This window comes from Cryptomeria japonica, unplaced genomic scaffold, assembly GCF_030272615.1.
Source record: "Cryptomeria japonica unplaced genomic scaffold, Sugi_1.0 HiC_scaffold_44, whole genome shotgun sequence".
NCBI classification, from domain to species: domain Eukaryota; kingdom Viridiplantae; phylum Streptophyta; class Pinopsida; order Cupressales; family Cupressaceae; genus Cryptomeria; species Cryptomeria japonica.
In genome coordinates, this window is record NW_026728866.1 from 152,726 (window position 1) to 224,814 (window position 72,089).

General features: G+C 34.1%; 3 protein-coding genes across 3 annotated transcripts in view; all 3 read right to left on the reverse strand.

Moving 5' to 3' along the window:
- Positions 1-16,564: 16,564 nt before the first annotated feature.
- LOC131862527 ((R)-mandelonitrile lyase-like) lies at positions 16,565-25,277 on the reverse strand. The gene is made up of 7 exons (XM_059215001.1): positions 25,138-25,277; positions 20,444-20,489; positions 18,947-19,004; positions 18,401-18,421; positions 17,680-18,312; positions 16,705-17,530; positions 16,565-16,607 (listed from the first exon to the last, which is right to left on the reverse strand). The coding sequence occupies exons 1-7, from the start codon at positions 25,275-25,277 to the stop codon at positions 16,565-16,567; spliced, it is 1,767 nt and encodes a 588-aa protein (XP_059070984.1).
- Positions 25,278-35,298: 10,021 nt separating this feature from the next.
- LOC131862528 (protein HOTHEAD-like) lies at positions 35,299-41,439 on the reverse strand. Its single transcript, XM_059215002.1, has 6 exons — positions 41,105-41,439; positions 39,199-39,218; positions 37,130-37,150; positions 36,414-37,046; positions 35,439-36,264; positions 35,299-35,341 (listed from the first exon to the last, which is right to left on the reverse strand). Exons 1-6 carry the CDS (start codon positions 41,437-41,439, stop codon positions 35,299-35,301), a joined length of 1,878 nt encoding a protein of 625 aa, XP_059070985.1.
- Positions 41,440-66,838: 25,399 nt separating this feature from the next.
- LOC131862529 ((R)-mandelonitrile lyase-like) overlaps positions 66,839-72,089 on the reverse strand; it is an 8,713-nt gene continuing 3,462 nt past the window's right edge. Inside the window, exons 2-7 of the mRNA XM_059215003.1 lie at positions 70,718-70,763; positions 69,221-69,278; positions 68,675-68,695; positions 67,954-68,586; positions 66,979-67,804; positions 66,839-66,881 (exon numbers count right to left, since the gene is read on the reverse strand). Of these exons, the coding sequence (XP_059070986.1) occupies positions 66,839-66,881; positions 66,979-67,804; positions 67,954-68,586; positions 68,675-68,695; positions 69,221-69,278; positions 70,718-70,763 (1,627 nt within the window). The remainder of the gene's footprint in view (positions 66,882-66,978; positions 67,805-67,953; positions 68,587-68,674; positions 68,696-69,220; positions 69,279-70,717; positions 70,764-72,089) is intronic.

Sequence of the window (72,089 nt, forward strand, 5' to 3'; positions counted from 1 at the left end):
ATCTGGGGTGTTTTTTTCTTCTGTTTCTTCCAGTGCCAGGTGTAATATTTCATTGGGGGCCTTCCTCCTGAGAGGGACGGTATATCGAATCATCCGAGACATTGAGTTCTCACCAGTCCATAGCCATACCAGAATCTTCTTCGTCCATCTTCGTATCCGACACATAATGAACAACATTGTTCGAGGGAGATTTGGGGGGTTTAACCGGTCGTGAGGGTTTAACCCCAAGATCCTTAGCATATTCCGTGATGAGCATGATTAGCCCCTCATTGGTGCAACAACACCTAGGCCTTGAAAGGCCTCATGAAATTTTTTATGTTCTTTTTTGTTTTCAATGTTGTGTTAAGGTTCTATAAGGTCCAAGGGACCATTTGAGGTCATTATAAATCATATTTTAAGGCATTAAGCCATTTTGTAAAAGGGAGATTAATGTGTTCCTAGGATTGAAGGATTTTTTAATCCCAATCTGAAAATGCAGAGTTGATTGATTTGGATTTTGCTACATATGCATTTACTACTTCTAAAATAGAAGTTTTAATTTTCTGCAAGACCGGAGATAAGCTTGAAGGTTCCTTTCTAAAGATCCTCTCGTTTCTTTCCCACTAAGTGATCATAGGAGGGATGAATTTCCAAATGCAAGAAAAAAATGATTGATGATAGAGTGAAGGCCAATTTGTGAATATATCCCAGAGACTCCCTGATAAGGGAGAAAACCAATTCAATTTATTAATGATGTGAGCCCAACAGGACTGTGCAAAGGAACATTGTAATAGAAGGTGATCCACACCCTCTTGAGCCTACCCACAAAGAACACACCAAAAAGGATCAACAATCCCAAGTTTGACTAATTTGTCATTTGTTAGAATCCTCCAAGAAAAGCATCCATCTTTAGGAAGGACAACTTCATTCCAGCAAAATGAAAATGACCTTTGAGGTTGTGCTTGCTGCTCTTGACTGATAAGGGAGTTGTAACATATTTTTCCAGCTTCAACTCAATCTCAATACTTGGAGAATATGAGTTACGATTTGCAATTCCAAAATGCTCCAAAAGATTGATGGCGTATATAATTTGAATTGTAAAGATGCTAAAATCAAATTATCAAAACTCAACTCTTAGGAAATAATGTAGGAGGCCTAATAGGCTGGCAAACTAGATGTTCACACCTAATAACTTACAAAAATTGAGGCTACACCATATATAATTTTTCATCCAAGTTCTCATTCAAGAAGACAGTTTTCACATCAATTTGATACATATTCTAACTAGATTGAATAGTTATAGATGAGAAAATTTGTTGGGACTTGTAATGTCCACACATAGGACAATTATGCGAGTTAATTTAAATTATTGACAATTTATAATTAAAATATACTAATATTGTTGCTATATAGATAGTTATAAGGTGAGGTTGTCCCTATAACTATGAGTGGCATCTTATCTTGTGAATGTTATAGATGTATTTTTTTTGATTGAGATAAATGGGTTTTACAAGGACCCGAAACCCAAAGTTAAAGAGCACAACAAAAACAAGAAGTCGCTAACCAGTCTGTAACAAATGACATAACAACCATGAAAACAGTGGCCAAGCCCACACAACAAAAAACAAAATAGAACAAGAAAAAACCTAAAACTCACTAGACTAGAGATTACTTCATCTCCGAATTCTTTCGAATCACCCTCTTATTGATGTCCTCGAGCTCATCCATGATAAACCTGGACGTATTATTCTCCTGGTTCCTACTTCTAGTCCTTGTATAGGGACCTGTGGTGGTTTGAAGTCTCGTACCCTGCAAGTTTGGTTCCTGGATTTTCTTCTTCTATTTGATGACAGAGGAGGGAATGCTTGTGATGGACTGAGCTCTTTGATCCGCTATCATCACATTTACCTTTTTAAGACCCCGAGCGCTAATATCCACTAGGTTCTTCAGATTACCCTTAATTTCTTTCAAGATAATCTCGAATTGACCAATCCTTGATTCCTGATCTATTTTCATGGTCTTTACATCTTCTGTGAGTTCCTGTGTCATTCAGAGAAGTTTATCCATCTTGCTTTCCATGGGCGTCTCGGTGAAAGTATTAATGATATCTTTAATTCCATCCTTTAACAAATTAATCTCCTTACTGACCCAAAGAAAGCAATTCTCCTGGCTTTTGACAGCACTGCTAAGGAGAGTAAAAAAATTAGAATCTTTTTGGGTACCCCCCATTCCCCTTGTTCAATGTCAATGGGGATTTCCAACTTTATTTCCTTCTACTTTTCCTTGGTTTCCCCAATTTTTCTAGTTTTAGACTTCTTCGTATTCAGCAGCCCCAAATCTTGCAATTTGGGGTTTGGGTTTTTATACTTATTGGCAGCCCATATGGGGTGTTTTTTTCTTCTGTTTCTTCCAGTGCCAGGTGTAATATTTCATTGGGGGCATTCCTCCTGAGAGGGACGGTATATCAAATCATCTGAGACATTGAGTTCTCACCCTTCCATAGCCATACCAGAATCTTCTTCGTCCATCTTCGTATCCGACACATAATGAACAACATTGTTGGAGGGAGATTTGGGGGGTTTAACCGGTCGTGAGGGTTTAACCCCAAGATCCTTAGCATATTCCATGGTGAGCATGATTAGCCCCTCATTGGTTCAGCAACACCTAGGCCTTGAAAAGCATCATGAAATTTTTTATTTTATTTTTTGTTTTCAATGTTGTGTTAAGGTTGTATAAGGTCCAAGGGACCATTTGAGGTCATGATAAATCATATTTGAAGGCATTAAGCCATTTTGTAAAAGGGAGATTAATGTGTTCCTAGGATTGAAGGATTTTTTAATCCCAATCTGAAAATGAAGAGTTGATTGATTTGGATTTTTCTACATATGCATGTACTACTTCTAAAATAGAAGTTTTGATTTTTAGCAAGACTCGAGATAAGCTTGACGGTTCCTTTCTAAAGATCCTCTTGTTTCTTTCCCACTAAGTGATCATAGGAGGGATGAATTTCCAAATGTAAGAAAAAAATGATTGATGATAGAGTGAAGGCCAATTTGTGAATATATCCTAGAGATTCCCTGATAAGAGAGAAAACCAATTCAATTTATTAACGATGTGAGCCCAACAGGACTGTGCAAAGGAACATTGTAATAGAAGGTGATCCACACCCTCTTGAGCCTACCCACAAAAAACACACCAAAAAGGATCAACAATCCCAAGTTTGACTAATTTGTCATTTGTTAGAATCCTCCAAGCAAAGCATCCATCTTTAGGAAGGACAACTTCATTCCAGCAAAATGAAAATGACCTTTGAGGTTGTGCTTGCTGCTCTTGACTGATAAGGGAGTTGTAACCTATTTTTACAGGTTCAAATCAATCTCAATACTTGGAGAATATGAGTTACAATTTGCAATTCCAAAACGCTCCAAAAGATTGATGGTGTATATAATTTGAATTGTAAAGATGCTCAAATAAAATTATCAAAACTCAACTCTTAGGAAATAACCTAGGAGGCCAAATTGATTGGCAAACTAGATGTTCACATCTAATAACTTTAAAAAATTGAGGCTACACCATATATAATTTTTCATCCACATTCGCATTCAAGAAGACACTTTTCACATCAATTTGATACATATTCTAACTAGATTGAATAGTTATAGATGAGAAATTTTTTTGGGACTTGTAATGTCCACACATAGGACAATTATGCGAGTTAATTTAACTTATTGACAATTTATAATTAAAATATAATCCTATTGTTGCTATATAAATAGTTATAAGGTGAGGTTGTCCCTATAACTACAAGTGGCATCTTATCTTGTGAATGTTATAGATGGATTTTTTTGATTGAGTAAATGGGTTTTATAGGAACCCAAAATCCAAATTTAAAGAGCACAAAAAAATAAGAAGTCGCTAACCAGTTTTTAACCAATGACATAAGAACCACAAAAATAGTGGCCAAGCCCACACAACAACACAAAAAGAATAGAACAAGAAAAAACCTAAAACTCACTCAACCAGAGATTACTTCATCTCTGATATCTTTTGATTCACCCTCTTATTGATGTCCTCAAGCTCATCCATGATGAACCTTGGAGGTATTATTCTCCTGGTTCTTGCTTCTAGTCCTTGTATAGGGACGTGTGGTGGTTTGAAGTCTCGTACCCTGCAAGTTTGGTTCCTGGATTCTCTTCTTCTGTTTGATGTAAAAGGATGGAATGCTTGTGTTGGACTAAGCTCTTTGATCCGCTATCATCTCATTTACCTTTTAAAGACCCCGAACACTGTTATTCATGGCTTCCCTGCTGATATCCACTAGGTTCTTCAGATTACCCTTAATTTCTTATAAGCTAATCTCCAACTGACGAGTCCTCGATTCTTGATCTGTTTTCATGGTCTTTACATCTTCTTTGTGTTCCTGTGTCATTCAGAGAAGTTTATCTGTCTTTCTTTCCATGGGCGTCTCAGTGAAATTCTTAATGATATCTTTAATTCCATCCTTTAACAAATTAATCTTCTTACTGACCCAAAGAAAGAAATTCTCCTGGCTTTTGACAGTGCTGCTAAGGAGAGTACCCAAATAAGAATATTTTGGGTATCCCCCTGTTCCCCCTGTTCAATGTTAATGGGGATTTCTAGCTTTATTTCCTTCTACTTTCCCTTGGTTTCCCAATTTTTCCAGTTTTAGACTTCTTCATATTTGGTGGCCCCGAATCTTGTAATTTGGGGTTTGGGTATTATTTATAGCTATCAAAAGAGGTTGTAAAAGGCTTATAAAACCAGGGATGGTAAGATCATGAGGGGTTGGTGTGTATTGAAAGAAGAAAATCAATAAAACTTTGAGGTTTCCTGCAATTTTCTGAGTATTCTCAATGTGACAGTCTAATATCAGTTGTTTTTTCTTCTTGGAAACTTATTAATTAGCATTTGAGATCACTTGAGAATGATATTGGGGTGAATCCACAATATTTTGGTTTTGGTTTCATTTCTTTTCATTAAGTTTTGGAAGAGATATACCAAATTTTGTAAAAACTGTTAAAAACCCTAGGTAGGGTAAACCATGACTTTGAAAATGTAATAAACCTCCATTTCACGTTGATCAAAGGATAATATTTGGTGGAATGGAGGAAAATAGCAATTATTTTCATTTTTTTTTGGTTTCAGGGTCTTAAGTTAAGGTTGGCATGTGCAAAATGATGTCAAAATGCTTATTTGACAATGGTACAGTTTGGTAAAAATCTGATTCCTGTGTGTTACAAAGCTTTGTAATATTTTTTATGGAAGGATTATTGTTAAAATGTCACATTTATGGAAATAAAATTGAGTCTACTTTTAGTTTTTTCAATTCTGATGGAATTTAATCTAAAAAAGAGCAAGTTATGATCATTTTTGTGAAAGCAGCTTGTTCAGAAAATGGTTTATCAGATTTGTAGTTAGAAAATGTGTTGGTACAACTATGTATGGTAGAATAAGGACTTGAAACTTGTTGTATGGATATATTATGATGTTGTGAACAAAATTCCTTCTTATCAGAAAAATTCATCTTATGATTTTAGGGGTCAAATGAGTCAATTTCTAAAAACTACCATGTCTATGTGAGTTCCGGTCACTACTGCTACGAGAATGTTGCAAAAAACTGTTATATGATTTTTTTATGTTCTTGGTGGCCATGTGTCATCTTTTAATGTGAAAATTATAATCCCAAAGTGTCTAAAGGTATTGACTTGTAGAGTTTGGCATTGTGACATGAGTTTATGGACAAGTTGCATCCTCATAGGGAAGTGGTTTGTGTGAGTAGGGTATAAGGGTTTGGCGAAGTCTGTGTGTTTTTGAGTCTCAATTTGTCCTTAGACATATGTAATTAGCCTAATGAAATGTATTCCGAGGATTGGATTGAGTTTGTGAAGTTGATGTTTACTTTTGGTGGTTTGTGTAGCCTAGTGGTTTGAGAAAACCTATGTGTTTGAGGTGTGTTTAGGTGAGTGTTGCTACAAAAGAAATTTATATGTGTTTTAACCTGATATGAAGGGATGATTTTAGTCATGGACATGAGCCTTTGCATCACTCATGCAGAACAGGGTTATCACCATTTTTGGCATGATTCACCAAGCTATTTTCAAGAGAAGATAATAGATAGAAAGACAAAGAAATTCTTTTGTTGTGCCCTAAATGGTTTAATATAATAAAGTGGTAAGAGAAAATGCTGGCATAACATCCATCAAGAGTAATGTACCTCATAATCACTGCGGCCATCTCCGCCCAAAGTAATTTCAGGTCCTTCTTGTTATAGTCGCCATCCTTCATATTTTTCACCCATTTCCTCTCGCTATCTTTGTCAAAGAAAGCCGCAATGGCTTCTTTCACCGCCTTCATTTCTCTATAGAAATTGTTGCCTTCCATCTGCAAAGAAGATATCTCTGCAACAAAGGTTTCATCATTTCTAAACTCCACTCCAAACATCGTGAGGATGCCTTTCTCCAAACCATTCACAAAATCCTCTGTCACTTTCAGATCATTGCCATGAAGCCTCTCAAGATATGAAACAAGGACCCCATCACTAATGTCCATCCATAGCCCTCTATTCTTTTCCCATTTCTCATAGGAGGTAGGTTCCATTATGTTCTTGTCACCTCCCATTAGAAAGTTATCTTTGCAACAATGGAATCATTATGAGATTTGCCTCTTTAAGATTACCAAGGTGTAGATGTGTGAATCATCATGTGCCAAGTGTCTTAACAAGTGCAATTTCTTTGAGTGTGTAATGTGTAATTGATTGTATAACTACCTTTTCCAAAGAATTAAGCCATCTCTTTAATCTCAATAAGCAAAGTGTGCCTTGGATAGTGGAGCTTAAGCCAACTCTTTGTAATGTGAACTCGTAGGTTATTTTTGGGGAGAATTTTGAAGGGGAAAATGGAATATGGGATGTATAGTTTTTCTACTTTTAATGGGTTGGGGACCTAACCAAGGATAGAAACTACCTTCTTAGACATGATAGCTCCTTTCAAAACCAACTTTTTGCATAGTGGCAAAAGTTGCATCTTTGTATGGGTAGCACCACATCTATTGCAAGAAGTTGTGGGGTAGAGTAACCGATCAAATATCTCCCTTCACTTTCATATGTAATAAACCCTAAGAACAACCTTATTTCTCCAAAAAACTCCCAGTTTAGGAAAGTTACAGCGCTTGGGGAAAGGAAATGTAAAAGAACGAGCAGGTGACATTTGTCACCTTCCACTACTAATGTGGAATTCAAAGAAACGGGAAAAGGGAGTTAAGAAGAGGCTGGAGGGAGAGAGGAGGCTTATGATTTTGGTTTTTAAGTTTGAAAGTATACTCGCTTGGGGGGTGCTAGAGAAAGAGGAGGAGATTGCAAAAAGTTAGAGGGCCTTATTTTTGCACATTGAATACTAATAGTTGGAGGTAGGTGGACATAACTCCTTGTTAATTTAATGTTGTAGATATATGACAATGTGTAAATCCTTGTTAATTTAATGTTGTAGATATACAACAATGCACAATTTTTTAGTGAGCATACATCAAATGTGTTCTTGTGTTATCTCATGCATTGTGAATGTGTTAATGTTTAGCGAGCATGTGTATGCGTGTTTTTACATTATCCCATGCATTGCAAATGTTGGTGTTGTGTTTCCGAGTGTGTGAAGGAAATGGTCACCCTTGGGAGGGAAGAGAAACCTTGAGGCTTAGAGAGGAGCGACCAATATAGCTGGTTGAGAACTCCTCTCATGAAGAGCAAGCAATAGAAAGTGTATGAGTACCCTTAGTGCATGTTTTGTAGGATTGGGTATTAAATTTCTAGGGGTATGAGTACCCCTTGTTCATATGAAAGGAAATGTGTTGGTAGTATATGTGCATAGACATTATGGAAGGAAGGGGCATGAGTACCCTTGGTATTATTAGAAGAATGGGCTAAATTGGATGGAAGCTATCGGTCTTGGAAGGGTGTATTCATGATGTTTCCCTTTATTTTGCATGTTGGATGAGTGTGCTTGAGTGTAACCTAGTTTATCTCTAGTCTTCCAACTTAGGGGTGGCCTATCTTTAGTCCTATGGCTTGGAGGTCATCTCCCATGGTTTGATGGAAAATATGGCATATTTTGTGTAGATAAAGAAATTTGGAATCTTCAAGATGGAGTGGGATTCGCGTAAGAAAATTAGTTGGTTTTTCGATTGGGATTCACCTTAGTAAATTTTTAGGGTATTAAACACATCAAAGTGTTACAACATTCCCAACAAGAGATGAGATGCATCCATAGGTGTACCATCACATATGATCTCATTTTTATATAAACCCATTTGCAAACCCATTAAGAAATATTTATTTACTAGTAATTGATGTTTCTTTTGTAACCACTATCAACATTTACTTTACAAAACATTCCTTCTAATTTGCATATAATTTAAAAAAGGCTCCTTTATAGCGGCTTGTTCTCATGGATGGCTAGTTTCATTAATATTATTTTAAAAATAATAGCTTATACCCCCTTTAGCTCCTTTGCATGTTTGGTTGATGTGCCATTTTGTTCATTTGCTTGAGCTAGGTTGTTTCTAGCCATGACGACTTGTACCTTTTATCTCATTTCTTGTGATAACATGATTTCTATGTAGGTTTTTTTTTAAGGTTTTATCCTAAGCTGTTCCTTTTTAATTTCTAGTTTTTCCTTGTTCAGTGGTTTTTGCTTCATTATTGTTTTATTGCCATTTGTTAGGTATTTTGTTAGTGTTTCTTGTTTTTATTTATTTATCATTTGGCTTCATCACTATTTTTCTAATGCTCTCCTTCTTGTGTGTTATATTAGGATATTATCTAATGCATGTTTTCTTCCATTGTAAGATTTAACATTTGGCTTACATAGTCAGGGGTTAGTTTGAAGGCAAAAACGCAACTATGACACATGTGAATTTCCTTGGAACTTGTGCATAATTTATAATGCATGTTTCCTAGTCTATGATATTTCTACAACTTCCATATTGTATGTGCTAATTTTGTGATACATGTGCCTATTTTACCATATATGCCCTATATGTTGGTAAATATGTCACTTCTTTATCTTTCTAGCCTTAGTTTTAGGTAATTGCACGACTAATTTTTTTGGTGTTATGAATTAGATTATATTGAAGATATCTCAAAATATAACTTGTAGGTTCATATGACATAGATATTTACTAAAAAATACTAACTTATGGTTTATACAACATTAGAAGAATATTACTTTTATCAAACCCCCCCCTTTTTTTAATGTGTATCATATATTTTCTTACTTTATTAGAGTTGAATTTGAGGAGTTAAATTAACCATACACTTTGATTTGGGTTTTATAATGACCAAGTGTCTAAGTTCAATTCCAAACTATTACTTGTGTGTGTTCTCCCCTCACATTCTAGGGTGATCTTGGGGGTAAAAAATAAGTGTTAATTTATTTTATTTTAATGAGGTATAATTAGGGATTTCAGCACACTAAGGGATAACCTAAACTATACACTCTTGTAGGGTATAAAAATAGGGAGAATAAAAGTTATACCCTGAAGGATCCATTGTCCTAACTAGAGCACATTTCCGTCTATCCAAATCTATTAGATCTTGATAGTGTTGGTCACAATTTTTTTTTAGTTTTGAATCCCAAAATATATACCTCTTACTAAGCACCATGGATATCAAATTCAAGGGAAGCTTTTAACCAATTTATAATCATATACGGAACATTTTAATGAATTATTGAGGTAGATAAAATGGCCTTCACTTCTATCTCTAATAAATCAATGGAGAATTCCCTAAATAGTTAGAAGAAATATAACCACAAATGTTAAACACATAATCTAACCCAAAACACACCCATTGCATAGTGGATCCCTATTTTGATTATATACATTTCTTTATTTGTATCATGTCTCATTGGGTTGCATGACAACCAACATTAGAAAGGCTCCAAGGAAATGCAATTTCATGTGTAACTTTAAAAGGGTTATAGGGATGTGCTACAATGATGATTACAGTACCAACTGTACACCGATCATATTCAAATTTCCTTCTTGTGCAACTACACCTTTGAGGAGATCAATTGTCTTGTACAGTATATAAATGATGTAAAAGTCCACCATATTTACATTCAAGTATCAAATGTGACATCTTGGAAATTATAAGGATTATAACTAGAGTTTGGTATTCAAAAAATGGAAATCTAGGGTTTTACATGAAAAATAATGCAGTATAAGTGTCACCAAACATAACCTACATTGAAATTTCATTTATAGAAGTGTCTAGCATAGATCTTTACTTTTACATAGATTAAGGAGGTTGTTTTGCCAAAAATGTGAAATTTGAAATTCAAATTAGAAAGGGACAAGCGTACAATTTTGTACTTGGTTTGATATAGAATACAAGTTAGATCAAGGTAGAAACAACTAAATGGAGGTATATGATTAGAGAAGTGTGATAGTTGGGTAGTTAAAATGAATTTAGTGTTGTGTCTATTGTGAATAGATTGTTCAATGATAAATGTATAGAGATATTTGTGCTTAGAAATAGATAATGAGGCTAGTACAATGAGCCCAAATTCACACAACATTGTGTCATTTGTGATTGTGTATTTGTGTTAATATATTAGCTCAAAATAGGGATAAAATTAAATGAGAAATGACATGGGTATGAAAATTTTTCCATTATGCTATTGTACAATTAACTTTACTTATGCTATGCACACACATTTTGGCCAAGAAGTGATATTTTAAGAATTTTATCTTTTTCACATGTTGATTTTGCAAATTTATTTAATATGATAAATAATTTATCTTTTAAAAAATATACATATCACCATAACATTTAAATAAACCAGCAAAACAATAAAAGTAAGTACTATATAGTGTAAAACATAATTACCAAATCAAACACTTGTACATTTACATCCTCATAATATGCATCTCTTTATTTATAAAACCTTACAACATGCATTTTTGTTATAATATGAATTTAATTTATAAAGAAAGTGCACTTTTGTATGAAAGCTAATTGAAACTCAAATTTAATTATTCTTGTAAATTTCATTACAATGTGCTATCTTGGAAAGTATTTATATTCATAAGATGTAAGAGGTAAAATTGAAATTACAATTTCACACTTTATCAAATACATTACCATGTTTGGTATTATTTAGTTCTAGATGATAAATGAATGAAAGTACAACTAGTGTTCCAATTATTTCAGCATGGTCTTCTCAAAATTTTGAGAGATTGTACGTTCTTGAAGGATATGAATTCCCATATACCTGCACATATTGCATGATCAACATGTACCGTTAATGTTATATAATGAGAGAATTAAAAAATAAATAATCCAATTAAATTATTAAGCTAAATAAATACCTTTCAAGCATCATGGTTTTGGCTTGTGGGTTGGTACCAAGGAAATCCTTATAGATCGAGCCATCCACAACCCTGAGATTATCAACACCTTTCACCATATATCTTTTATTAACCACTAAACCTGCTTGACAACTTCCATCATAATGGTAAAATGTCCCCAGTGCTTCTTTTCAGAGCTTGGCCAAGGCATCATCATTTGATTGATTCTTTGGTAATGCTATTCTGAGGAATTGAAGTGTTTCCAGAAATTTCCACTATCAATAAATGCAAACTCTTGAATAGAAGATGACATACTTAGATTAACCATTACTTTTATACCTTTCACACATTTTTGTAGATCAAGAGAGTGCGAATAGTAGCTGTAACGAACACAGGGATTATCTCGAGGATCTACACTTTTCAGCCAAAGGTCACCCCTTGATAAGGGAAATGCCAACCTAATATCAAGAACAACTAAATATTGTGTATTTGTGCCATTATTCCATTGGATAAGGCTACCACTTTCGATGTAATTTTATGAATTGTCTAAAATCCCCACTACTTGTGTATAAGAATATTCAAGTGGGTTTGAGGATACTATAGTGAAGCCATCACTAGGATTATCTTGAACTTTTTTGAGATTTAAAGAATTTAACGTCGGCCTCCGCTTAAAATGATTTCAAGCTCACGGGCAAATAAATATAAATAGTCTATTCCCTTGTATAATGAGCACTTAGCATAAAGGATAAACCTTACGTAAGCGGAATGTTTTATATTTGTGGCATTACTTTCTTAGATAAAGGTACAACTCTTGATGTAGAGTTGTGAATTGTCTACAATGCTCACTGCCGATGTATAAGCAAATTAAAGTGGTTTTCGAGATTCTATAGTGAATCTTGTACTTGTATTATCTTGAACATGTTTTCTTTTTGAAGGCAAATCTAAAAGAATTGTAATATTGAATTTTTTAAGTTGTTTTCTTGGACTGATTTTACTTAAGAATTGAATTTATGGGCTACCTATGCTTCTTGTTGGCAAAATCACCTCACTATTGGTCTACGATTGATTAAGTGACACTTGATAAGCTAGGGCATCATTAATTCTTGTGAACTCCATTCTAGTAGCCTTGTAGAGATTATTTGTTCTCTTTCCTTCACTCTTGTAGAGATTATTTACTTTCATGCCAACAACACTTTCTCTCCTTGTTTTTCATTTGACGCCTACTTACTTCACTTCTTTTTTGTTAATAAAGGCACACCCAGTTTTCCCTCCAAAAGAGAAATTAAAAAATAAAGAGTTTCAGCTACAATTTTTTTTCTTCTTGTCTTTTCATTTCAGATTTGCAGGCGTCCACATTAAATGACTCTTCTTTCTTTTCTCAACAATCTCTGCAATAAAATTTGACTTTTCATCCAACCTCTACTTTTGAAAATATATTTTCAGCTACAAATCTACCCAACATTTTCTCTTCTTCTTGTTTGATGTTCAGACTAAAAGATCTCATTTGATACACATGCCTTTTCACAGTCTCATAGCTACCTTCGTCAACGCCAAGAGTTGAACCATGAAATAGTGAAATTGCGTGTTATGCGCTTATCGCAGTTTCAGATCTTCCTTTGGTCAATGCAGAGAGTTGATCGAAAAATAGGGATAACATTCTCCACGTGTTATGCACTTCTACTTTCTCATGTTGCAGTTTCGCAGCTAGCTTGGTTAGCTGAAAACATTGACCTGTGAAATAGCGGTAATCCCAAACATAGTTTGTTATGCACTTTTCTTATCTCTTGTCACAGTTTCACAACTGGGTATGTGCAGGACCACGAGGGGCCAAAAAGTGGTGATATTCTTACTAAAGTTCTAATTGATAGGTCGATTGAAAAATATCTATAAATTTCTAACGGTATCACATTTTTTGAATCAGAAACATGCGTCACATTCTATTCTTTATATATTATAGGATTAGAAAAAAGAGAAATTGAATTTCATAAAGTTTTGACCAAGTTATGGTGCTCAAACATACGAGTGTTTTATGTTTTTAAAAAGTTATATTAAAAAAATCATAATTAATTATTTATATAAAAAAAAATACAAAAAATTATGTATCACATCCAGACATGAGTCTCCTACTTATACTAAAATATTATAAAATATTTTTATGATTTGATTGTGATTAGGATGGTCTGACAGACACTCGCTTCTTACCTTTTCCTTCAAATTTATGTATTGCTGCATTGAAATTTCAAATTTTAGTCAAATAGATTTTTAATTTTTTTAAAAAGAACTATTAGATTAGAAACCAGATTCAATTTGATACAAATTCTATTCTTACATATTTTTGAAATAATGTTGGTAGCTTATTCAAATTTTTATGTCAAGTTGCCTAACTCTGTTTTGTTTTTTTCATTGCCACTTAAGGGCATGTTTGGCCCACCATGAACCTGCACATACCCAACTACCTTTGGTCAATGTGGAGTTTTGACCACAAAACAATGATAGTGATAACATGATGTATTATACTATCCCTGTAACATTGTGTCACTAACACGATGTATTATGTATTACTGCAACTACACTTTTTCTGAGCTATTCCAGTTTGTCCAATGCCTTCACCACTTTATGACCCATGTCTTCTTTGTCTAATTCCATGACCAAGAAAACTCCCAATTGTCTTCTTTGTGGCCTTAGACTAAATGCCTTTACTAGCTACATTCTTGTACAACTTGCACATGTACAATCAAATCTACTCAACTAATTGCTAGTATGATACACCACCATCTCAATGAATCTAATCTTCCTCTGGGGCACTAATCCTCCTACATCTCCACCCACTACTATATCTATTCACATCAATGACAATCCAATGCCAACACTTCTGACTCATCATCGGAAATACTAACATCATCTTTAACATAATAGGATTTCTTATTGAATTTTCTTTATTTTCTTTAAACTTTTGTGTTGTTCCTCTGTTTGGACATCTAGATGCATAATGACCAATCTTTCCACACTTAAAAAATTTAATAGGTAACACACCTTTATACTTGTTGGTTCCTCTCTTTACCTTTCTTACAAATTTTTGCTTCCATTTCATCTAGGATCTCATCATCTGAATTTTCATCCATATCTTTTGGGGTTTCAAAGGCTATCTCAGTTATTGCTTTGTCTTTGCCAAACTTCCTCATCCCGAATGTAGTCAAGGTGCCATACAATCATTCCCTGGTGAACTTGGAGGGATCATAGGTTTCTTCAATGGAAGAAATCTTGTCATTGTAACACTCTAGTAAAGTCCTCATAATATTTTCCATCATATCCTTATCATCCAAGGTGTCGCTAAGATCTTTGATGTCATTCACTACACAGTAAACATTCTGAAAATAACTTGTTATGTCTTCACCTTCTTTCATCCTTAAGTTCTCATATTGCAGTCTGCATGTTAGCTAGTTTATCTCTGTAATTTCCTTCATACCTATGTTTTTCAATCATTTCCAAACTTCATAAGCACTATCGAATGGAACAACCTTCACCAATTTAGTTTAGATAGAGCATTAAAGATAGCACTATCGAATGGAACATATTTTATCCGTATCCGTGGCATTAAGAAATGAAGAAACTATTGTAAACGACCTACCTCTATCAAAGACAAGTTGGATGAAAGAGTCAATCTCCATCAAACTAAATCCATCTATAATATAGTTGCCAAAAAAATAATTTTTTTTGCATGGACTTGTAACCTTATAAACTATTCCCAAGAGGAAAATATTAAATTTACTATGTGGAACACCATTGCGATCCAATTATAAGTATTGGGATACTCTTCCTTGAAAACGTGTTTCTCCTTTTTTTGTGACGTTCCATTGTATATATATATATATATATATATATATATATATATATATATATATATATATATATATATATATATATATATATATATATATATATATATATATATATATATATATATATATATATATATATATATATATATATATATATATATATATATATATATATATATATATATATATATCTCTGTGTGTGTGTGTGTGTGTGTGTGTGTGTGTGTGTAATTAAGCATTCAAATTTTATTCTAAAATTTCTTAAAAAATATATCATGTTAATATTTATAAAAATAAAAATTATAAACATAACTTACGTTAAAATTTCTTCATTATTTTAAGTTAATTTGAAATTTAAAATATAAATATCACTTTTAGCTTGTGAAGTTGACAATTCCTTCATAAATGCTTCTAGCGTAGATCTTTACTTTTACATGGACAAAGGAGGTTGATGTACCAAAAATATGAAATTTTAAATTCAAATTGGAAAGAGACAAGTTTACAATTATGTAGTTGCCTTGATATAGAATATAAGTTAGATCTAGGTAGAAAGAACCGAAATGGAGGTATATGTTTAGAGAAGTGAGATAACAATGTAGGTAAAATGAATTTAGTGGCGTGTCTATTGTTAATATATTATTTAATGCTAGGTTTATATAGATATTTGTGTTTACAAATAGGTCATGAGGCTAGTAAAATGAGCCCAAATTCACACACTATTGTGTCATTTGCGATTGGGTATCTGAATTAATATATTTGTTCAAAATAGGCATAAAACTAAATGACAAATGGCATGGGTATGCAGAATTTGTGATCATACTATTGTACAATTCATTTTAGTTATGTTATGCACAAACATTTTGGCCAAGAAGTGATATTGTAATAATTTTATCCTTTTCACATGTTCATTTTGTAAATTTATTTAACATGATTTTCTTAAAAAACATACATCTCACCATAACTTATAATTAAACCAACAAAACAAAAAAAGAAGTACTATATAGTGTAAAAAATAAATACCAAATTAAACACTTCTACATTTACATCATCATATAACAATAAATTATAAGAAAAATTATGCATTCCTTTTTTCATAAAACCTTGGAACATGTATTTTTGTTATAATATCAATTCAATTAAAAAAGAAAGTGCACTTTTGTATGAAAGTTAATCAAAGCTCAAATTAAATTTATTCTTGTAAATTTCATAACAATGTGCTATCTTGGAAAATATTTATATTGATAGGAAATGAGAGGTAAATTGAATTATTTACAATTTCACACTTTATCAAAAACATTACCATGTTTGGTATTATTTAGTTCTATGATAAATGAATGTGAGCACAACAAGTGTGCCAATTATTTCAACATGGTCTTCTCATATTTTTAAGAGATTGTGCGTTCTTGAAGGATATGAATTCCCATATACCTGCACATATTGCATGATCAAAATGTATTGTTAATGTTATATTTTTTGAGAATCGAAAAAGAAATAATGCAATAAAATTTTTAATAAAAATAAATACCTTCCAAGCATCATGGTTGTGGCTTGTGGGTTGGTACCAGGGGAATCCTTATAAATTGAGCCATCCACAACTCTGAGATTATCAACACCTTTCACCAGATATCTTTCATTAACCACTAAACCAGCTTGACAACCTCCATGATAATGGTTAAATGTGCCTAGTGCCTCTTTGCAAAGCTTCGCCAAGGCATCATCATTTGATTGATTCTTTGGTAATGCTATTCCAAGGAATTGGAGTGTTTTGGAATTTCCACTATCAGTAAATGCAAACTCTTGGATAGAAGATGACATACTCAGATTAACCATTACTTTTATACCTTTCACACATCTTTGTAGATCAAGAGAGTGTGAATAGTAGTTGTAACGAACATAGGGGTTATCTCGAGGGTCTACGCTTTTAAGCCAAAGATCACCCCTTGATAAGGGAAATGCCAACTTAATATCAAGAACACCTAAATATTGTGTATTTGTACCATTATTCCGTTGGACAAGGCTACCACTTTCGATGTAATTTTGGGAATTGTCTAAAATGCCCGCTAATTGTGAATAAGAATCTTCAAGTGGTTTCGAGGATACTATAGTAAAGGCTGCACTAGGATTATCTTGAACTTGTTTACCTACAAAAGGTGAATCTAAAAGAGCAGGAATATTCATTTCTTTGAGTTGTCTTTTTGGACCAATTCCGCTTAAGAGGAGAAGTTGAGTGCTACCTATGCTTCCTGCTGACAAAATCACCTCACTATTGATTGACAATTGATTAAGTGAAATTTGATAAATGAGACCATCATTATTGCTTCTGAACTCCACTCCGCTAGCCTTTTGCTTTCCTGCAATATAGATTGTTGATAATATTACATGCATACACATAGATGGATATATGAAATATATTTCTGAATATTTTGTAAAAGAATAAAAGGAATACTCATCAAAGTAAAGTAGGGTAGGGGAATTCTGAAAGCAAAATATGAATTGGTACCTGATCCCAAACTGAAGAGTATTCTGCTGGCAGTAGCATTGAGAAGAACTACAATATTTTCTGGATTTGCATACTGGAGTAGATCTGCGGCTGTATGTCTCTTTCCATTCTCGTCAAAGATTGAGCCACTGATCTTGGTGCCAACCAAATGATCGAAAGTGTGGCCGTTGTAAGGAAGAACTCCAGCTTGAAGAAGCCCATCCTTGGTAGCAGAATTCCAAGTAGAAAGCTTGTATTGTTGGAAGGCATTCAACCGTTCTACCCATTCATATGACTCATATACAAGTTTCTCATCCCACTTTATTTTCCGAATATATTCAGTGCTCGCCCTGCTGTAGACTCCACCGTTGATGGCTGATCCGCCTCCTAAAACTCTCGCCCGTACCAACTGCACTCCATCTTCTGAGACAAACCCCTGCGCTACTTTGGGATTAGTTGTGGGAGACCCTCTGAAATCCTCCACATCGGGAATTCCGTAAGGAGAGTCTCCCCTCTCCAATACTAAAACAGAGTAGTGCTGTGAGAGAGTTGCTGCCAGGGGACATCCCGCTGTACCTCCTCCAACCACAATGTAATCATATGATCTTGAAGCTGCCTTTTGAGCATCTGCTGTCATAAACGAATATGGGTACTCTGCAGTTGCACACAGAATCGTCAATGTCAAAAACAATCCTATGCTAAGAAACAACTATATTGATTCCAAACAAAAGTTTTTACCCACCCGGATTAGATGTTGCTGCTTCTGAACAGAATTGATGTGTAAACATCAGCAGGCATGAAATCAGAAGAAATAATTTCTCCATACTGAATGTGATTAACCAGTCTAATTCTTCTTCGAATGAATGTTTTGTGATGTATTTGCAATCGTTGCACTTATTTATAGATATTGTCTTTGAAATAGAATAAGAACAGTTCACGCGTATCTATCCATATGGATAGTATCGAGAATTTACTATGCATATTTATCCAAATTTTATATTGTCCTTGGTGGTTTTGTCAAACAAATCCCGTGATTGAAAAGTTCAAATTAGAAAATGAAATAAATTTTGTCAACCAATTATTGTTGAATTATCATCCCTCCACTGTCTTCGGTTTAATTAAAACAATAAAATAATGGACCATCTTGCATAAGAGTCTTTTACCAAGTCCAGTCAAGGGCAAGTGGAAATGTAACATGTCTGTCTTGCAGCCCATACGGTTTCATTCGTAATTTTATACATATTAACATATGGTCAACGTCTATCTACGTTTATACATATTAACATACGGTCAGCCAGACTTGTTGCAACACATATTGAATGCTCCAATTGTGCAAGATTCTCTTTCTACAAGAATTGACAATGCAAAGAGTCACCCTCAATTAAGATGTTTGAAATTTGAAAGGATTTAGTCAACAAGAGACCTTGGAGAAGGGCATGTGCTTCTGTCATATTATTATAACCATCCAGGAATGGAAGTACTGAAGCTACAAGAATATTTCCTTTATGATCCCTAATTACACACCCACCACCTGCTTTGCGTGCATTGTGTTTGGTTGCCCCATTAAAGTTTAACTTTAACTTACCTTTCAGAGGACGAATCCAATTGATTTTTAATCTATCTATTGTTCTTTTGGGGGGTTGGAAAGAGCTTCCCGTAAAAGGGAGATTAATGTGTTCCCAGGATTGAAGGAGTTTTTAATCCCAATCTGAAAACGAAGAGTTGATTGATTTGGATTTTGCTACATATGCATTTACTACTTCTGAAATAGAAGTTTCAATTTTCTGCAAGACCCGAGATAAGCTTGAAGGTTCCTATCTAAAGATCCTCTTGTTTCTTTCCCACTAGGTGATCATAGGAGGGATGAATTTCCAGATGCGAGAAAAAAATGATTGATGATAGAGTGAAGGCCAATTTGTGAATATATCCCAGAGATTCTCTGATAAGGGATAAATCCAATTCATTTTATTAATGATGTGAGCCCAATAGGACTGTGCAAAGGAACATTGTAATAGAAGGTGATCCACATCCTCTTGAGCCTATCCACAAAGAACACACCAAAAAGGATCAACAATCCCAAGTTTGATTAATTTGTCTTTTGTTAGAATCCTCCAAGCAAAGCATCCATCTTTAGAAAGGTCAACTTCATTCCAGCAGAATGAAAATGACCTTTGAGGTTGTGCTTGCTGCTCTTGACTGATAAGGGAGTTGTAACCTATTTTTATAGCTTCAACTCAATCTCAATACTTGGAGAATATGAGTTACGATTTGCAATTCCAAAATGCTCCAAAAGATTTATGGCGTATATAATTTGAATTGTAAAGATGCTAAAATCATATTATCAAAACTCAACTCTTAGGAAATAATGTAGGAGCCGTAATTTGTTGGCAAACTACATGTTCACACCTAATAACTTACAAAAATTGAGGCTACACCATATATAATTTTTCATCCAAGTTCTCATTCAAGAAGACAGTTTTCACATCAATTTGATACATATTCTAACTAGATTGAATAGTTATAAATGAGAATTTTTTTTGGGACTTGTAATGTCCACACATAGGACAATTATGCGAGTTAATTTAACTTATTGATAATTTATAATTAAAATATAATCCTATTGTTGCTATATAAATAGTTATAAGGTGAGGTTGTTCGTATAACTACGAGTGGTATCTTATCTTGTGAATGTTATAGATGGATTTTTTTTGATTGAGATAAACGGGTTTTACAGGGACCCGAAACCCAAAGTTAAAGAGCACAACAAACATAAGAAGTCACTAACTAGTCTGTAACCAATGACATAACAACCACGGAAACAGTGGCCAAACCTACACAACAAAAAAAAAAATAGAACAAGAAAAAACTTAAAGTTACTCACTCGACCAGAGATTACTTCATCTTCGAATTCTTTTGAGTCACCCTCTTATTGATGTCCTCGAGCTCATCCATGATGAACCTGGAGGTATTATTTTCCTGGTTTGTGCTTCTAGTCCTTGTATAGGGACCTGTGGTGGTTTGAAGTCTCGTACCCTGCAAGTTTGGTTCCTGGATTCTCTTCTTCCGTTTGATGTCAGAGGATGGAATGCTTCTGTTGGTCTAAGCTCTTTGATCCGCTATCATCGCATTTACCTTTTTAAGACCCCGAGCACTGTTATTCATGGCTTCCCTACTGATACCACTAGGTTCTTCAGATTACCCTTAATTTCTTTCAAGATAATCTCCAATTGACCAATCCTTGATTCCTGATCTATTTTCATGGTCTTTACATCTTCTGTGAGTTCCTGTGTCATTCAGAGAAGTTTATCCATCTTGCTTTCCATGGGCGTCTCGGTAAAAGTATTAATGATATCTTTAATTCCATCCTTTAACAAATTAATCTCCTTACTGACCCAAAGAAAGCAATTCTCCTGGCTTTTGACAGCACTGCTAAGGAGAGTAAAAAAATTAGAATCTTTTTGGGTAGCCCCCATTCCCCTTGTTCAATGTCAATGGGGATTTCCAACTTTATTTCCTTCTGCTTTTCCTTGGTTTCCCCAATTTTTCTAGTTTTAGACTTCTTCGTATTCAGCAGCCCCAAATCTTGCAATTTGGGGTTTGGGTTTTTATACTTATTGGCAGCCCATATGGGGTGTTTTTTTCTTCTGTTTCTTCCAGTGCCAGGTGTAATATTTCATTGGGGGCATTCCTCCTGAGAGGGACGGTATATCAAATCATCCGAGACATTGAGTTCTCACCCTTCCATAGCCATACCAGAATCTTCTTCGTCCATCTTCGTATCCGACACATAATGAACAACATTGTTGGAGGGAGATTTGGGGGGTTTAACCGGTCGTGAGGGTTTAACCCCAAGATCCTTAGCATATTCCATGGTGAGCATGATTAGCCCCTCATTGGTTCAGCAACACCTAGGCCTTGAAAAGCATCATGAAATTTTTTATTTTATTTTTTGTTTTCAATGTTGTGTTAAGGTTGTATAAGGTCCAAGGGACCATTTGAGGTCATTATAAATCATATTTGAAGGCATTAAGCCATTTCGTAAAAGGGAGATTAATGTGTTCCTAGGATTGAAGGATTTTTTAATCCCAATCTGAAAATGAAGAGTTGATTGATTTGGATTTTTCTACATATGCATGTACTACTTCTAAAATAGAAGTTTTAATTTTTTGCAAGACCCGAGATAAGCTTGACAGTTCCTTTCTAAAGATCCTCTTGTTTCTTTCCCACTAAGTGATCACAGGAGGGATGAATTTCCAAATGTAAGAAAAAAATGATTGATGATAGAGTGAAGGCCAATTTGTGAATATATCCTAGAGATTCCTTGATAAGAGAGAAAACCAATTCAATTTATTAACGATGTGAGCCCAACAGGACTGTGCAGAGGAACATTGTAATAGAAGGTGATCCACACCCTCTTGAGCCTACCCACAAAAAACACACCAAAAAGGATCAACAATCCCAAGTTTGACTAATTTGTCATTTGTTAGAATCCTCCAAGCAAAGTATCCATCTTTAGGAAGGACAACTTCATTCCAGCAAAATGAAAATGACCTTTGAGGTTGTGCTTGCTGCTCTTGACTGATAAGGGAGTTGTAACCTATTTTTACAGGTTCAACTCAATCTCAATACTTGGAGAATATGAGTTACAATTTGCAATTCCAAAATGCTCCAAAAGATTGATGGTGTATATAATTTGAATTGTAAAGATGCTCAAATCAAATTATCAAAACTCAACTCTTAGGAAATAACGTAGGAGGCCAAATTGATTGGCAAACTAGATGTTCACATCTAATAACTTTAAAAAATTGAGGCTACACCATATATAATTTTTCATCCACATTCGCATTCAAGAAGACACTTTTCACATCAATTTGATACATATTCTAACTAGATTGAATAGTTATAGATGAGAATTTTTTTTGGGACTTGTAATGTCCACACATAGGACAATTATGCGAGTTAATTTAACTTATTGACAATTTATAATTAAAATATAATCCTATTGTTGCTATATAAATAGTTATAAGGTGAGGTTGTCCCTATAAATACAAGTGGCATCTTATCTTGTGAATGTTATAGATGGATTTTTTTGATTGAGTAAATGGGTTTTATAGGAACCCAAAATCCAAATTTAAAGAGCACAAAGAAATAAGAAGTCGCTAACCAGTTTTTAACCAATGACATAAGAACCACAAAAATAGTGGCCAAGCCCACACAACAACACAAAAAGAATAGAACAAGAAAAAACCTAAAACTCACTCAACCAGAGATTACTTCATCTCTGATATCTTTTGATTCACCCTCTTATTGATGTCCTCAAGCTCATCCATGATGAACCTTGGAGGTATTATTCTCCTGGTTCTTGCTTCTAGTCCTTGTATAGGGACCTGTGGTGGTTTGAAGTTTCATACCCTGCAAGTTTGGTTCCTAGATTCTCTTCTTCTGTTTGATGTAAAAGGATGGAATGCTTGTGTTGGACTAAGCTCTTTGATCCACTATCATCTCATTTACCTTTTAAAGACCCCGAACACTGTTATTCATGGCTTCCCTGCTGATATCCACTAGGTTCTTCAGATTACCCTTAATTTCTTATAAGCTAATCTCCAACTGACGAGTCCTCGATTCCTGATCTGTTTTCATGGTCTTTACATCTTCTTTGTGTTCCTGTGTCATTCAGAGAATTTTATCCGTCTTTCTTTCTATGGGCGTCTCAGTGAAATTCTTAATGATATCTTTAATTCCATCCTTTAACAAATTAATCTCCTTACTGACCCAAAGAAAGAAATTCTCCTGGCTTTTGACAGTGCTGCTAAGGAGAGTACCCAAATAAGAATATTTTGGGTATCCCCCTGTTCCCCCTGTTCAATGTTAATGGGGATTTCTAGCTTTATTTCCTTCTACTTTCCCTTGGTTTCCCAATTTTTCCAGTTTTAGACTTCTTCATATTTGGTGGCCCCGAATCTTGTAATTTGGGGTTTGGGTTTTATTTATAGCTATCAAAACAGGTTGTAAAAGGCTTATAAAACCAGGGATGGTAAGATCATGAGGGGTTGGTGTGTATTGAAAGAAGAAAATCAATAAAACTTTGAGGTTTCCTGCAATTTTCTGAGTATTCTCAATGTGACAGTCTAATATCAGTTGTTTTTTCTTCTTGGAAACTTATTAATTAGCATTTGAGATCACTTGAGAATGATATAGGGGTGAATCCACAATATTTTGGTTTTGGTTTCATTTCTTGTCATTAAGTTTTGGAAGAGATATACCAAATTTTGTAAAAACTATTAAAAACCCTAGGTAGGGTAAACCATGACTTTGGAAATGTAATAAACCTCCATTTCATGTTGATCAAAGGATAATATTTGGTGGAATGGAGGAAAATAGCAAATATTTTCATTTTTTTTTGGTTTCAGGGTCTTAAGTTAAGGTTGGCATGTGCAAAATGATGTCAAAATGCTTATTTGACAATGGTAGAGTTTGGTAAAAATCTGATTCCTGTGTGTTACAAAGCTTTGTAATATTTTTTATGCAAGGATTATTGTTAAAATGTCACATGTATGGAAATAAAATTGAGTCTACTTTCAGTTTTTTCAATTCTGATGGAATTTAATCTAAAAAAGACCAAGTTATGATCATTTTTGTGAAAGCAGCCTGTTCAGAAAATGGTTTATCAGATTTATAGTTAGAAAATGTGTTGGTACAACTACGTATGGTAGAATAAGGACTTGAAACTTCTTGTATGGATATATTATGATGTTGTGAACAAAATTCCTTCTTATCAGAAAAATTCATCTTATGATTTTAGGGGTCAAATGAGTCAATTTCTAAAAACTACCATGTCTATGTGAGTTCCGGTCACTACTGCTACGAGAATGTTGCAAAAAACTATTATATGATTTTTTTATGTTCTTGGTGGCCATGTGTCATCTTTTAATGTGAAAATTATAATTCCAAAGTGTCTAAAGGTATTGACTTGTAGAGTTTGGCATTGTGACATGAGTTTATGGACAAGTTGCATCCTCATAGGGAAGTGGTTTGTGTGAGTAGGATATAAGGGTTTGGCGAAGTCTGTGTGTTTTTGAGTCTCAATTTTTCCTTAGACATATGTAATTAGCCTAATGAAATGTATTCCGAGGATTGGATTGAGTTTGTGAAGTTGATGTTTACTTTTGGTGGTTTGTGTAGCCTAGTGGTTTGAGAAAACCTATGTGTTTGAGTTGTGTTTAGGTGAGTGTTGCTACAAAATAAATTTATATGTGTTTGAACCTGATATGAAGGGATGATTTTAGTCATGGACATGAGCCTTTGCATCACTCATGCAGAACAGGGTTATCACCATTTTTGGCATGATTCACCAAGCTATTTTCAAGAGAAGATAATAGATAGAAAGACAAAGAAATTCTTTTGTTGTGCCCTAAATGGTTTAATATAATAAAGTGGTAAGAGAAAATGCTGGCATAACATCCATCAAGAGTAATGTACCTCATAATCACTGCGGCCATCTCCGCCCAAAGTAATTTCAGGTCCTTCTTGTTATAGTCGCCGTCCTTCATATTTTTCACCCATTTCCTCTCGCTATCTTTGTCAAAGAAAGCCGCAATGGCTTCTTTCACCGCCTTCATTTCTCTATAGAAATTGTTGCCTTAAATCTGCAAAGAAGATATCTCTGCAACAAAGGTTTCATCATTTCTAAACTCCACTCCAAACATCGTGAGGATGCCTTTCTCCAAACCATTCACAAAATCCTCTGTCACTTTCAGATCATTGCCACGAAGCCTCTCAAGATATGAAACAAGGACCCCATCAGTAATCTCCATCCATAGCCCTCTATTCTTTTCCCATTTCTCATAGGAGGTAGGTTCCATTATGTTCTTGTCACCTCCCATTAGAAAGTTATCTTTGCAACAATGGAATCATTATGAGATTTGCCTCTTTAAGATTACCAAGGCGTAGATGTGTGAATCATCATGTGCCAAGTGTCTTAACAAGTGCAATTTCTTTGAGTCTGTAATGTGTAATTGATTGTATAACTACCTTTTCCAAAGAATTAAGAATTTTGAAGGGGAAAATGGAATATGGGATGTATAGTTTTTCTACTTTTAATGGGTTGGGGACCTAACCAAGGATAGAAACTACCTTCTTAGACATGATAGCTCCTTTCAAAACTAACTTTTTGCATAGTGGCAAAAGTTGCATCTTTGTATGGGTAGCACCACATCTATTGCAAGAAGTTGTGGGGTAGAGTAACCGATCAAATATCTCCCTTCACTTTCATATGTAATAGACCCTAAGAACAACCTTATTTCTCCAAAAAAATCCCAGTTTAGGAAAGTTACAGCTCCTGGGGAAAGGAAATGTAAAAGAACGAGCAGGTGACATTTGTCACGTTCCACTACTAATGTGGAATTCAAAGAAACGGGAAAAGGGAGTTAAGAAGAGGCTGGAGGGAGAGAGGAGGCTTATGATTTTGGTTTTTAAGTTTGAAAGTATACTTGCTTGGGGGGTGCTAGAGAAAGAGGAGGAGATTGCAAAAAGTTAGAGGGCCTTATTTTTGCACATTGAATACTAATAGTTGGAGGTAGGTGGACATAACTCCTTGTTAATTTAATGTCGTAGATATATGACAATGTGTAAATCCTTGTTAATTTAATGTTGTAGATATACAACAATGCACAATTTTTTAGTGAGCATACATCAAATGTGTTCTTGTGTTATCTCATGCATTGTGAATTTGTTAATGTTTAGCGAGCATGTGTATGTGTGTTTTTACATTATCCCATGCATTGCAAATGTTGGTGTTGTGTTTTCGAGGGTGTGAAGGAAATGGTCACCCTTGGGAGGGAAGAGAAACCTTGAGGCTTAGAGAGGAGCGACCAATATAGCTGGTTGAGAACTCCTCTCATGAAGAGCAAGCAATAGAAAGTGTATGAGTACCCTTAGTGCATGTTTTGTAGGATTGGGTATTAAATTTCTAGGGGTATGAGTACCCCTTGTTCATATGAAAGGAAATGTGTTGGTAGTATATGTGCATAGACATTATGGAAGGAAGGGGCATGAGTACCCTTGGTATTATTAGAAGAATGGGCTAAATTGGATGGAAGCTATCGGTCTTGGAAGGGTGTATTCATGATGTTTCCCTTTATTTTGCATGTTGGATGAGTGTGCTTGAGTGTAACCTAGTTTATCTCTAGTCTTCCAACTTAGGGGTGGCCTATCTTTAGTCCTATGGCTTGGAGGTCATCTCCCATGGTTTGATGGAAAATATGGCATATTTTGTGTAGATAAAGAAATTTGGAATCTTCAAGATGGAGTGGGATTCGCGTAAGAAAATTAGTTGGTTTTTCGATTGGGATTCACCTTAGTAAATTTTTAGGGTATTAAACACATCAAAGTGTTACAACATTCCCAACAAGAGATGAGATGCATCCATAGGTGTACCATCACATATGATCTCATTTTTATATAAACCCATTTGCAAACCCATTAAGAAATATTTATTTACTAGTAATTGATGTTTCTTTTGTAACCACTATCAACATTTACTTTACAAAACATTCCTTCTAATTTGCATATAATTTAAAAAAGGCTCCTTTATAGCGGCTTGTTCTCATGGATGGCTAGTTTCATTAATATTATTTTAAAAATAATAGCTTATACCCCCTTTAGCTCCTTTGCATGTTTGGTTGATGTGCCATTTTGTTCATTTGCTTGAGCTAGGTTGTTTCTAGCCATGACGACTTGTACCTTTTATCTCATTTCTTGTGATAACATGATTTATATGTAGGTTTTTTTTTAAGGTTTTATCCTAAGCTGTTCCTTTCTAATTTCTAGTTTTTCCTTGTTCGGTGGTTTTTGCTTCATTATTGTTTTATTGTCATTTGTTAGGTATTTTGTTAGTGTTTCTTGTTTTTATTTATTTATCATTTGGCTTCATCACTATTTTTCTAATGCTCTCCTTCTTGTGTGTTATATTAGGATATTATCTAATGCATGTTTTCTTCCATTGTAAGATTTAACATTTGGCTTACATAGTCAGGGGTTAGTTTGAAGGCAAAAACGCAACTATGACACATGTGAATTTCCTTGGAACTTGTGCATAATTTATAATGCATGTTTCCTAGTCTATGATATTTCTACAACTTCCATATTGTATGTGCTAATTTTGTGATACATGTGCCTATTTTACCATATATGCCCTATATGTTGGTAAATATGTCACTTCTTTATCTTTCTAGCCTTAGTTTTAGGTAATTGCACGACTAAATTTTTTGGTGTTATGAATTAGATTATATTGAAGATATCTCAAAATATAACTTGTAGGTTCATATGACATAGATATTTACTAAAAAATACTAACTTATGGTTTATACAACATTAGAAGAATATTACTTTTATCAAACCCCCCGTTTTTTTTAATGTGTATCATATATTTTCTTACTTTATTAGAGTTGAATTTGAGGAGTTAAATTAACCATACACTTTGATTTGGGTTTTATAATTACCAAGTGTCTAAGTTCAATTCCAAACTATTACATGTGTGTGTTCTCCCCTCACATTCTAGGGTGATCTTGGGGGTAAAAAATAAGTGTTAATTTATTTTATTTTTATGAGGTATAAATAGGGATTTCAGCACACTAAGGGATAACCTAAACTATACACTCTTGTAGGGTATAAAAATAGGGAGAATAAAAGTTATACCCTGAAGGATCCATTGTCCTAACTAGAGCACATTTCCGTCTATCCAAATCTATTAGATCTTGATAGTGTTGGTCACAATTTTTTTTTAGTTTTGAATCCCAAAATATATACCTCTTACTAAGCACCATGGATATCAAATTCAAGGGAAGCTTTTAACCAATTTATAATCATATACGGAACATTTTAATGAATTATTGAGGTAGATAAAATGGCCTTCACTTCTATCTCTAATAAATCAATGGAGAATTCCCTAAATAGTTAGAAGAAATATAACCACAAATGTTAAACACATAATCTAACCCAAAACACACCCATTGCATAGTGGATCCCTATTTTGATTATATACATTTCTTTATTTGTATCATGTCTCATTGGGTTGCATGACAACCAACATTAGAAAGGCTCCAAGGAAATGCAATTTCATGTGTAACTTTAAAAGGGTTATAGGGATGTGCTACAATGATGATTACAGTACCAACTGTACACCGATCATATTCAAATTTCCTTCTTGTGCAACTACACCTTTGAGGAGATCAATTGTCTTGTACAGTATATAAATGATGTAAAAGTCCACCATATTTACATTCAAGTATCAAATGTGACATCTTGGAAATTATAAGGATTATAACTCGAGTTTGGTATTCAAAAAATGGAAATCTAGGGTTTTACATGAAAAATAATGCAGTATAAGTGTCACCAAACATAACCTACATTGAAATTTCATTTATAGAAGTGTCTAAAATAGATCTTTACTTTTACATAGATTAAGGAGGTTGTTTTGCCAAAAATGTGAAATTTGAAATTCAAATTAGAAAGCGACAAGCGTACAATTTTGTACTTGGTTTGATATAGAATACAAGTTAGATCAAGGTAGAAACAACTAAATGGAGGTATATGATTAGAGAAGTGTGATAGTTGGGTAGTTAAAATGAATTTAGTGTTGTGTCTATTGTGAATAGATTGTTCAATGATAAATGTATAGAGATATTTGTGCTTAGAAATAGATAATGAGGCTAGTACAATGAGCCCAAATTCACACAACATTGTGTCATTTGTGATTGTGTATTTGTGTTAATATATTAGCTCAAAATAGGGATAAAATTAAATGAGAAATGACATGGGTATGAAAATTTTTCCATTATGCTATTGTACAATTAACTTTACTTATGCTATGCACACACATTTTGGCCAAGAAGTGATATTTTAAGAATTTTATCTTTTTCACATGTTGATTTTGCAAATTTATTTAATATGATAAATAATTTATCTTTTAAAAAATATACATATCACCATAACATTTAAATAAACCAGCAAAACAATAAAAGTAAGTACTATATAGTGTAAAAAATAATTACCAAATCAAACACTTGTACATTTACATCCTCATAATATGCATCTCTTTATTTATAAAACCTTACAACATGCATTTTTGTTATAATATGAATTTAATTTATAAAGAAAGTGCACTTTTGTATGAAAGCTAATTGAAACTCAAATTTAATTATTCTTGTAAATTTCATTACAATGTGCTATCTTGGAAAGTATTTATATTCATAAGATGTAAGAGGTAAAATTGAAATTACAATTTCACACTTTGTCAAATACATTACCGTGTTTGGTATTATTTAGTTCTAGATGATAAATGAATGAAAGTACAACTAGTGTTCCAATTATTTCAGCATGGTCTTCTCAAAATTTTGAGAGATTGTACGTTCTTGAAGGATATGAATTCCCATATACTTGCACATATTGCATGATCAACATGTACCGTTAATGTTATATAATGAGAGAATTAAAAAATAAATAATCGAATTAAATTATTAAGCTAAATAAATACCTTTCAAGCATCATGGTTTTGGCTTGTGGGTTGGTACCAAGGAAATCCTTATAGATCGAGCCATCCACAACCCTGAGATTATCAACACCTTTCACCATATATCTTTTATTAACCACTAAACCTGCTTGACAACTTCCATCGTAATGGTAAAATGTCCCCAGTGCTTCTTTTCAGAGCTTGGCCAAGGCATCATCATTTGATTGATTCTTTGGTAATGCTATTCTGAGGAATTGAAGTGTTTCCAGAAATTTCCACTATCAATAAATGCAAACTCTTGAATAGGAGATGACATACTTAGATTAACCATTACTTTTATACCTTTCACACATTTTTGTAGATCAAGAGAGTGTGAATAGTAGCTGTAACGAACACAGGGATTATCTCGAGGATCTACACTTTTCAGCCAAAGGTCACCCCTTGATAAGGGAAATGCCAACTTAATATCAAGAACAACTAAATATTGTGTATTTGTGCCATTATTCCATTGGATAAGGCTACCACTTTCGATGTAATTTTATGAATTGTCTAAAATCCCCACTACTTGTGTATAAGAATATTCAAGTGGGTTTGAGGATACTATAGTGAAGCCATCACTAGGATTATCTTGAACTTTTTTGAGATTTAAAGAATTTAACGTCGGCCTCCGCTTAAAATGATTTCAAGCTCACGGGCAAATAAATATAAATAGTCTATTCCCTTGTATAATGAGCACTTAGCATAAAGGATAAACCTTACGTAAGCGGAATGTTTTATATTTGTGGCATTACTTTCTTAGATAAAGGTAAAACTCTTGATGTAGAGTTGTGAATTGTCTACAATGCTCACTGCCGATGTATAAGCAAATTAAAGTGGTTTTCGAGATTCTATAGTGAATCTTGTACTTGTATTATCTTGAACATGTTTTCTTTTTGAAGGCAAATCTAAAAGAATTGTAATATTGAATTTTTTAAGTTGTTTTCTTGGACTGATTTTACTTAAGAATTGAATTTATGGGCTACCTATGCTTCTTGTTGGGAAAATCACCTCACTATTGGTCTACGATTGATTAAGTGACACTTGATAAGCTAGGGCATCATTAATTCTTGTGAACTCCATTCTAGTAGCCTTGTAGAGATTATTTGTTCTCTTTCCTTCATTCTTGTAGAGATTATTTACTTTCATGCCAACAACACTTTCTCTTCTTGTTTTTCGTTTGACGCCTACTTACTTCACTTCTTTTTTGTTAATAAAGGCACACCCAGTTTTCCCTCCAAAAGAGAAATTAAAAAATAAAGAGTTTCAGCTACAAATTTTTTTCTTCTTGTCTTTTCATTTCAGATTTGCAGGCGTCCACATTAAATACTCTTCTTTCTTTTCTCAACAATCTCTGCAATAAAATTTGACTTTTCATCCAACCTCTACTTTTGAAAATATATTTTCAGCTACAAATCTACCCAACATTTTCTCTTCTTCTTGTTTGATGTTCAGACTAAAAGATCTCATTTGATACACATGCCTTTTCACAGTCTCATAGCTACCTTCGTCAACGCCAAGAGTTGAACCATGAAATAGTGAAATTGCGTGTTATGTGCTTATCACAGTTTCATATCTTCCTTTGGTCAATGCAGAGAGTTGATCGAAAAATAGGGATAACATTCTCCACGTGTTATGCACTTCTACTTTCTCATGTTGCAGTTTCGCAGCTAGCTTGGTTAGCTGAAAACATTGACCTGTGAAATAGCGGTAATCCCAAACATAGTTTGTTATGCACTTTTCTTATCTCTTGTCACAGTTTCACAACTGGGTATGTGTAGGACCACGAGGGGCCAAAAAGTGGTGATATTCTTACTAAAGTTCTGATTGATAGGTCGATTGAAAAATATCTATAAATTTCTAACGGTATCACATTTTTTGAATCAGAAACATGCGTCACATTCTATTCTTTATATATTATAGGATTAGAAAAAAGAAAAATTGAATTTCATAAAGTTTTGACCAAGTTATGGTGCTCAAACATACGAGTGTTTTATGTTTTTAAAAAGTTATATTAAAAAAATCATAATTAATTATTTATATAAAAAAAAATACAAAAAATTATGTATCACATCCAGACATGAGTCTCCTACTTATACTAAAATATTATAAAATATTTTTATGATTTGATTGTGATTAGGATGGTCTGACAGACACTCGCTTCTTACCTTTTCCTTCAAATTTATGTACTGCTGCATTGAAATTTCAAATTTTATTCAAATAGATTTTTAATTTTTTTAAAAAGAACTATTAGATTAGAAACCAGATTCAATTTGATACAAATTCTATTCTTACATATTTTTGAAATAATGTTGGTAGCTTATTCAAATTTTTATGTCAAGTTGCCTAACTCTGTTTTGTTTTTTTCATTGCCACTTAAGGGCATGTTTGGCCCACCATGAACTTGCACATACCCAACTACCTTTGGTCAATGTGGAGTTTTGACCACAAAACAATGATAGTGATAATATGATGTATTATACTATCCCTGTAACATTGTGTCACTAACACGATGTATTATGTATTACTGCAACTACACTTTTTCTGAGCTAGGCCAGTTTGTCCAATGCCTTCACCACTTTATGACCCATGTCTTCTTTGTCTAATTCCACGACCAAGAAAACTCCCAATTGTCTTCTTTGTGGCCTTAGACTAAATGCCTTTACTAGCTACATGCTTGTACAACTAGCACATGTACAATCAAATCTACTCAACTAATTGCTAGTATGATACACCACCATCTCAATGAATCTAATCTTCCTCTGGGGCACTAATCCTCCTACATCTCCACCCACTACTATATCTATTCACATCAATGACAATCCAATGCCAACACTTCTGACTCATCATCGGAAATACCAACATCATCTTTAACATAATAGGATTTCTTATTGAATTTTCTTTATTTTCTTTAAACTTTTGTGTTGTTCCTCTGTTTGGACATCTAGATGCATAATGACCAATCTTTCCACACTTAAAAAATTTAATAGGTAACACACCTTTATACTTGTTGGTTCCTCTCTTTACCTTTCTTACAAATTTTTGCTTCCATTTCATCTAGGATCGCATCATCTGAATTTTCATCCATATCTTTTGGGGTTTCAAAGGCTATCTCAGTTATTGCTTTGTCTTTGCCAAACTTCCTCATCCCGAATGTAGTCATGGTGCCATACAATCATTCCCTGGTGAACTTGGAGGGATCATAAGTTTCTTCAATGGAAGAAATCTTGTCATTGTAACACTCTAGTAAAGTCCTCATAATATTTTCCATCATATCCTTATCATCCAAGGTGTCGCTAAGATCTTTGATGTCATTCACTACACCGTCAACATTCTGAAAATAACTTGTTATGTCTTCACCTTCTTTCATCCTTAAGTTCTCATATTGCAGTCTGCATGTTAGCTAGTTTATCTCTATAATTTCCTTCATACCTATGTTTTTCAATCATTTCCAAACTTCATAAGCACTATCGAATGGAACAACCTTCACCAATTTAGTTTAGATAGAGCATTAAAGATAGCACTATCGAATGGAACATATTTTATCCGTATCCGTGGCATTAAGAAATGAAGAAACTATTGTAAACGACCTACCTCTATCAAAGACAAGTTGGATGAAAGAGTCAATCTCCATCAAACTAAATCCATCTATAATATAGTTGCCAAAAAAATAATTTTTTTTGCATGGACTTGTAACCTTATAAACTATTCCCAAGAGGAAAATATTAAATTTACTATGTGGAACACCATTGCGATCCAATTATAAGTATTGGGATACTCTTCCTTGAAAATGTGTTTCTCCTTTTTTTGTGACGTTCCATTGACCCATATATATATATATATATATATATATATATATATATATATATATATATATATATATATATATATATATATATATATATATATATATATATATATCTGTGTGTGTGTGTGTGTAATTAAGCATTCAAATTTTATTCTAAAATTTCTTAAAAAATATATCATGTTAATATTTATAAAAATAAAAATTATAAACATAACTTACGTTAAAATTTCTTCATTATTTCAAGTTAATTTGAAATTTAAAATATAAATATCACTTTTAGCTTGTGAAGTTGACAATTCTTTCATAAATGCTTCTAGCGTAGATCTTTACTTTTACATGGACAAAGGAGGTTGATGTACCAAAAATATGAAATTTTAAATTCAAATTGGAAAGAGACAAGTTTACAATTATGTAGTTGCCTTGATATAGAATATAAGTTAGATCTAGGTAGAAAGAACCGAAATGGAGGTATATGTTTAGAGAAGTGAGATAACAATGTAGGTAAAATGAATTTAGTGGTGTGTCTATTGTCAATATATTATTTAATGCTAGGTTTATATAGATATTTGTGTTTACAAATAGGTCATGAGGCTAGTAAAATGAGCCCAAATTCACACACTATTGTGTCATTTGCGATTGGGTATTTGAATTAATATATTTGTTCAAAATAGGCATAAAACTAAATGACAAATGGCATGGGTATGCAGAATTTGTGATCATACTATTGTACAATTCATTTTAGTTATGTTATGCACAAACATTTTGGCCAAGAAGTGATATTGTAATAATTTTATCCTTTTCACATGTTCATTTCGTAAATTTATTTAACATGATTTTCTTAAAAAACATACATCTCACCATAACTTATAATTAAGCCAACAAAACAAAAAAAGAAGTACTATATAGTGTAAAAAGTAAATACCAAATTAAACACTTCTACATTTACATCATCATATAACAATAAATTATAAGAAAAATTATGCATTCCTTTATTCATAAAACCTTGGAACATGTATTTTTGTTATAATATCAATTCAATTAAAAAAGAAAGTGCACTTTTGTATGAAAGTTAATCAAAGCTCAAATTAAATTTATTCTTGTAAATTTCATAACAATGTGCTATCTTGGAAAATATTTATATTGATAGGAAATGAGAGGTAAAATTGAATTATTTACAATTTCACACTTTATCAAAAACATTACCATGTTTGGTATTATTTAGTTCTATGATAAATGAATGTGAGCACAACAAGCGTGCCAATTATTTCAACATGGTCTTCTCATATTTTTAAGAGATTGTGCGTTCTTGAAGGATATGAATTCCCATATACCTGCACATATTGCATGATCAAAATGTATTGTTAATGTTATATTTTGTGAGAATCGAAAAAGAAATAATGCAATAAAATTTTTAATAAAAATAAATACCTTCCAAGCATCATGGTTGTGGCTTGTGGGTTGGTACCAGGGGAATCCTTATAAATTGAGCCATCCACAACTCTGAGATTATCAACACCTTTCACCAGATACCTTTCATTAACCACTAAACCAGCTTGACAACCTCCATGATAATGGTTAAATGTCCCTAGTGCCTCTTTGCAAAGCTTCGCCAAGGCATCATCATTTGATTGATTCTTTGGTAATGCTATTCCAAGGAATTGGAGTGTTTTGGAATTTCCACTATCAGTAAATGCAAACTCTTGGATAGAAGATGACATACTCAGATTAACCATTACTTTTATACCTTTCACACATCTTTGTAGATCAAGAGAGTGTGAATAGTAGTTGTAACGAACATAGGGGTTATCTCGAGGGTCTACGCTTTTAAGCCAAAGATCACCCCTTGATAAGGGAAATGCCAACTTAATATCAAGAACACCTAAATATTGTGTATTTGTACCATTATTCCGTTGGACAAGGCTACCACTTTCGATGTAATTTTGGGAATTGCCTAAAATGCCCGCTAATTGTGAATAAGAATCTTCAAGTGGTTTCGAGGATACTATAGTAAAGGCTGCACTAGGATTATCTTGAACTTGTTTACCTACAAAAGGTGAATCTAAAAGAGCAGGAATATTCATTTCTTTGAGTTGTCTTTTTGGACCAATTCCGCTTAAGAGGAGAAGTTGAGTGCTACCTATGCTTCCTGCTGACAAAATCACCTCACTATTGATTGACAATTGGTTAAGTGAAATTTGATAAATGAGACCATCATTATTGCTTCTGAACTCCACTCCGCTAGCCTTTGGCTTTCCTGCAATATAGATTGTTGATAATATTACATGCATACACATAGATGGATATATGAAATATATTTCTGAATATTTTGTAAAAGAATAAAAGGAATACTCATCAAAGTAAAGTAGGGTAGGGGAATTCTGAAAGCAAAATATGAATTGGTACCTGATCCCAAACTGAAGAGTATTCTGCTGGCAGTAGCATTGAGAAGAACTACAATATTTTCTGGATTTGCATACTGGAGTAGATCTGCGGCTGTATGTCTCTTTCCATTCTCGTCAAAGATTGAGCCACTGATCTTGGTGCCAACCAAATGATCGAAAGTGTGGCCGTTGTAAGGAAGAACTCCAGCTTGAAGAAGCCCATCCTTGGTAGCAGAATTCCAAGTAGAAAGCTTGTATTGTTGGAAGGCATTCAACCGTTCTACCCATTCATATGACTCATATACAAGTTTCTCATCCCACTTTATTTTCCGAATATATTCAGTGCTCGCCCTGCTGTAGACTCCACCGTTGATGGCTGATCCGCCTCCTAAAACTCTCGCCCGTACCAACTGCACTCCATCTTCTGAGACAAACCCCTGCGCTACTTTGGGATTAGTTGTGGGAGACCCTCTGAAATCCTCCACATCGGGAATTCCGTAAGGAGAGTCTCCCCTCTCCAATACTAAAACAGAGTAGTGCTGTGAGAGAGTTGCTGCCAGGGGACATCCCGCTGTACCTCCTCCAACCACAATGTAATCATATGATCTTGAAGCTGCCTTTTGAGCATCTGCTGTCATAAACGAATATGGGTACTCTGCAGTTGCACACAGAATCGTCAATGTCAAAAACAATCCTATGCTAAGAAACAACTATATTGATTCCAAAGTTTTTACCCACCCGGATTAGATGTTGCTGCTTCTGAACAGAATTGATGTGTAAACATCAGCAGGCATGAAATCAGAAGAAATAATTTCTCCATACTGAATGTGATTAACCAGTCTAATTCTTCTTCGAATGAATGTTTTGTGATGTATTTGCAATCGTTGCACTTATTTATAGATATTGTCTTTGAAATAGAATAAGAACAGTTCACGCGTATCTATCCATATGGATAGTATCGAGAATTTACTATGCATATTTATCCAAATTTTATATTGTCCTTGGTGGTTTTGTCAAACAAATCCCGTGATTGAAAAGTTCAAATTAGAAAATGAAATAAATTTTGTCAACCAATTATTGTTGAATTATCATCCCTCCACTGTCTTCGGTTTAATTAAAACAATAAAATAATGGACCATCTTGCATAAGAGTCTTTTACCAAGTCCAGTCAAGGGCAAGTGGAAATGTAACATGTCTGTCTTGCAGCCCATACGGTTTCATTCGTAATTTTATACATATTAACATATGGTCAACGTCTATCTACGTTTATACATATTAACATACGGTCAGCCAGACTTGTTGCAACACATATTGAATGCTCCAATTGTGCAAGATTCTCTTTCTACGAGAATTGATAATGCAAAGAGTCACCCTCAATTAAGATGTTTGAAATTTGAAAGGATTTAGTCAACAAGAGACCTTGGAGAAGGGCATGTGCTTCTGCCATATTATTATAACCATCCAGGAATGGAAGTACTGAAGCTACAAGAATATTTCCTTTATGATCCCTAATTACACACCCACCACCTGCTTTGCGTGCATTGTGTTTGGTTGCCCCATTAAAGTTTAACTTTAACTTACCTTTCAGAGGACGAATCCAATTGATTTTTAATCTATCTATTGTTCTTTTGGGGGGTTGGAAAGAGCTTCCCGTAAAAGGGAGATTAATGTGTTCCCAGGATTGAAGGATTTTTTAATCCCAATCTGAAAACGAAGAGTTGATTGATTTGGATTTTGCTACATATGCATTTACTACTTCTGAAATAGAAGTTTCAATTTTCTGCAAGACCCGAGATAAGCTTGAAGGTTCCTATCTAAAGATCCTCTTGTTTCTTTCCCACTAGGTGATCCTAGGAGGGATGAATTTCCAGATGCAAGAAAAAAATGATTGATGATAGAGTGAAGGCCAATTTGTGAATATATCCCAGAGATTCTCTGATAAGGGATAAATCCAATTCATTTTATTAATGATGTGAGCCCAACAGGACTGTGCAAAGGAACATTGTAATAGAAGGTGATCCACATCCTCTTGAGCCTATCCACAAAGAACACACCAAAAAGGATCAACAATCCCAAGTTTGATTAATTTGTCTTTTGTTAGAATCCTCCAAGCAAAGCATCCATCTTTAGAAAGGTCAACTTCATTCCAGCAGAATGAAAATGACCTTTGAGGTTGTGCTTGCTGCTCTTGACTGATAAGGGAGTTGTAACCTATTTTTATAGCTTCAACTCAATCTCAATACTTGGAGAATATGAGTTACTATTTGCAATTCCAAAATGCTCCAAAAGATTTATGGCGTATATAATTTGAATTGTAAAGATGCTAAAATCATATTATCAAAACTCAACTCTTAGGAAATAATGTAGGAGCCGTAATTTGTTGGCAAACTACATGTTCACACCTAATAACTTACAAAAATTGAGGCTACACCATATATAATTTTTCATCCAACTTCTCATTCAAGAAGACAGTTTTCGCATCAATTTGATACATATTCTAACTAGATTGAATAGTTATAGATGAGAATTTTTTTTGGGACTTGTAATGTCCACACATAGGACAATTATTCGAGTTAATTTAACTTATTGATAATTTATAATTAAAATATAATCCTATTGTTGCTATATAAATAGTTATAAGGTGAGGTTGTTCGTATAACTACGAGTGGTATCTTATCTTGTGAATGTTATAGATGGATTTTTTTTGATTGAGATAAACGGGTTTTACAGGGACCCGAAACCCAAAGTTAAAGAGCACAACAAACATAAGAAGTCACTAACTAGTCTGTAATGAATGACATAACAACCATGGAAACAGTGGCCAAACCTACACAACAAAAAAAAAAATAGAACAAGAAAAAACTTAAAGTTACTCACTCGACCAGAGATTACTTCATCTTCGAATTCTTTTGAGTCACCCTCTTATTGATGTCCTCGAGCTCATCCATGATGAACCTGGAGGTATTATTCTCCTGGTTCCTGCTTCTAGTCCTTGTATAGGGACCTGTGGTGGTTTGAAGTCTCGTACCCTGCAAGTTTGGTTCCTGGATTCTCTTCTTCCATTTGATGTCAGAGGATGGAATGCTTCTGTTGGTCTAAGCTCTTTGATCCGCTATCATCGCATTTACCTCTTTAAGACCCCGAGCACTGTTATTCATGGCTTCCCTACTGATATCCACCAGGTTCTTCAGATTACCCTTAATTTGTTATAAGCTAATCTCCAACTGACCAATCCTTGATTCCTGATCTGTTTTCATGGTCTTTACATCTTCTATGAGTTCCTGTGTCATTCAGAGAAGTTTATTCGTCCTGCTTTCCATGGGCGTCTCAGTGAAATTGTTAATGATATCTTTAATTCCATTCTTTAACAAATTAATCTCCTTACTGACCCAAAGAAAGCAATTCTCCTAGCTTTTGACAGCGCTGTTAAGGAGAGTACCAAAATAAGAATCTTTTTGGGTATCCCCCTGTTCCCCCTGTTCCCCTTGTTCAGTGTTAATGGGGATTTCCAGCTTTATTTCCGTCTGCTTTCCCTTGGTTTCCCCAATTTTTCCAGTTTTGGACTTCTTCGTATTTGGTGGCCCCGAATCTTGTAATTTGGGTTTTTATACTTACAGGCAGCCCTTCTGGGGTGTTTTTTTCTTTTGCTTCTTCCAGTGGTAGGTGTAATATTTCATTGGGGGCCCTCCTACGAAGAGGGATGACATATGGAATCATCCGAGACATTGAGTTCCCACCAGTCCATAGCCATACCAGACTCTTATTTGTCCATCTCGATATCTTACACATAATGAACATCATTGTTGGACGAAGATGTGGGGGGTTTAAGTTTTGGTTTCAGGGTCTCAAGTTAAGGTTGGCACATGCAAAATGATGTCAAAATGCTTATTTGACAATGGTACATACTGGTAAAACTCTAATTCCTGTGTGTTACAAATCTTTGTTATATTTTTTATGGAAGGATTATTGTTAAAATGTCACATTTATGGAAATAAAATTGAGTCTACTTTCATTTTTTTCAATTCTGATGGAATTTAATGTAAAAATGAGCAAGTTATGATCATTTTTGTGAAAGCAGCCTGTTCAGAAAATGGTTTACCAGATCTATAGTTAGAAAATGTGTTGGTATAGATATGTATAGTCAAATAATGACCTGACACTTGGTGTACGGATATATTATGATGTTGTGAACAAAATTCCTTCTTACTAGAAAAATTCATCTCAAATGAGTCAATTTCTAGAAACCGCCATGTCTACGTGAGTTCCTGTCACTACCACTACAAGAAGGTTGCAAAAAACTACTTCATGATTTTTTTATGTGAATGGTGACTATGTGTGGTCTTTTAATATCAAAATTATAATTCCAAAGTGTCTAAAGGTGTTGACGTGTAGAGTTTGGCATTGTGGTTTGTGTAGCCTATTGGTTTGAGAAAACCTATGTATTTGAGGTGTGTTTAGGTGAGTGTTGCTACAAAAGAAATTGATGTGTGTCTGAACCTGATATGGAGGGATGATTTTAGTCATGGAGACGAGCCTTTGCATCACTCATGCAGAACAGGGTTATCACCATTTTTGGCATGATTCACCAAGCTATTTTCAAGAGAAGATAACAGATAGAAAGACAAAGAAATTCTTTTCTTGTGCCCTAAATGGTTTAATATCATAAAGTGGTAAGAGATAATATTGGCATAGCGTCTATCAAGAGTAATGTACCTCATAATCACTGCGGCCATCTCCGCCCAAAGTAATTTCAGTTCCTTCCTGTTATAGTCGCCGTCCTTCATATTTTTCACCCATTTCCTCTCGCTATCTTTGTCAACGAAAGCCGCAATGGCTTCTTTCACCACCTTCCTTTCTCTATAGAAATTGTTGCCTTCCATCTGCAAAGAAGATATCTCCATGACGAAGGTTTCATCAATTCTAAACTCCACTCCAAACGTCGTGAGGATGCCTTTCTCCAAACCATTCACAAAATCCTCTGTCACTTTCGGATCATTGCCATGAAGCCTCTCAAGATATGAAACAAGGACCCCATCAGTAATCTCCATCCATAGCCCTCTGTTCTTTTCCCATCTCTCATAGGAGGTAGGTTCTATTATGTTCTTGTCACCTCCCATTAGAAAGTTATCTTTGCAACAATGGAAACCCAACCAAAGCCAAGCAATGAAAAACTAGATACAAAACAAGGATATAGAAAACTTGGCTTTGGAATTTGAACGAAAATCCCATGAAAGATTTAATTCATTTGGCATTCTAAAATTATTAAAGAGATATGATTGGCCAATGCATTCAGTGTCCTTTCTCGTCAGTTGGCACAATTGTATCAGGAAAGTTTCCTTTCCCGTCCACCATCGCATGTCCACATAATCCACACCTATGTTAGCCAGGTGGTCCACTGGCCTATTACCTTCCCGATAAACATGGGAGATCATGAAATCATCAATTTTATTAATCATGATATGGCAAACTTGAATTAATTGAATTATGGTCCAGTTGGGCTCACTTTGCTCACTAACACACCTGATGATATTTAGAGAATCACTCTCGAGCCAGACTTTTTTGAACCCTTCTTTGATCACCATATGTAACCCAGTGTAAGAAGCTTTAGCTTCGATATGGTGGTTTGTCTAGGCGCCCAGTGGGATTGCCCCTACTGAAGCACCCCTACTGAAACAAGCCTACCATCATGGTCACAAGCAACTCCCCCTCAGCCAGCTGACCCAGGGTTACCTTTATCCACCCCATTGAATGTTATATATGTTGCAAGTAACTTCATAAAGACATTATTATTAAGTCTATTCTTCACATATACGAGGTTAAAATCCAAACCTAGTAGTATGGAATCTATGAAGGAAAACATATAAGAAATACACAACCTACAATACTTGCAAAATAATATCAAAAATAAGAAAATGAAAATAGACAAAATAATGATTTTTCATATGCAAAATTGTTACCCTGAATACTTATACATAAAATGAAGAGGGTAAGTGGAAAATGTTCCTTAGCCTAATCCTCTATGATATTTTGTGTATCTCAAAACAAAGATTCCATGCTCATTTTGGATACAATGTGTTTCTTTCTTGCTTCCCTCTCCGTCTCTCTTAGACATTTTCCATTTGCCTTCTTGATTAGGAATCTATCACCATTTTTTTGCCTCCTACGTTGAACACAAATTCTCCTTGTTGAATATCAATGATGTCTATTTCTTTAGCATTCGTTTTCCAATCTTTTCTCACCTTTTGTGCTGGTTTTTTCGTGTGTTCATAAGCTATTTCTTTCCTTTATTCTAAACCACTTTGATAACTCCATGAAAGGGTTTTCAACACAACTCTCCAATAAATCTCCACCTTCCTGAAAGCTTCATTAATCTTAACCACTATTCCATCTCCTTGGATTTTGTCTAAAAATATATTTTGATTTCAGACACATTTTGGGATTGAAGTCTACCTTACCATTCTCTTTTAATGGACTTAGGGTACATTTCTTTCCGTTTTTTGCATTCTCTCATCATATATTTAACTTCCACATTGCGATTCCTCTCACAAGATTTCCTTAAACACTACATACCTTCATTTAAGTGATACTTTTGGACATTGCATTTGAGTATCATACCTAGAGATTGGAATCTTGTCAGATTTGGATTCTAATTGTAATTGCAGGATAAGATAGCTAAATCATATGATCATATACACTTGAAACAACCTTTGATGAAATCTTACATAGTTAAAATGAGCTCTGCTACAATTCGCTATTAGACAGATTATTCTTCTTAGAAAGTCCTTATACCCTCATCAAAAATTGATATGATGATGTGATTAGGAAGGATACCTTATGATGGTGTTAAGAGAACAAGCATCGTGAAGGCCAAATGAAGGTTCAATTACCTAGATAATAATTTTGATGTTGAGTCTTGAACGCTTGAAGAAATGAGATAGTTAATTTTTATGATGATGATTGTAAATAGAATGAATCTATTATTATTTCACCTATGGACCTTATAAGACTTAGCAATCCTTGATGAGTAGGCTCATGTTTACACTGCAATGCGAATCATTAGGATGATTACAGTTAATTATGGAATTAGATTGTCATAATTATATCCATGTTTCCAATACCATGAGGATTATTAAATTGTTATGCTTGCTTCATGAAATAATATTTAATCGATTTCGTGCATTTTCCGAATACGATGTAGAATATCAAGTACTTCTTTGATTGCTTTATAAAATTTTAGGCAACGATCTTGTGCATGATCAGTTATGATCACCACAGTTAATTTGGATGCTTGAATTTTGTACTTGGGGAAAGGATTGCACTATATTTATTGTTAATGTGAATGCAATGATTAAATTTGTGTTATTATTATTTTGGATACATTAACGGTTTGTGTAGTGTGCAGAAATTTATTCCGTGGGCCATGGAATTCAAAGACTAACCATAGACCCCATGTGAACATAGTAAGGAAAAGATGTTGTCGATTTGGAGTGGAAATACCTCATTTATGTTGTGGAAATATGTTCATAATGTGATACTTAAATGAATGTTATTAAGTTTCTCGCGAGATCAAGTGTGGTAAACTAGTGGGTCATGTCCTTGTAATGGTGAGATTTGCCTCTTTAAGATTGCCAAGGTGTAGATGTGTGAATCATCATGTGCCAAGTGTCTTAACAAGTGCAATTTTCTAGTCAACTAAAAATAACACCCCTTAATTTTGATGGATGTCCATACCTTGCTCTAAAGCTCCCATTTTGGCATAGGCTATGTTTCAAGTTTTACAAAGGAAATAAACGATGAAACAACAAACAAAGTAATAAGGGCCTAAAATTGTACACCATATACCAAAAAAAAGGAAGACTCAATATAAGAAATACTCAAGTTCCGTGTGCAAAATAATAAGTTGAAAGAAAAGAAAGTTGTAGAGCATCAAATGGTGAAAATTCCACCATAACCACGTGTTAATAAGTATGAATGGGTTATAAGGAAATGACAAAAACAAGAATAATATTAGGAACATGAATTGACGAAATAGATGATTTTGTTGGCCATATAAAGATGATCTATAAGATGAGACAACATAAATTGTGTTAAAGGGGGCACCCAAATTGTTTTTTAATGGATTATAAGCATTATGAGCATCACTTAAGCTTATATCCATATATACCTATCACTTACATTTCCTTTCTACCTTTATATCTTTTTTATTTTTCCTATTTACTTTTTCATTTTAGACTTTTCTTACTTACCATAGGTTTATTGTGCTTTAATGCCCATTTCACTTTCTATATTTTTTCACACACTTGGTCTTCCCCAGTTGAGGTGTCTTAGGGGGACTGATTTTGGCTAAAAAGTTTCTTTGAATTTTTTCTTATTCACATATTTTTCCATATATTTAATTTGTAGACATTTCCCTCTTGCCTTTATCCACCAGCTAGGTTGGTCACACATTTTCACCTTAAAATTTTTATATCCACTCTTGGTTTTTACATATATTATCACTAAATTACCACTATATTTTATTATATTTCCTTATCATAGTTCATGTTTGCGTTGATTCACCTATATATTCTATGTATCCCATTTTACTACAAGGCCTACACCTTCCCATTATTGATTAGTTTGTAGGCTTTGACCCTACATTGTTAAATCATGTTTTTTAGAGCTTGAATACTAATCCCATATTGATATCACTTATAAAGTCACTTAAATCGGTCCTACATCTCTATACCAAGATTATTTATAATTTACATTTTTATTCTATATTGATACATTCAACTTGTAGAGTCACTTATTGACCCTACTTTATTATATCACTATTCTGTATAAGTGTATCCTTTATACCATTTGCATTCCACTTGACATATCTTTGGCATTAATCCATTCATCGGGGAAAAATCATACCTTCCCTCTAGTTTCATATTCAAGGTCACATCCTTACATTTAGGGGCATCATGTCTTCCTCTTTATTCCATTCTTGGATTTATATTCATACATTTTTCACATTGGAGACATCATGCATCTCACATGACATCTTTTACCATGCGTTCCTTACACATTAGGGGTATCACTCAGTCCCTTGCACATTACATTGTTCCTACCTACATTAAATGTGTTAAGTACAAAAGGTTGTCAACCAACTGCTGATACAATGTAGCATCAATTGATGGACTAGTACAACTGGTAGACAACACAATACCTAACTGAAAATGGAGTAGGGATTGGCTTGCAATAAACCATCCAAAATCTTTGAAGAAAATCAAGAGCATACTTCTATTGGAAGGTAGAAATACTTGCAGAAGATTGATGAACTTGGAGACCAAGGAAGTAATGCAATAGACAAAGGTCGGACATGTCAAAAAACTCCATCAAATCTTGTTAAGTATCTTCAATCATGATAAGAGAACTCTATGTGAGAATCAAGTCATCCACATAGAGAACAAGAATGAGAAGTTTTACCCATGCCTTTGAATGTAAATTGTGGGATTAGAGTGACACCTAGTAAATCTGGAAGCAAGCAAGAAACTGTCTATCTTCACATACCAAGCTCTATTAGATTGTTTGAGACCATATAATGAATAATGTATTCTAAAAACAAGATAAGAATCCCACACAAAGCCCAAAGACTCCTTTATACATGTCTCCCCCTGAAGATCACCATGTAGGAAAGTACTCTTCACCTCCAATTGATACACTAACCAACCCTAATATGGAACAATGAAAAGTTCATGATGAGTGGAATCCATCTTGGCTATAGGAGCAAAGGTCTCAAAATAATCAAAACCCTCAACCCGAGAAAATATAAGCTTACTTTTGAGATTAGAGTGATTGAAAAAGTTAAATTTATCCTTTATTTTATCTTATTAGACACCAAAGGGAAAAATTATAAGGGTTTGAAGATTAATTTTTTTAAATCTAACATACTAATAATTTCTAGCATATTTTGAGGCCAAATGAATTATGCCATTACAACGAAAAGGGCCAAAAATCCTTGTTATTATTAAATTTGTCTAATTTAGATAAAATTTTCTTGAAAGAAAAATATCTACTCCTAAGTTGCATCACTTCCTTTGTGAATTGTGCTTTATAGTCTGAGCATAAAATACTTCGGGTTTACTTATGGTTTTTTTGAAGGCATGTTGTTTTCATTTCTCATTTGTTTTTACCTCTAAGATAACCACCTTAGTCAAGTATAAAGCCAAAAGTGCAAGGTAGAAACTCGTTCCTATTTGTTGGCCTCTAACTCTTTATTGTCTAATGATGATTCTTACCCATATATTCTAGCTCAACATATATATCCCTAGGTCTAGGTCTTGTGTGCATTATTTAAAGTTGCAAGGTATACAATTTTGAGAGCCAATATATTTAAAATGGTCAACTTAGAAGAACTTAGCCCTTATACTCCAATAATTTCTCCAATTTATTTTTAAATAACACGTCCTAATGATAAACAAAAATTAAACTCAAGATAAATTAGTTCTCCAATGCACACACTCAACTAATCTAAATTTGCCAATTATAAAAAAGATCAGATAACATACAAAATTGATGTGCAAGGAATTATAAATTTATAAAAGAATCCTTAATTAACTTGTAAAATCTTGAATTATTTACACATAATAATTTTAAATTTAGTTACATAAAAAATTCTCTTCATCATTATATCTAAAAATAAAAATTATTATCCCTCCATTTAATTTAAAAGAAAAAAAAAAACATTAATCGTTTTATACATTTTTATCATTATTTGATCATATAGATTTATTTACTTAGCCTAAATTAACTTAATGAAAGGTAAAGAGACAAAATATGGGAAGAAAATCTGGCGGCATGTTTACTACCTTCCTTTAATCCATATAATCTGCCATTTCATTGTGACTTCACTGCAAACCGTTATACTCTTTTGTTACTCAAATGATTTGTTTTGAGTTGCATTTTTTGACACAAATTATTCATCATCTGCATGAAGTGCAAATATAGTAAAAAGATGTCCAAAGGAAAGACATCAATAGCAATAGGGAAAAGGTGTCAAAACAAAGTTAAAACATGTGGATAAATGGTTGAGGGGATGGCTCTGACATGTGGATAATGTAGAATTTTGCAGCTATCCCTGCAAAATAAAATAGATCTAGCAGAAAAGAGAGAAGCAAAACTTGCAAGCAAAATAGAGAAGAAAATCAAAACTGAATGAATGCAATCATCTTCATTTACATTATTTGTATGAATTACAAATGATATATAGATCACAGGAGCAGAAATTATGCATGAGATGCATGAAATTTATGAAGATGTGAAAGACTTTAACTAAAATTACGAGGTAGATGCTAAGTTAGAACTCTTTAATTAGCTTACATGCACAACTCGTATGTAACGTTTACTGTGCGCTAATCCCACCCGCACCCCCTTAAGTCTAATTATAGATATTGTGTTTGAAATAAAAATAGAAAAGTTCACGCGCATCTATCCATATGGATAGTATCAAGAATTGACTATGCATATTTATCCAAATTTTATATTGTCCTTGGTGGTTTTGTCAACAAAATCCTGTATTTGAAAACTTCAAATAAATTTGTCGACCAATTATTGTTTAATTGTCATCGCTCCGCTATTTTCCGGTGAAGGCAAATTAAAATTTGGAAGGATATAATATACTATAATGGACCGTTTCCATAAGAGTCTTTGAACAAGTCCTGTCAAAAACAGTGGAAATCCAACATGGCTGGACCGTTTCATTCGTAATAATTATATGGTTTGACTGCGCAATTTTGTCAATGACAATCCTTCTACATCTTCATACTCACCAACTCACAAAAGCATTTAATTTGTTTGAAAAATATTCTGGTGGAAGACATTTTTATCATATGCCCGCAAGTCAAATACAAAGTAATTTTAATTGACATTGATTGTTATCATGAGATGATAGTCACGTAGTGTAGAATGTCCGCTATAGTCACGTAGTGTAGAATGTCCGCTATTTGCAAAACATCTTTTGCAAATATCCAATGAGAGTTTTATTTTTGACAAAGAATGGGAGAGATAGATAACAAGAAAGTAAAGATGTAGTCTAAATATACTCATCAGTTGTCCATAGTGCGATTCATTGACTGACAATGATTAATCAGAAGTTGACAACTTCAACTCAATCTCAATACTTGGAGAATATGAGTTACAATTTGCAATTCTAAAATGCTCCAAAAGATTGATGGCATATATAATTTGAATTGTAAAGATGCTAAAATCAAATTGTCAAAACTCAACTCTTAGGAAATAATGTAGGAGGCCAAATTGACTGGTAAACTAGATGTTCACATCTAATAACTTAAAAAAATTGAGGCTACACCATATATAATTTACAGTTTGCCTACCCAGTCAAAACATTTTTTTATTCTTTGATAGAGTATGCCAAAGTCAAGAGTACTTTGGACATATTGCAAAACATCTTTTGCAAATATCCAATGAGAGTTTTATATTTGACAAAGAATGGGAGAGATAGATAACAAGAAAGTAAAGATGTAGTCTAAATATACTCATCAGTTGTCTATAGTGCGATTCATTGACTGACAATGATTAATCAGAAGTTGACAACTTCAACTCAATCTCAATACTTGGAGAATATGAGTTACAATTTGCAATTCTAAAATGTTCCAAAAGATTGATGGCATATATAATTTGAATTGTAAAGATGCTAAAATCAAATTGTCAAAACTCAACTCTTAGGAAATAATGTAGGAGGCCAAATTGACTGGTAAACTAGATGTTCACATCTAATAACTTAAAAAAATTGAGGCTACACCATATATAATTTTTCATCCAATTTCTCATTCAAGAAGACATTGAGGCTACATCAATTTGATACATATTCTAACTAGATTGAATAGTTATAGATGAGAAAATTTGTTGGGACTTGTAATGTCCACACATAGGACAATTATGCGAGTTAATTTAAATTATTGACAATTTATAATTAAAATATACTAATATTGTTGCTATATAAATAGTTATAAGGTGAGGTTGTCCCTATAACTATGAGTGGCATCTTATCTTGTGAATGTTATAGATGTATTTTTTTTGATTGAGATAAATGGGTTTTACAAGGACCCGAAACCCAAAGTTAAAGAGCACAAAAAAAACAAGAAGTCGCTAACCAGTCTGTAACAAACGACATAACAACCATGAAAACAGTGGCCAAGCCCACACAACAGAAAACAAAATAGAACAAGAAAAAACCTAAAACTCACTCGACTAGAGATTACTTCATCTCTGAATTCTTTTGAATCACCCTCTTATTGATGTCCTCGAGCTCATCCATGATAAACCTGGACGTATTATTCTCCTGGTTCCTACTTCTAGTCCTTATATAGGGACCTGTGGTGGTTTGAAGTCTCGTACCCTGGAAGTTTGGTTCCTGGATTTTCTTCTTCTGTTTGATGACAGAGGAGGGAATGCTTGTGGTGGACTGAGCTCTTTGATCCGCTATCATCACATTTACCTTTTTAAGACCTTGAGCACTATTATTTATATCTTCCTTGCTAATATCCACCAGGTTCTTCAGATTACCCTTAATTTCTTTCAAGATAATCTCCAATTGACCAATCCTTGATTCCTGATCTATTTTCATGGTCTTTACATCTTCTGTGAGTTCCTGTGTCATTCAGAGAAGTTTATCCATCTTGCTTTCCATGGGCGTCTCGGTGAAAGTATTAATGATATCTTTAATTCCATCCTTTAACAAATTAATCTCCTTACTGACCCAAAGAAAGCAATTCTCCTGGCTTTTGACAGCACTGCTAAGGAGAGTACAAAAATTGGAATCTTTTTGGGTACCCCCCGTTCCCCTTGTTCAACGTCAATGGGGATTTCCAACTTTATTTCCTTCTACTTTCCCTTGGTTTCCCCAATTTTTCTAGTTTTAGACTTCTTCGTATTCGGCAGCCCCAAATCTTGTAATTTGGGGTTTGGGCTTTTATACATACTGGCAGCCCATCTGGGGTGTTTTTTTCTTCTGTTTCTTCCAGTGCCAGGTGTAATATTTCATTGGGGGCCTTCCTCCTGAGAGGGACGGTATATCGAATCATCCGAGACATTGAGTTCTCACCAGTCCATAGCCATACCAGAATCTTCTTCGTCCATCTTCGTATCCGACACATAATGAACAACATTGTTCGAGGGAGATTTGGGGGGTTTAACCGGTCGTGAGGGTTTAACCCCAAGATCCTTAGCATATTCCGTGATGAGCATGATTAGCCCCTCATTGGTGCAACAACACCTAGGCCTTGAAAGGCCTCATGAAATTTTTTATGTTCTTTTTTGTTTTCAATGTTGTGTTAAGGTTCTATAAGGTCCAAGGGACCATTTGAGGTCATTATAAATCATATTTTAAGGCATTAAGCCATTTTGTAAAAGGGAGATTAATGTGTTCCTAGGATTGAAGGATTTTTTAATCCCAATCTGAAAATGCAGAGTTGATTGATTTGGATTTTGCTACATATGCATTTACTACTTCTAAAATAGAAGTTTTAATTTTCTGCAAGACCGGAGATAAGCTTGAAGGTTCCTTTCTAAAGATCCTCTCGTTTCTTTCCCACTAAGTGATCATAGGAGGGATGAATTTCCAAATGCAAGAAAAAAATGATTGATGATAGAGTGAAGGCCAATTTGTGAATATATCCCAGAGACTCCCTGATAAGGGAGAAAACCAATTCAATTTATTAATGATGTGAGCCCAACAGGACTGTGCAAAGGAACATTGTAATAGAAGGTGATCCACACCCTCTTGAGCCTACCCACAAAGAACACACCAAAAAGGATCAACAATCCCAAGTTTGACTAATTTGTCATTTGTTAGAATCCTCCAAGAAAAGCATCCATCTTTAGGAAGGACAACTTCATTCCAGCAAAATGAAAATGACCTTTGAGGTTGTGCTTGCTGCTCTTGACTGATAAGGGAGTTGTAACATATTTTTCCAGCTTCAACTCAATCTCAATACTTGGAGAATATGAGTTACGATTTGCAATTCCAAAATGCTCCAAAAGATTGATGGCGTATATAATTTGAATTGTAAAGATGCTAAAATCAAATTATCAAAACTCAACTCTTAGGAAATAATGTAGGAGGCCTAATAGGCTGGCAAACTAGATGTTCACACCTAATAACTTACAAAAATTGAGGCTACACCATATATAATTTTTCATCCAAGTTCTCATTCAAGAAGACAGTTTTCACATCAATTTGATACATATTCTAACTAGATTGAATAGTTATAGATGAGAAAATTTGTTGGGACTTGTAATGTCCACACATAGGACAATTATGCGAGTTAATTTAAATTATTGACAATTTATAATTAAAATATACTAATATTGTTGCTATATAGATAGTTATAAGGTGAGGTTGTCCCTATAACTATGAGTGGCATCTTATCTTGTGAATGTTATAGATGTATTTTTTTTGATTGAGATAAATGGGTTTTACAAGGACCCGAAACCCAAAGTTAAAGAGCACAACAAAAACAAGAAGTCGCTAACCAGTCTGTAACAAATGACATAACAACCATGAAAACAGTGGCCAAGCCCACACAACAAAAAACAAAATAGAACAAGAAAAAACCTAAAACTCACTAGACTAGAGATTACTTCATCTCCGAATTCTTTCGAATCACCCTCTTATTGATGTCCTCGAGCTCATCCATGATAAACCTGGACGTATTATTCTCCTGGTTCCTACTTCTAGTCCTTGTATAGGGACCTGTGGTGGTTTGAAGTCTCGTACCCTGCAAGTTTGGTTCCTGGATTTTCTTCTTCTATTTGATGACAGAGGAGGGAATGCTTGTGATGGACTGAGCTCTTTGATCCGCTATCATCACATTTACCTTTTTAAGACCCCGAGCGCTAATATCCACTAGGTTCTTCAGATTACCCTTAATTTCTTTCAAGATAATCTCGAATTGACCAATCCTTGATTCCTGATCTATTTTCATGGTCTTTACATCTTCTGTGAGTTCCTGTGTCATTCAGAGAAGTTTATCCATCTTGCTTTCCATGGGCGTCTCGGTGAAAGTATTAATGATATCTTTAATTCCATCCTTTAACAAATTAATCTCCTTACTGACCCAAAGAAAGCAATTCTCCTGGCTTTTGACAGCACTGCTAAGGAGAGTAAAAAAATTAGAATCTTTTTGGGTACCCCCCATTCCCCTTGTTCAATGTCAATGGGGATTTCCAACTTTATTTCCTTCTACTTTTCCTTGGTTTCCCCAATTTTTCTAGTTTTAGACTTCTTCGTATTCAGCAGCCCCAAATCTTGCAATTTGGGGTTTGGGTTTTTATACTTATTGGCAGCCCATATGGGGTGTTTTTTTCTTCTGTTTCTTCCAGTGCCAGGTGTAATATTTCATTGGGGGCATTCCTCCTGAGAGGGACGGTATATCAAATCATCCGAGACATTGAGTTCTCACCCTTCCATAGCCATACCAGAATCTTCTTCGTCCATCTTCGTATCCGACACATAATGAACAACATTGTTGGAGGGAGATTTGGGGGGTTTAACCGGTCGTGAGGGTTTAACCCCAAGATCCTTAGCATATTCCATGGTGAGCATGATTAGCCCCTCATTGGTTCAGCAACACCTAGGCCTTGAAAAGCATCATGAAATTTTTTATTTTATTTTTTGTTTTCAATGTTGTGTTAAGGTTGTATAAGGTCCAAGGGACCATTTGAGGTCATGATAAATCATATTTGAAGGCATTAAGCCATTTTGTAAAAGGGAGATTAATGTGTTCCTAGGATTGAAGGATTTTTTAATCCCAATCTGAAAATGAAGAGTTGATTGATTTGGATTTTTCTACATATGCATGTACTACTTCTAAAATAGAAGTTTTGATTTTTAGCAAGACTCGAGATAAGCTTGACGGTTCCTTTCTAAAGATCCTCTTGTTTCTTTCCCACTAAGTGATCATAGGAGGGATGAATTTCCAAATGTAAGAAAAAAATGATTGATGATAGAGTGAAGGCCAATTTGTGAATATATCCTAGAGATTCCCTGATAAGAGAGAAAACCAATTCAATTTATTAACGATGTGAGCCCAACAGGACTGTGCAAAGGAACATTGTAATAGAAGGTGATCCACACCCTCTTGAGCCTACCCACAAAAAACACACCAAAAAGGATCAACAATCCCAAGTTTGACTAATTTGTCATTTGTTAGAATCCTCCAAGCAAAGCATCCATCTTTAGGAAGGACAACTTCATTCCAGCAAAATGAAAATGACCTTTGAGGTTGTGCTTGCTGCTCTTGACTGATAAGGGAGTTGTAACCTATTTTTACAGGTTCAAATCAATCTCAATACTTGGAGAATATGAGTTACAATTTGCAATTCCAAAACGCTCCAAAAGATTGATGGTGTATATAATTTGAATTGTAAAGATGCTCAAATCAAATTATCAAAACTCAACTCTTAGGAAATAACCTAGGAGGCCAAATTGATTGGCAAACTAGATGTTCACATCTAATAACTTTAAAAAATTGAGGCTACACCATATATAATTTTTCATCCACATTCGCATTCAAGAAGACACTTTTCACATCAATTTGATACATATTCTAACTAGATTGAATAGTTATAGATGAGAAATTTTTTTGGGACTTGTAATGTCCACACATAGGACAATTATGCGAGTTAATTTAACTTATTGACAATTTATAATTAAAATATAATCCTATTGTTGCTATATAAATAGTTATAAGGTGAGGTTGTCCCTATAACTACAAGTGGCATCTTATCTTGTGAATGTTATAGATGGATTTTTTTGATTGAGTAAATGGGTTTTATAGGAACCCAAAATCCAAATTTAAAGAGCACAAAAAAATAAGAAGTCGCTAACCAGTTTTTAACCAATGACATAAGAACCACAAAAATAGTGGCCAAGCCCACACAACAACACAAAAAGAATAGAACAAGAAAAAACCTAAAACTCACTCAACCAGAGATTACTTCATCTCTGATATCTTTTGATTCACCCTCTTATTGATGTCCTCAAGCTCATCCATGATGAACCTTGGAGGTATTATTCTCCTGGTTCTTGCTTCTAGTCCTTGTATAGGGACGTGTGGTGGTTTGAAGTCTCGTACCCTGCAAGTTTGGTTCCTGGATTCTCTTCTTCTGTTTGATGTAAAAGGATGGAATGCTTGTGTTGGACTAAGCTCTTTGATCCGCTATCATCTCATTTACCTTTTAAAGACCCCGAACACTGTTATTCATGGCTTCCCTGCTGATATCCACTAGGTTCTTCAGATTACCCTTAATTTCTTATAAGCTAATCTCCAACTGACGAGTCCTCGATTCTTGATCTGTTTTCATGGTCTTTACATCTTCTTTGTGTTCCTGTGTCATTCAGAGAAGTTTATCTGTCTTTCTTTCCATGGGCGTCTCAGTGAAATTCTTAATGATATCTTTAATTCCATCCTTTAACAAATTAATCTTCTTACTGACCCAAAGAAAGAAATTCTCCTGGCTTTTGACAGTGCTGCTAAGGAGAGTACCCAAATAAGAATATTTTGGGTATCCCCCTGTTCCCCCTGTTCAATGTTAATGGGGATTTCTAGCTTTATTTCCTTCTACTTTCCCTTGGTTTCCCAATTTTTCCAGTTTTAGACTTCTTCATATTTGGTGGCCCCGAATCTTGTAATTTGGGGTTTGGGTATTATTTATAGCTATCAAAAGAGGTTGTAAAAGGCTTATAAAACCAGGGATGGTAAGATCATGAGGGGTTGGTGTGTATTGAAAGAAGAAAATCAATAAAACTTTGAGGTTTCCTGCAATTTTCTGAGTATTCTCAATGTGACAGTCTAATATCAGTTGTTTTTTCTTCTTGGAAACTTATTAATTAGCATTTGAGATCACTTGAGAATGATATTGGGGTGAATCCACAATATTTTGGTTTTGGTTTCATTTCTTTTCATTAAGTTTTGGAAGAGATATACCAAATTTTGTAAAAACTGTTAAAAACCCTAGGTAGGGTAAACCATGACTTTGAAAATGTAATAAACCTCCATTTCACGTTGATCAAAGGATAATATTTGGTGGAATGGAGGAAAATAGCAATTATTTTCATTTTTTTTTGGTTTCAGGGTCTTAAGTTAAGGTTGGCATGTGCAAAATGATGTCAAAATGCTTATTTGACAATGGTACAGTTTGGTAAAAATCTGATTCCTGTGTGTTACAAAGCTTTGTAATATTTTTTATGGAAGGATTATTGTTAAAATGTCACATTTATGGAAATAAAATTGAGTCTACTTTTAGTTTTTTCAATTCTGATGGAATTTAATCTAAAAAAGAGCAAGTTATGATCATTTTTGTGAAAGCAGCTTGTTCAGAAAATGGTTTATCAGATTTGTAGTTAGAAAATGTGTTGGTACAACTATGTATGGTAGAATAAGGACTTGAAACTTGTTGTATGGATATATTATGATGTTGTGAACAAAATTCCTTCTTATCAGAAAAATTCATCTTATGATTTTAGGGGTCAAATGAGTCAATTTCTAAAAACTACCATGTCTATGTGAGTTCCGGTCACTACTGCTACGAGAATGTTGCAAAAAACTGTTATATGATTTTTTTATGTTCTTGGTGGCCATGTGTCATCTTTTAATGTGAAAATTATAATCCCAAAGTGTCTAAAGGTATTGACTTGTAGAGTTTGGCATTGTGACATGAGTTTATGGACAAGTTGCATCCTCATAGGGAAGTGGTTTGTGTGAGTAGGGTATAAGGGTTTGGCGAAGTCTGTGTGTTTTTGAGTCTCAATTTGTCCTTAGACATATGTAATTAGCCTAATGAAATGTATTCCGAGGATTGGATTGAGTTTGTGAAGTTGATGTTTACTTTTGGTGGTTTGTGTAGCCTAGTGGTTTGAGAAAACCTATGTGTTTGAGGTGTGTTTAGGTGAGTGTTGCTACAAAAGAAATTTATATGTGTTTTAACCTGATATGAAGGGATGATTTTAGTCATGGACATGAGCCTTTGCATCACTCATGCAGAACAGGGTTATCACCATTTTTGGCATGATTCACCAAGCTATTTTCAAGAGAAGATAATAGATAGAAAGACAAAGAAATTCTTTTGTTGTGCCCTAAATGGTTTAATATAATAAAGTGGTAAGAGAAAATGCTGGCATAACATCCATCAAGAGTAATGTACCTCATAATCACTGCGGCCATCTCCGCCCAAAGTAATTTCAGGTCCTTCTTGTTATAGTCGCCATCCTTCATATTTTTCACCCATTTCCTCTCGCTATCTTTGTCAAAGAAAGCCGCAATGGCTTCTTTCACCGCCTTCATTTCTCTATAGAAATTGTTGCCTTCCATCTGCAAAGAAGATATCTCTGCAACAAAGGTTTCATCATTTCTAAACTCCACTCCAAACATCGTGAGGATGCCTTTCTCCAAACCATTCACAAAATCCTCTGTCACTTTCAGATCATTGCCATGAAGCCTCTCAAGATATGAAACAAGGACCCCATCACTAATGTCCATCCATAGCCCTCTATTCTTTTCCCATTTCTCATAGGAGGTAGGTTCCATTATGTTCTTGTCACCTCCCATTAGAAAGTTATCTTTGCAACAATGGAATCATTATGAGATTTGCCTCTTTAAGATTACCAAGGTGTAGATGTGTGAATCATCATGTGCCAAGTGTCTTAACAAGTGCAATTTCTTTGAGTGTGTAATGTGTAATTGATTGTATAACTACCTTTTCCAAAGAATTAAGCCATCTCTTTAATCTCAATAAGCAAAGTGTGCCTTGGATAGTGGAGCTTAAGCCAACTCTTTGTAATGTGAACTCGTAGGTTATTTTTGGGGAGAATTTTGAAGGGGAAAATGGAATATGGGATGTATAGTTTTTCTACTTTTAATGGGTTGGGGACCTAACCAAGGATAGAAACTACCTTCTTAGACATGATAGCTCCTTTCAAAACCAACTTTTTGCATAGTGGCAAAAGTTGCATCTTTGTATGGGTAGCACCACATCTATTGCAAGAAGTTGTGGGGTAGAGTAACCGATCAAATATCTCCCTTCACTTTCATATGTAATAAACCCTAAGAACAACCTTATTTCTCCAAAAAACTCCCAGTTTAGGAAAGTTACAGCGCTTGGGGAAAGGAAATGTAAAAGAACGAGCAGGTGACATTTGTCACCTTCCACTACTAATGTGGAATTCAAAGAAACGGGAAAAGGGAGTTAAGAAGAGGCTGGAGGGAGAGAGGAGGCTTATGATTTTGGTTTTTAAGTTTGAAAGTATACTCGCTTGGGGGGTGCTAGAGAAAGAGGAGGAGATTGCAAAAAGTTAGAGGGCCTTATTTTTGCACATTGAATACTAATAGTTGGAGGTAGGTGGACATAACTCCTTGTTAATTTAATGTTGTAGATATATGACAATGTGTAAATCCTTGTTAATTTAATGTTGTAGATATACAACAATGCACAATTTTTTAGTGAGCATACATCAAATGTGTTCTTGTGTTATCTCATGCATTGTGAATGTGTTAATGTTTAGCGAGCATGTGTATGCGTGTTTTTACATTATCCCATGCATTGCAAATGTTGGTGTTGTGTTTCCGAGTGTGTGAAGGAAATGGTCACCCTTGGGAGGGAAGAGAAACCTTGAGGCTTAGAGAGGAGCGACCAATATAGCTGGTTGAGAACTCCTCTCATGAAGAGCAAGCAATAGAAAGTGTATGAGTACCCTTAGTGCATGTTTTGTAGGATTGGGTATTAAATTTCTAGGGGTATGAGTACCCCTTGTTCATATGAAAGGAAATGTGTTGGTAGTATATGTGCATAGACATTATGGAAGGAAGGGGCATGAGTACCCTTGGTATTATTAGAAGAATGGGCTAAATTGGATGGAAGCTATCGGTCTTGGAAGGGTGTATTCATGATGTTTCCCTTTATTTTGCATGTTGGATGAGTGTGCTTGAGTGTAACCTAGTTTATCTCTAGTCTTCCAACTTAGGGGTGGCCTATCTTTAGTCCTATGGCTTGGAGGTCATCTCCCATGGTTTGATGGAAAATATGGCATATTTTGTGTAGATAAAGAAATTTGGAATCTTCAAGATGGAGTGGGATTCGCGTAAGAAAATTAGTTGGTTTTTCGATTGGGATTCACCTTAGTAAATTTTTAGGGTATTAAACACATCAAAGTGTTACAACATTCCCAACAAGAGATGAGATGCATCCATAGGTGTACCATCACATATGATCTCATTTTTATATAAACCCATTTGCAAACCCATTAAGAAATATTTATTTACTAGTAATTGATGTTTCTTTTGTAACCACTATCAACATTTACTTTACAAAACATTCCTTCTAATTTGCATATAATTTAAAAAAGGCTCCTTTATAGCGGCTTGTTCTCATGGATGGCTAGTTTCATTAATATTATTTTAAAAATAATAGCTTATACCCCCTTTAGCTCCTTTGCATGTTTGGTTGATGTGCCATTTTGTTCATTTGCTTGAGCTAGGTTGTTTCTAGCCATGACGACTTGTACCTTTTATCTCATTTCTTGTGATAACATGATTTCTATGTAGGTTTTTTTTTAAGGTTTTATCCTAAGCTGTTCCTTTTTAATTTCTAGTTTTTCCTTGTTCAGTGGTTTTTGCTTCATTATTGTTTTATTGCCATTTGTTAGGTATTTTGTTAGTGTTTCTTGTTTTTATTTATTTATCATTTGGCTTCATCACTATTTTTCTAATGCTCTCCTTCTTGTGTGTTATATTAGGATATTATCTAATGCATGTTTTCTTCCATTGTAAGATTTAACATTTGGCTTACATAGTCAGGGGTTAGTTTGAAGGCAAAAACGCAACTATGACACATGTGAATTTCCTTGGAACTTGTGCATAATTTATAATGCATGTTTCCTAGTCTATGATATTTCTACAACTTCCATATTGTATGTGCTAATTTTGTGATACATGTGCCTATTTTACCATATATGCCCTATATGTTGGTAAATATGTCACTTCTTTATCTTTCTAGCCTTAGTTTTAGGTAATTGCACGACTAATTTTTTTGGTGTTATGAATTAGATTATATTGAAGATATCTCAAAATATAACTTGTAGGTTCATATGACATAGATATTTACTAAAAAATACTAACTTATGGTTTATACAACATTAGAAGAATATTACTTTTATCAAACCCCCCCCTTTTTTTAATGTGTATCATATATTTTCTTACTTTATTAGAGTTGAATTTGAGGAGTTAAATTAACCATACACTTTGATTTGGGTTTTATAATGACCAAGTGTCTAAGTTCAATTCCAAACTATTACTTGTGTGTGTTCTCCCCTCACATTCTAGGGTGATCTTGGGGGTAAAAAATAAGTGTTAATTTATTTTATTTTAATGAGGTATAATTAGGGATTTCAGCACACTAAGGGATAACCTAAACTATACACTCTTGTAGGGTATAAAAATAGGGAGAATAAAAGTTATACCCTGAAGGATCCATTGTCCTAACTAGAGCACATTTCCGTCTATCCAAATCTATTAGATCTTGATAGTGTTGGTCACAATTTTTTTTTAGTTTTGAATCCCAAAATATATACCTCTTACTAAGCACCATGGATATCAAATTCAAGGGAAGCTTTTAACCAATTTATAATCATATACGGAACATTTTAATGAATTATTGAGGTAGATAAAATGGCCTTCACTTCTATCTCTAATAAATCAATGGAGAATTCCCTAAATAGTTAGAAGAAATATAACCACAAATGTTAAACACATAATCTAACCCAAAACACACCCATTGCATAGTGGATCCCTATTTTGATTATATACATTTCTTTATTTGTATCATGTCTCATTGGGTTGCATGACAACCAACATTAGAAAGGCTCCAAGGAAATGCAATTTCATGTGTAACTTTAAAAGGGTTATAGGGATGTGCTACAATGATGATTACAGTACCAACTGTACACCGATCATATTCAAATTTCCTTCTTGTGCAACTACACCTTTGAGGAGATCAATTGTCTTGTACAGTATATAAATGATGTAAAAGTCCACCATATTTACATTCAAGTATCAAATGTGACATCTTGGAAATTATAAGGATTATAACTAGAGTTTGGTATTCAAAAAATGGAAATCTAGGGTTTTACATGAAAAATAATGCAGTATAAGTGTCACCAAACATAACCTACATTGAAATTTCATTTATAGAAGTGTCTAGCATAGATCTTTACTTTTACATAGATTAAGGAGGTTGTTTTGCCAAAAATGTGAAATTTGAAATTCAAATTAGAAAGGGACAAGCGTACAATTTTGTACTTGGTTTGATATAGAATACAAGTTAGATCAAGGTAGAAACAACTAAATGGAGGTATATGATTAGAGAAGTGTGATAGTTGGGTAGTTAAAATGAATTTAGTGTTGTGTCTATTGTGAATAGATTGTTCAATGATAAATGTATAGAGATATTTGTGCTTAGAAATAGATAATGAGGCTAGTACAATGAGCCCAAATTCACACAACATTGTGTCATTTGTGATTGTGTATTTGTGTTAATATATTAGCTCAAAATAGGGATAAAATTAAATGAGAAATGACATGGGTATGAAAATTTTTCCATTATGCTATTGTACAATTAACTTTACTTATGCTATGCACACACATTTTGGCCAAGAAGTGATATTTTAAGAATTTTATCTTTTTCACATGTTGATTTTGCAAATTTATTTAATATGATAAATAATTTATCTTTTAAAAAATATACATATCACCATAACATTTAAATAAACCAGCAAAACAATAAAAGTAAGTACTATATAGTGTAAAACATAATTACCAAATCAAACACTTGTACATTTACATCCTCATAATATGCATCTCTTTATTTATAAAACCTTACAACATGCATTTTTGTTATAATATGAATTTAATTTATAAAGAAAGTGCACTTTTGTATGAAAGCTAATTGAAACTCAAATTTAATTATTCTTGTAAATTTCATTACAATGTGCTATCTTGGAAAGTATTTATATTCATAAGATGTAAGAGGTAAAATTGAAATTACAATTTCACACTTTATCAAATACATTACCATGTTTGGTATTATTTAGTTCTAGATGATAAATGAATGAAAGTACAACTAGTGTTCCAATTATTTCAGCATGGTCTTCTCAAAATTTTGAGAGATTGTACGTTCTTGAAGGATATGAATTCCCATATACCTGCACATATTGCATGATCAACATGTACCGTTAATGTTATATAATGAGAGAATTAAAAAATAAATAATCCAATTAAATTATTAAGCTAAATAAATACCTTTCAAGCATCATGGTTTTGGCTTGTGGGTTGGTACCAAGGAAATCCTTATAGATCGAGCCATCCACAACCCTGAGATTATCAACACCTTTCACCATATATCTTTTATTAACCACTAAACCTGCTTGACAACTTCCATCATAATGGTAAAATGTCCCCAGTGCTTCTTTTCAGAGCTTGGCCAAGGCATCATCATTTGATTGATTCTTTGGTAATGCTATTCTGAGGAATTGAAGTGTTTCCAGAAATTTCCACTATCAATAAATGCAAACTCTTGAATAGAAGATGACATACTTAGATTAACCATTACTTTTATACCTTTCACACATTTTTGTAGATCAAGAGAGTGCGAATAGTAGCTGTAACGAACACAGGGATTATCTCGAGGATCTACACTTTTCAGCCAAAGGTCACCCCTTGATAAGGGAAATGCCAACCTAATATCAAGAACAACTAAATATTGTGTATTTGTGCCATTATTCCATTGGATAAGGCTACCACTTTCGATGTAATTTTATGAATTGTCTAAAATCCCCACTACTTGTGTATAAGAATATTCAAGTGGGTTTGAGGATACTATAGTGAAGCCATCACTAGGATTATCTTGAACTTTTTTGAGATTTAAAGAATTTAACGTCGGCCTCCGCTTAAAATGATTTCAAGCTCACGGGCAAATAAATATAAATAGTCTATTCCCTTGTATAATGAGCACTTAGCATAAAGGATAAACCTTACGTAAGCGGAATGTTTTATATTTGTGGCATTACTTTCTTAGATAAAGGTACAACTCTTGATGTAGAGTTGTGAATTGTCTACAATGCTCACTGCCGATGTATAAGCAAATTAAAGTGGTTTTCGAGATTCTATAGTGAATCTTGTACTTGTATTATCTTGAACATGTTTTCTTTTTGAAGGCAAATCTAAAAGAATTGTAATATTGAATTTTTTAAGTTGTTTTCTTGGACTGATTTTACTTAAGAATTGAATTTATGGGCTACCTATGCTTCTTGTTGGCAAAATCACCTCACTATTGGTCTACGATTGATTAAGTGACACTTGATAAGCTAGGGCATCATTAATTCTTGTGAACTCCATTCTAGTAGCCTTGTAGAGATTATTTGTTCTCTTTCCTTCACTCTTGTAGAGATTATTTACTTTCATGCCAACAACACTTTCTCTCCTTGTTTTTCATTTGACGCCTACTTACTTCACTTCTTTTTTGTTAATAAAGGCACACCCAGTTTTCCCTCCAAAAGAGAAATTAAAAAATAAAGAGTTTCAGCTACAATTTTTTTTCTTCTTGTCTTTTCATTTCAGATTTGCAGGCGTCCACATTAAATGACTCTTCTTTCTTTTCTCAACAATCTCTGCAATAAAATTTGACTTTTCATCCAACCTCTACTTTTGAAAATATATTTTCAGCTACAAATCTACCCAACATTTTCTCTTCTTCTTGTTTGATGTTCAGACTAAAAGATCTCATTTGATACACATGCCTTTTCACAGTCTCATAGCTACCTTCGTCAACGCCAAGAGTTGAACCATGAAATAGTGAAATTGCGTGTTATGCGCTTATCGCAGTTTCAGATCTTCCTTTGGTCAATGCAGAGAGTTGATCGAAAAATAGGGATAACATTCTCCACGTGTTATGCACTTCTACTTTCTCATGTTGCAGTTTCGCAGCTAGCTTGGTTAGCTGAAAACATTGACCTGTGAAATAGCGGTAATCCCAAACATAGTTTGTTATGCACTTTTCTTATCTCTTGTCACAGTTTCACAACTGGGTATGTGCAGGACCACGAGGGGCCAAAAAGTGGTGATATTCTTACTAAAGTTCTAATTGATAGGTCGATTGAAAAATATCTATAAATTTCTAACGGTATCACATTTTTTGAATCAGAAACATGCGTCACATTCTATTCTTTATATATTATAGGATTAGAAAAAAGAGAAATTGAATTTCATAAAGTTTTGACCAAGTTATGGTGCTCAAACATACGAGTGTTTTATGTTTTTAAAAAGTTATATTAAAAAAATCATAATTAATTATTTATATAAAAAAAAATACAAAAAATTATGTATCACATCCAGACATGAGTCTCCTACTTATACTAAAATATTATAAAATATTTTTATGATTTGATTGTGATTAGGATGGTCTGACAGACACTCGCTTCTTACCTTTTCCTTCAAATTTATGTATTGCTGCATTGAAATTTCAAATTTTAGTCAAATAGATTTTTAATTTTTTTAAAAAGAACTATTAGATTAGAAACCAGATTCAATTTGATACAAATTCTATTCTTACATATTTTTGAAATAATGTTGGTAGCTTATTCAAATTTTTATGTCAAGTTGCCTAACTCTGTTTTGTTTTTTTCATTGCCACTTAAGGGCATGTTTGGCCCACCATGAACCTGCACATACCCAACTACCTTTGGTCAATGTGGAGTTTTGACCACAAAACAATGATAGTGATAACATGATGTATTATACTATCCCTGTAACATTGTGTCACTAACACGATGTATTATGTATTACTGCAACTACACTTTTTCTGAGCTATTCCAGTTTGTCCAATGCCTTCACCACTTTATGACCCATGTCTTCTTTGTCTAATTCCATGACCAAGAAAACTCCCAATTGTCTTCTTTGTGGCCTTAGACTAAATGCCTTTACTAGCTACATTCTTGTACAACTTGCACATGTACAATCAAATCTACTCAACTAATTGCTAGTATGATACACCACCATCTCAATGAATCTAATCTTCCTCTGGGGCACTAATCCTCCTACATCTCCACCCACTACTATATCTATTCACATCAATGACAATCCAATGCCAACACTTCTGACTCATCATCGGAAATACTAACATCATCTTTAACATAATAGGATTTCTTATTGAATTTTCTTTATTTTCTTTAAACTTTTGTGTTGTTCCTCTGTTTGGACATCTAGATGCATAATGACCAATCTTTCCACACTTAAAAAATTTAATAGGTAACACACCTTTATACTTGTTGGTTCCTCTCTTTACCTTTCTTACAAATTTTTGCTTCCATTTCATCTAGGATCTCATCATCTGAATTTTCATCCATATCTTTTGGGGTTTCAAAGGCTATCTCAGTTATTGCTTTGTCTTTGCCAAACTTCCTCATCCCGAATGTAGTCAAGGTGCCATACAATCATTCCCTGGTGAACTTGGAGGGATCATAGGTTTCTTCAATGGAAGAAATCTTGTCATTGTAACACTCTAGTAAAGTCCTCATAATATTTTCCATCATATCCTTATCATCCAAGGTGTCGCTAAGATCTTTGATGTCATTCACTACACAGTAAACATTCTGAAAATAACTTGTTATGTCTTCACCTTCTTTCATCCTTAAGTTCTCATATTGCAGTCTGCATGTTAGCTAGTTTATCTCTGTAATTTCCTTCATACCTATGTTTTTCAATCATTTCCAAACTTCATAAGCACTATCGAATGGAACAACCTTCACCAATTTAGTTTAGATAGAGCATTAAAGATAGCACTATCGAATGGAACATATTTTATCCGTATCCGTGGCATTAAGAAATGAAGAAACTATTGTAAACGACCTACCTCTATCAAAGACAAGTTGGATGAAAGAGTCAATCTCCATCAAACTAAATCCATCTATAATATAGTTGCCAAAAAAATAATTTTTTTTGCATGGACTTGTAACCTTATAAACTATTCCCAAGAGGAAAATATTAAATTTACTATGTGGAACACCATTGCGATCCAATTATAAGTATTGGGATACTCTTCCTTGAAAACGTGTTTCTCCTTTTTTTGTGACGTTCCATTGTATATATATATATATATATATATATATATATATATATATATATATATATATATATATATATATATATCTCTGTGTGTGTGTGTGTGTGTGTGTGTGTGTGTGTGTGTGTGTGTGTAATTAAGCATTCAAATTTTATTCTAAAATTTCTTAAAAAATATATCATGTTAATATTTATAAAAATAAAAATTATAAACATAACTTACGTTAAAATTTCTTCATTATTTTAAGTTAATTTGAAATTTAAAATATAAATATCACTTTTAGCTTGTGAAGTTGACAATTCCTTCATAAATGCTTCTAGCGTAGATCTTTACTTTTACATGGACAAAGGAGGTTGATGTACCAAAAATATGAAATTTTAAATTCAAATTGGAAAGAGACAAGTTTACAATTATGTAGTTGCCTTGATATAGAATATAAGTTAGATCTAGGTAGAAAGAACCGAAATGGAGGTATATGTTTAGAGAAGTGAGATAACAATGTAGGTAAAATGAATTTAGTGGCGTGTCTATTGTTAATATATTATTTAATGCTAGGTTTATATAGATATTTGTGTTTACAAATAGGTCATGAGGCTAGTAAAATGAGCCCAAATTCACACACTATTGTGTCATTTGCGATTGGGTATCTGAATTAATATATTTGTTCAAAATAGGCATAAAACTAAATGACAAATGGCATGGGTATGCAGAATTTGTGATCATACTATTGTACAATTCATTTTAGTTATGTTATGCACAAACATTTTGGCCAAGAAGTGATATTGTAATAATTTTATCCTTTTCACATGTTCATTTTGTAAATTTATTTAACATGATTTTCTTAAAAAACATACATCTCACCATAACTTATAATTAAACCAACAAAACAAAAAAAGAAGTACTATATAGTGTAAAAAATAAATACCAAATTAAACACTTCTACATTTACATCATCATATAACAATAAATTATAAGAAAAATTATGCATTCCTTTTTTCATAAAACCTTGGAACATGTATTTTTGTTATAATATCAATTCAATTAAAAAAGAAAGTGCACTTTTGTATGAAAGTTAATCAAAGCTCAAATTAAATTTATTCTTGTAAATTTCATAACAATGTGCTATCTTGGAAAATATTTATATTGATAGGAAATGAGAGGTAAATTGAATTATTTACAATTTCACACTTTATCAAAAACATTACCATGTTTGGTATTATTTAGTTCTATGATAAATGAATGTGAGCACAACAAGTGTGCCAATTATTTCAACATGGTCTTCTCATATTTTTAAGAGATTGTGCGTTCTTGAAGGATATGAATTCCCATATACCTGCACATATTGCATGATCAAAATGTATTGTTAATGTTATATTTTTTGAGAATCGAAAAAGAAATAATGCAATAAAATTTTTAATAAAAATAAATACCTTCCAAGCATCATGGTTGTGGCTTGTGGGTTGGTACCAGGGGAATCCTTATAAATTGAGCCATCCACAACTCTGAGATTATCAACACCTTTCACCAGATATCTTTCATTAACCACTAAACCAGCTTGACAACCTCCATGATAATGGTTAAATGTGCCTAGTGCCTCTTTGCAAAGCTTCGCCAAGGCATCATCATTTGATTGATTCTTTGGTAATGCTATTCCAAGGAATTGGAGTGTTTTGGAATTTCCACTATCAGTAAATGCAAACTCTTGGATAGAAGATGACATACTCAGATTAACCATTACTTTTATACCTTTCACACATCTTTGTAGATCAAGAGAGTGTGAATAGTAGTTGTAACGAACATAGGGGTTATCTCGAGGGTCTACGCTTTTAAGCCAAAGATCACCCCTTGATAAGGGAAATGCCAACTTAATATCAAGAACACCTAAATATTGTGTATTTGTACCATTATTCCGTTGGACAAGGCTACCACTTTCGATGTAATTTTGGGAATTGTCTAAAATGCCCGCTAATTGTGAATAAGAATCTTCAAGTGGTTTCGAGGATACTATAGTAAAGGCTGCACTAGGATTATCTTGAACTTGTTTACCTACAAAAGGTGAATCTAAAAGAGCAGGAATATTCATTTCTTTGAGTTGTCTTTTTGGACCAATTCCGCTTAAGAGGAGAAGTTGAGTGCTACCTATGCTTCCTGCTGACAAAATCACCTCACTATTGATTGACAATTGATTAAGTGAAATTTGATAAATGAGACCATCATTATTGCTTCTGAACTCCACTCCGCTAGCCTTTTGCTTTCCTGCAATATAGATTGTTGATAATATTACATGCATACACATAGATGGATATATGAAATATATTTCTGAATATTTTGTAAAAGAATAAAAGGAATACTCATCAAAGTAAAGTAGGGTAGGGGAATTCTGAAAGCAAAATATGAATTGGTACCTGATCCCAAACTGAAGAGTATTCTGCTGGCAGTAGCATTGAGAAGAACTACAATATTTTCTGGATTTGCATACTGGAGTAGATCTGCGGCTGTATGTCTCTTTCCATTCTCGTCAAAGATTGAGCCACTGATCTTGGTGCCAACCAAATGATCGAAAGTGTGGCCGTTGTAAGGAAGAACTCCAGCTTGAAGAAGCCCATCCTTGGTAGCAGAATTCCAAGTAGAAAGCTTGTATTGTTGGAAGGCATTCAACCGTTCTACCCATTCATATGACTCATATACAAGTTTCTCATCCCACTTTATTTTCCGAATATATTCAGTGCTCGCCCTGCTGTAGACTCCACCGTTGATGGCTGATCCGCCTCCTAAAACTCTCGCCCGTACCAACTGCACTCCATCTTCTGAGACAAACCCCTGCGCTACTTTGGGATTAGTTGTGGGAGACCCTCTGAAATCCTCCACATCGGGAATTCCGTAAGGAGAGTCTCCCCTCTCCAATACTAAAACAGAGTAGTGCTGTGAGAGAGTTGCTGCCAGGGGACATCCCGCTGTACCTCCTCCAACCACAATGTAATCATATGATCTTGAAGCTGCCTTTTGAGCATCTGCTGTCATAAACGAATATGGGTACTCTGCAGTTGCACACAGAATCGTCAATGTCAAAAACAATCCTATGCTAAGAAACAACTATATTGATTCCAAACAAAAGTTTTTACCCACCCGGATTAGATGTTGCTGCTTCTGAACAGAATTGATGTGTAAACATCAGCAGGCATGAAATCAGAAGAAATAATTTCTCCATACTGAATGTGATTAACCAGTCTAATTCTTCTTCGAATGAATGTTTTGTGATGTATTTGCAATCGTTGCACTTATTTATAGATATTGTCTTTGAAATAGAATAAGAACAGTTCACGCGTATCTATCCATATGGATAGTATCGAGAATTTACTATGCATATTTATCCAAATTTTATATTGTCCTTGGTGGTTTTGTCAAACAAATCCCGTGATTGAAAAGTTCAAATTAGAAAATGAAATAAATTTTGTCAACCAATTATTGTTGAATTATCATCCCTCCACTGTCTTCGGTTTAATTAAAACAATAAAATAATGGACCATCTTGCATAAGAGTCTTTTACCAAGTCCAGTCAAGGGCAAGTGGAAATGTAACATGTCTGTCTTGCAGCCCATACGGTTTCATTCGTAATTTTATACATATTAACATATGGTCAACGTCTATCTACGTTTATACATATTAACATACGGTCAGCCAGACTTGTTGCAACACATATTGAATGCTCCAATTGTGCAAGATTCTCTTTCTACAAGAATTGACAATGCAAAGAGTCACCCTCAATTAAGATGTTTGAAATTTGAAAGGATTTAGTCAACAAGAGACCTTGGAGAAGGGCATGTGCTTCTGTCATATTATTATAACCATCCAGGAATGGAAGTACTGAAGCTACAAGAATATTTCCTTTATGATCCCTAATTACACACCCACCACCTGCTTTGCGTGCATTGTGTTTGGTTGCCCCATTAAAGTTTAACTTTAACTTACCTTTCAGAGGACGAATCCAATTGATTTTTAATCTATCTATTGTTCTTTTGGGGGGTTGGAAAGAGCTTCCCGTAAAAGGGAGATTAATGTGTTCCCAGGATTGAAGGAGTTTTTAATCCCAATCTGAAAACGAAGAGTTGATTGATTTGGATTTTGCTACATATGCATTTACTACTTCTGAAATAGAAGTTTCAATTTTCTGCAAGACCCGAGATAAGCTTGAAGGTTCCTATCTAAAGATCCTCTTGTTTCTTTCCCACTAGGTGATCATAGGAGGGATGAATTTCCAGATGCGAGAAAAAAATGATTGATGATAGAGTGAAGGCCAATTTGTGAATATATCCCAGAGATTCTCTGATAAGGGATAAATCCAATTCATTTTATTAATGATGTGAGCCCAATAGGACTGTGCAAAGGAACATTGTAATAGAAGGTGATCCACATCCTCTTGAGCCTATCCACAAAGAACACACCAAAAAGGATCAACAATCCCAAGTTTGATTAATTTGTCTTTTGTTAGAATCCTCCAAGCAAAGCATCCATCTTTAGAAAGGTCAACTTCATTCCAGCAGAATGAAAATGACCTTTGAGGTTGTGCTTGCTGCTCTTGACTGATAAGGGAGTTGTAACCTATTTTTATAGCTTCAACTCAATCTCAATACTTGGAGAATATGAGTTACGATTTGCAATTCCAAAATGCTCCAAAAGATTTATGGCGTATATAATTTGAATTGTAAAGATGCTAAAATCATATTATCAAAACTCAACTCTTAGGAAATAATGTAGGAGCCGTAATTTGTTGGCAAACTACATGTTCACACCTAATAACTTACAAAAATTGAGGCTACACCATATATAATTTTTCATCCAAGTTCTCATTCAAGAAGACAGTTTTCACATCAATTTGATACATATTCTAACTAGATTGAATAGTTATAAATGAGAATTTTTTTTGGGACTTGTAATGTCCACACATAGGACAATTATGCGAGTTAATTTAACTTATTGATAATTTATAATTAAAATATAATCCTATTGTTGCTATATAAATAGTTATAAGGTGAGGTTGTTCGTATAACTACGAGTGGTATCTTATCTTGTGAATGTTATAGATGGATTTTTTTTGATTGAGATAAACGGGTTTTACAGGGACCCGAAACCCAAAGTTAAAGAGCACAACAAACATAAGAAGTCACTAACTAGTCTGTAACCAATGACATAACAACCACGGAAACAGTGGCCAAACCTACACAACAAAAAAAAAAATAGAACAAGAAAAAACTTAAAGTTACTCACTCGACCAGAGATTACTTCATCTTCGAATTCTTTTGAGTCACCCTCTTATTGATGTCCTCGAGCTCATCCATGATGAACCTGGAGGTATTATTTTCCTGGTTTGTGCTTCTAGTCCTTGTATAGGGACCTGTGGTGGTTTGAAGTCTCGTACCCTGCAAGTTTGGTTCCTGGATTCTCTTCTTCCGTTTGATGTCAGAGGATGGAATGCTTCTGTTGGTCTAAGCTCTTTGATCCGCTATCATCGCATTTACCTTTTTAAGACCCCGAGCACTGTTATTCATGGCTTCCCTACTGATACCACTAGGTTCTTCAGATTACCCTTAATTTCTTTCAAGATAATCTCCAATTGACCAATCCTTGATTCCTGATCTATTTTCATGGTCTTTACATCTTCTGTGAGTTCCTGTGTCATTCAGAGAAGTTTATCCATCTTGCTTTCCATGGGCGTCTCGGTAAAAGTATTAATGATATCTTTAATTCCATCCTTTAACAAATTAATCTCCTTACTGACCCAAAGAAAGCAATTCTCCTGGCTTTTGACAGCACTGCTAAGGAGAGTAAAAAAATTAGAATCTTTTTGGGTAGCCCCCATTCCCCTTGTTCAATGTCAATGGGGATTTCCAACTTTATTTCCTTCTGCTTTTCCTTGGTTTCCCCAATTTTTCTAGTTTTAGACTTCTTCGTATTCAGCAGCCCCAAATCTTGCAATTTGGGGTTTGGGTTTTTATACTTATTGGCAGCCCATATGGGGTGTTTTTTTCTTCTGTTTCTTCCAGTGCCAGGTGTAATATTTCATTGGGGGCATTCCTCCTGAGAGGGACGGTATATCAAATCATCCGAGACATTGAGTTCTCACCCTTCCATAGCCATACCAGAATCTTCTTCGTCCATCTTCGTATCCGACACATAATGAACAACATTGTTGGAGGGAGATTTGGGGGGTTTAACCGGTCGTGAGGGTTTAACCCCAAGATCCTTAGCATATTCCATGGTGAGCATGATTAGCCCCTCATTGGTTCAGCAACACCTAGGCCTTGAAAAGCATCATGAAATTTTTTATTTTATTTTTTGTTTTCAATGTTGTGTTAAGGTTGTATAAGGTCCAAGGGACCATTTGAGGTCATTATAAATCATATTTGAAGGCATTAAGCCATTTCGTAAAAGGGAGATTAATGTGTTCCTAGGATTGAAGGATTTTTTAATCCCAATCTGAAAATGAAGAGTTGATTGATTTGGATTTTTCTACATATGCATGTACTACTTCTAAAATAGAAGT

Excerpts from the sequence above, each read along its gene's own strand:
- LOC131862528 (XM_059215002.1), bottom strand. The coding sequence starts at position 41,439 with ATGGAGATTACTGATGGGGTCCTTGTTTCATATCTTGAGAGGCTTCAT. Across the intron at positions 37,047-37,129 it reads AGCAGCAACATCTAATCCGG|AGTACCCATATTCGTTTATG; the intron begins GTGGGTAAAAAC and ends GTGCAACTGCAG. Across the intron at positions 35,342-35,438 it reads ACAACCATGATGCTTGGAAG|GTATATGGGAATTCATATCC; the intron begins GTATTTATTTTT and ends CAATATGTGCAG.
- LOC131862527 (XM_059215001.1), bottom strand. The coding sequence starts at position 25,277 with ATGAAGGCGGTGAAAGAAGCCATTGCGGCTTTCTTTGACAAAGATAGC. Across the intron at positions 19,005-20,443 it reads ATGTCATTGGTTACAGACTA|AAAGAGAATCTTGCACAATT; the intron begins GTTAGTGACTTC and ends CAATTCTTGTAG. Across the intron at positions 16,608-16,704 it reads ACAACCATGATGCTTGGAAG|GTATATGGGAATTCATATCC; the intron begins GTATTTATTTTT and ends CAATATGTGCAG.